The sequence below is a fragment of the Gastrolobium bilobum genome, unplaced genomic scaffold, assembly GCF_033153095.1.
Source record: "Gastrolobium bilobum isolate Gb01-03AN ecotype WA unplaced genomic scaffold, APGP_CSIRO_Gbil_v1 utg30227, whole genome shotgun sequence".
Taxonomy (NCBI): Eukaryota; Viridiplantae; Streptophyta; class Magnoliopsida; order Fabales; family Fabaceae; genus Gastrolobium; species Gastrolobium bilobum.
Genome location: NW_026896184.1, coordinates 11,039 through 74,454, shown reverse-complemented (window position 1 = coordinate 74,454; position 63,416 = coordinate 11,039). Strand labels below are relative to the sequence as shown.

Genomic DNA, 63,416 nt, shown 5'->3' with positions numbered 1-63,416 from the left:
ACGAACGAAGTTTGCTGTGGTGCGCTTCATACACAGCAGCAAGCTGCATTGCTTGATGGAGTGACGAAGGCCAATGGAGCTGGATGGCCCGTCGAAGATCCGGTTGCAAACCAGAGATGAAGAAGTTCATAAGTTGGTTGTCAGAGAACTCTGTTACTTGATTGATGAGACATTCGAAGTCCCGAACGTACTCAGCCAAGGTTCCTTGCTGAGACAATTTGGACAGCATCCCCTTCAAATCATGGTAGTCAGAAGCCCCAAATCGTTCCCGCTCAGCTGCAGCGAACTCAGGACAAGAAGTGACCTTATCGCTGAGGAACACCCACTGGTACCACTCAGACGCAGCACCCTCCATGCGAAGGCCAACCAAGGAAATCTTCAAGTGGTCTGGAACTAGTTGAAGACGAAAATACATCTCCGTTTTGAAGATCCAGTTATGAGGATTGGACCCATTAAAGAGAGGAATCTCCATCTTCACACCTTTCAGCAAATGCTGCTGCTCATTGCCATCTCCCTGGAATGGTGGAGGACGAGAACCAGTAGCAAGAGGAGGGGAAGAGACGAAAAGTTCGCGGAGGCGAAGCTCGATGGCGATGATGGTATCGCCCAATTGATCCAGGCGTTGGTTAAACTCCAAACGAGTAGCGGAAAGTTCATCGGCGAGCTCCTGAACATTCATCGTGGCCGGAGAAGTGTCCGGTGAGTCCAGGATGAAAGCACCAATTTGTTAGGAATTAAATCCCTAAAAGAGAAAATCACAAAAACTGAATTTGATTAATTTCAAGCGTAACCAAAATACAGCATTTTCCCTTCTTATAACAAGAAGCGGTGATCATCCTAACAAAATGTAAACATAAATCCAAAAATTTCGCAGCTGCTGCCACGTTTCTTATTACAAGCCAGCACATCAATACAGACATGTGACTATACCCTAATTCCCCTAAACAAAGTCTTTCTTCCAAGCTGGTGCTCTTTTCTCACGAGTGGGCCTTGCTGCTCCCACCTTGGGCCTGACTTCCTGTATCCCAATGGCCTGCTCTTCCTGCTGTAGGCCCGTAACAAATGTCCTCTTCAAACTTTGAATCCTTGCTCTTTTAGCAATCTGTCCGTCCTTAGCTTATATTGTCATTTGAGCCAACTATTGAAGTTGATGACTACTTTATATATCGCTACGAACACCAAAAAATTAAGAACCCTCTTTCCAAACGTCAGGTTGCCATTTAGCCCTTAATTTAATTATTAAATCATATATATTTGTTATACACATAGACCTTTCTTACATTCTCCCACTTATATCATGGTACAAAATGTGGTTTTATGCTTTTCGAACCAAACCTTATATTCTGGACAATCTTTTGCCAATGCCCAGCCTTTTTACATAAATGACACCTGTTTACATACAGTTCCTTCTTAATATGAAATGAGAAGAAAAGACTATCACCATACTAAATAAACTAAAAAAAAAAAAGTCTTTTTTGGATCCCTAACAAAAAATATGGTCACCATTTTCGTCCCTTACAGACAAAAACTCATATTAGTCTTTTTTAAGAACTAAATTGGGTCTTTATTGAATTTCTGAAAGACCACAATTTCAAAGAACTGAAATTGTAGAGGGACCAAAAGTTGACTTTTTTTTAAGGCACGAAAGTGAAAACTGTATTTTTTTATTAGGGACGCAAAAGGGATTTTACTCTAAAAAAAATAGTTGATTCTATTACTATTGAATTGAGTCTTGCTACAAAGTTTGTCATGTCAATGACGCTTTCACAAAACATACGAAACCATCAAATTTCATGGTGATGAAGGTACTCAATAATATTTCACTAAAAGGATTATCAGTAGTATGGGAGCTCTCTTCCTCAAAGTTCGTCATTTCTTAATCACTTTCCGTTTGAGGAATAACTAACTTAATATTGGTAGCTATACTCATCCGCATGTATATCATACTCAATCAATTGGATCTTTCATAGTTTTTATAATGAATCATATCTTCTTCAATGCTTTACAAAGTAATAACACATGGTTTCTCTCCTTGAAGAGTAAAATCGAATTCTATTACCCCCAAAATATAAACGGATTTACTTACTATATTTCGAGAAATTATGTCCACAAGAAAACTAGAACATATGAGAAATGCAAGTGTATAACAATATAAATACTGCAAGTAATACAAATTTAAAGACATCGATGTTTCGAGTTATATGTAAAGTGGTACATAGGTTCAGATAACCATTCTTATACAATGCATATAGGTGTTCATCATGGAGCAATCCATCAATATTCAACATATTGATTCAAATAGAAATTTTACATATTCCATGTTGTATCTATAACATTCATAATGAATGATCTTGGAAGTTCATAATAATTTTCACATTTATACAATTACGTTAAGATGCACTATTCTTTATCATAATAAAAATTGATGCTTTTATTCGAAGGATATTGTCATACAATGGTAGAACTCCTTATCAATCTCTTTTTTCTTCCCTCTGATGTTTTATTATTTATGGAAAACATTTAAGATAATATTAATAGGCAGGGAAAGAATAGGACAAGTTTATTTTCTTTATATATATTTATAAGGCAAAAGATACAACTATTCACATTCAGAGTAGATAACAACTCCTAGCAAGTAGTTAGTCAACAAACCTCTACCCAAAGTTACGACGTCAGTGATTATTTAGCACTTATTTAATTTTTATATCATATACACTTGTCATAAACGCGAGACATTTCTCATGTCAAATAGTCATATTATTTAGAAATAAAATGATATATTGATATTTTTTATTTTAAATATAATATATCAAATGCAAGGATGATATATAACCATTAACCAAATCAACATACAAAAACATGGTATAATGATACAAAAATTCAAAGTTATTTATTTATTATCTATAAATACTTTTAGCCATTATTTTTTTATATTATCTTATGTATTACATTGATATTAAACTAGTTTATAAGAGAATATTTGTATTTAGTTATTGACAATTGTTTTGTATAATATTGACAATTGTTTTATCTTTTTTAACGATGTGTTTATATGGGACATTAACAGTACTGCCATATTTAACAATAATAAATATCTAAATACCATAGTTTTAATATATTTTTTCAAACTGCCACGACATTGAAGTCGCTAGGTAATGTAGTGACTTTATACTGATCACGTGGTGCATTTTCAGTAGCTACCAAAATCTGATGAGCCTATATATCCAAAGTTGCTACATGATGTAGCGACTTTGAACCAGCTTAAATATGTGGCAACTTTTTTTAGCCAAAGTCATTACATAGTGTAGCGACTTTGGTCTATTTTGAATTTTTACCATAATTTTTTTTTTTAGTGATTTTTTCACTACAATTCATGGAAATGCATTTATTTAGAGAGAAAAGGTTTGGTTTCGTTATCTGAAAATGATAATTCAGTCGTATAAAAATATTATTATTTTCCAAATTTAAAGTTATTTTTCTTTTGGAATTTCTTCTTATAAGTATTATTACCTAATGTTATCTTAACTATAATTTATAATTTATTATTTATCATTCTTCTTAGAAAGAATCTTGATGTAGTAACTACAAGAAAAAAACTTTATTAGTGACGAAATTTTATGAAATTTTGTCATAAATTCCTGCGTCGCAGATTTATTTGTGACGGAATTTAATTATTTGTGTCAAAAATTGTCATTTGTGATGCAATTTTCCCGTAAAAAATGAACTTTTTTCTAGTAGTACCAAATGATTCTTTCTAAAGAAGAATGATAAATGATAAATTATAGTTAAGATAACATTAGGTAATAATATTTATGAGAACAAATTCCAAAGGAAAAAATAACTTTAGATTTGGAAAATAATAATAATAATTTTATATGATTGAATTATTATTTTCAGATAATGGAATTATACTTTTCTTCTCTAAAAAAAATGCATTTCCATCATAAAAGAATTGTTGTGAAAAATTACCAAATTTTTTTTAACCAAAGTAGCTATACCATGTAACTACTTTGGTTAAAAAAATTCAAAATAGGCTAAAATAGCTACGTTCTAGCGACTTTGGCCAAAAAAAAGTTACTATATATTTACGCTGAAAAAATATGTGACATTCAGATTTTTTTTTATTGACACTATATCAATGTCCCTGTATATTCCGTGGAGTAGTACTTTCATATAAGTAATGTTTATATGTTATAGAATGTGACTTCCGCGTTTTGTACTAGACTAATAAGGTTCATGTGACTCCCACGGTATCAGCGGCATACAAGTAAATGCGTATTCACATGTAGAACTGTGTGTTCACTGTTCAGTCAGCGGTGAGAGACACGGGTCTATTTAAAAATGGTGATCGGTCATGGGGAGCCGGTAACCATAGCGTTGCTCCATGTGTGTTTTGTCCGTTCCTGTTTGTTTAAATAATCATTATTTTAAATAAACAAATATTAAATAAATTCTAAGTTGCGTTTCTAAATTGCGTTCTTGTTACGTGCATAATCTCCGTTGTCGCTACACGCTATATAAGAAACGAAAGGCAGAGAAGATTAGTTAGTCTCTGTAACATCTTTTTCAAGCTATACACACACCTGGGTTCCTCTGTGGCTATGGAGAGCAAAAGCGGTACCCAAAAAAATATTGGCAAGCCAATAAGATGCAAAGGTTCTTCTTCTGTACGTATATAAACGGCATGTATATTAGATATGTATATTTAACTACGATCTAATTAATCCTCTGTGTGACTTGGAACAGCTGCAATATGCAGAAAAGCAGGTGAACCTCTTGTTATTGAGGAAATTGAGGTTGACCCTCCAAAAGCCTGGGAGGTTCGGATCAAGATTTTATGCACTTCTCTGTGTCACTCTGATGTAACCATGTGGAAAATAGACTCAGTAAGCACAAAGTGTAGCTAAGGAGTGACCAATAATTCATCAATTTTTATGTTTTTTTTTTTTTTTTGGGTGTTACAATTTTATTATTTGATTATGCATTTAATTGAACTCTTTCAAATGGGCATCCCCTGTTTTTTTTCTTTCTTTCTCAGGTTCCGGTTGCTAAATTTCCAAGAATTTTCGGACACGAAGCTGTGGGGTAAACATTAATAAAACCATATTATCCAGTTCAACCTTGTATCTAATTTTCTTATTGTATTTGATCAAAATGAACTCTTAACTGCAACAGAATTGTGGAGAGCTTGGGGGAGCATGTGGAAGAATTTAAAGAGGGGGACTTAGTGGTGCCAGTGTTCCTCGCTAACTGTGGGGAATGCATAGATTGCAAAAGCACAAAAAGCAACATTTGCTCCAAGTTCGGTAACCAGTTGATCAATAACATGCCAAGAGACGGAACCAGCAGATTTAGGGACGTGAAAGGAGAATCGGTGTACCACTTTTTCTGTGTATCTAGCTTCTCTGAATACACCGTGGTTGACGTGACCCATGTGGTTAAAATTAACCATGAGCTTCCTGTTGATAAGGCTTGCTTGCTGAGTTGCGGTGTTTCAACAGGTTAGAGCAATTCATTTCTCTCCACATATCTATTGCCTAGATAGTTGAAAGTTGAAACTATTTAAGTTTTGAATTTTGTTTTTCTTTGAGGATGCAAATTTAATTAACTAATCGAATCCCTTCTAGTTAATGGAAGGATGGATTTGAATGTTTGTTCATATATATGTAGCTAATGAAAAGAAAAGCAAGATCGAAGAAAAAACAAAAACAAAAACTCTGAAATCATTGCTAAATCTTCAACTTTGATAATGTTTCTTCACACTTCAAATCATAAGATACGAAACATCCTCTGTGTAATGATGTGTGTGCCGCGAAGATTATTATATTGTTGGAGAGTAACACAGAACATTTAATAAAATTCTCAATTAAAACTGCACATTCATTTTCCCAACTTATATTGAATACTTATTGAATCTCATTTGATATTTTTAAAATCACTCCAATTATTTAATTTTGAAAATGATTAGTGATAGAACGAAGAGAATTGAAACATTTAAGGTATCTACACATTTTTTTAAAAGATTCCTATGTACAGTTGCGTAGATTTTTTTTAATATAAAATAAGAAAAATATTAGGTAGCAAGAAATTTATTGCTCCAATAATTGATGTATTTTTGACTTTTGAATGGGTAACAATATCCTTAATTTTGTTGAATTATGTCAAAATTTTAACTAACTTTTTGTAGGTTAAAATGTACATAATTTTCTCAAGCTATAGATCAGACAGTCAGATACCCAGATGCAACCAGAACAAAAAACAAAAAAACGGTGTAATTCAAATCTTAACCACTCTTACTCTAAACTATTTTTTATTTATTCATTTGGATAATGGTCTAATGAGAATACAACAAATTAGGTATGATAATTTTAATATTTTTTTAATTAAGAGACATAAAGTCATATGATAACTAATAAAATTGACACGACCTAATCTGCTTAATTCGTAAGTTGAACAGGTCGAGTTATGTAAATTTTTGTTTAAACGAATCTGTAATATAAATACTCTTAGGTGATGTTAGGTTCAGAATTTTTTAAAATTTGACTATGCAAATGAAATTGAGAAAGTTAGACATAAACCAAAATCCCCCACACGATTAGTTATTTGGTAGACCGTTTTTTTAAATTTCCTCATCTATTATATTTGCAAATAGATTTGCATAGCAATCAGCATTTGGTCGAAGGTAGCAAGCAAGCAATCAGCATTTAATCGAATCCCTTCTAGTTAATGGAAGGATGGATTTGAATGTTTGTTCATATATATGTGGCTAATGAAAAGAAAAGCAAGATCGAAGAAAAAACAAAAACTCTGAAATCATTGCTAAATCTTCAACTTTGATAATGTTTCTTCACACTTCAAATCATAAGATACGAAACATCCTCAGTGTAATGCTGTCACTGTGTGTGCCGCGAAGATTATTATATTGTTGGAGAGTAACACAGAACATTTAATAAAATTCTCAATTAAAACTGCGTATTATTTTCCCAACTTATATTTAATACTTATTGAATCTCATTTGATATTTTTAAAATCACTCCAATTATTTAATTTTGAAAATGATTAGTGATAGAACGAAGCTAATTGAAACATTTAAGGTGTCTACACATTTTTTTAAAAGATTCCTATGTACAGTTGCGCAGATTTTTTTAATATAAAATAAGAAAAATATTAGGTAGCAAGAAATTTATTGGTCCAATAATTGATGTATTTGTTGACTTTTGAATGAGTAACAATATCCTTAGTTTTATTGAATTAAGTCAAAATTTTAACTAACTTTTTGTAGGTTAAAATGTACATAATTTTCTCAAGCTATAGATCAGCTAGTCAGATACCCATATGCAACCCAAAAAAAAAAGGTGTAATTCAAATCTTAACCACTCTAAGCTACTCTAAACTATTTTTTATTTATTTATTTGGATAATGGTCTAATGAGAAGACAACAAATTAGGTACGATAATTTTAATAATTTTTTAATTAAGAGACATAAAGTCATATGATAACTAATAAAATTGACACGACCTAATCTGCTTAATTCGTAAGTTGAACCGGTCGAGTTATGTAATTTTTTGTTTAAACGAATCTGTAATATAAATACTCTTAAACTTACGCAGGTTGGGAGTTAAAGGTGTTGGTTTACTAAGCTCTAGTTGTACATAAGAAAATACCAAGTTATTGAAGTCCTTTACAAAGTAATTTTTCATTTTATTTTACCTGATATATTTTTTTTTAAGAAAAGGAATATATTTACGAAATACATGTGTGAAATGCGTGAAAAAAACATAAATCCAGATTTTAATTTGTTTGTATCCTTGCAGGGGTGGGCGCAGCATGGAAAGTGGCCAACGTAGAAGAAGGGTCAACAGTGGCTATCTTTGGGCTTGGTGCTGTAGGCCTAGCTGTAAGTTTAGAGGAACCCAATCAATCACATTACATGACTGTCAATACAAAATAAATTTAAGAATAAAAAAACTTAGTAATAGTAAACAACTCGCATTAATCCTACCCTCCACCGAAAAATAAATATTTGCATTAATTGTTACTTAAGAAGTGAATTATGACCCATCAAACCTTACATGTTACGTTATAGGTTTGAATTATTGAATTGTTAGTTTAGAAAATATTTTATTTAACCACTACTACTCTCTATCCGAACAATTAGTTTCATAATATCTTTGCTTAAAGACCAAAACAACTTATACTAATTGTTGATTAGGAGTTTTGATGTTAGAGCAATTTTTTTAGTATTATTTTCACATTTTTTTTAATTCTTGCATCAGGATTATTTATATATATTTCATAAATTGATGTATAATAATCTAAGCTTTTAAATAGTAACTTCATTGCTATCAAAACAAAATCAAATAACTGATTTATGGCTCGTTTGAATAGGCTTTTTTTTCTTTCAAAAGTTACATTTTTTCAAGAAAAAAAAAAGCACTTCTCACTTTAAGTTCGTTTGGATGTCTGCTTTTAAAAAAAACATAAGTCATAAAAAAATTAAAAATTTATTTTTTTTAAAAGCTAAAAATTTTAACTTCTAAAAAAAACATAAGTCAGAAGTCAACTATTTTTTTCAAAAATTAAATATTTTTATAAAAATATAAATAGTTTTAACTTTTGTAAAAATCACTTTTAAAATAAGAAAGAAATAAAAACTATTTTTTATGGAAGACGAAACAAACTGACTCTTAATAATTGTTCCTTGTCTTAACTACGTAGTTCCAAACGTTTTCACTTGCTGAGAGGATTTATTTCTCTAAGACCAAACTGTTGAAAAATAATTATGCAACGAGAATAAAAGAGCAACAAACATAAAATATTCTCACATTAGTGTGGATTTTTTGTCCCTTTTAGTGAAGAAAGCCTAGTTATTTAATTTTTTTTTCTTGTTTGTAAATTGTTATTTAAATTTTAACCTGCTAGTTTTGGGTCTCAACAGGTTGCTATGGCAGCAAAGCAACGGGGAGCGTCAAAGATCATAGGCGTCGATCTAAACCATGCAAAATTTGAAATAGGTTTTTGGCTATCTTATTTCTGTGATTCTTTTAATTTGTTTGAGCAATATACACTATTTCCTTCGTCTTTTGGTTATTTTGAATCTTGAAAAGCATCACTGTCTGTCTTGCTTATCTTATACAGGAAAGAGTTTTGGAGTCACTGATTTTGTGAATCCCTCCACTTGCAAGGAGAAGTCAGTGAGCGAGGTCTGTGTGTGTATCTAAAATATTCATGAAAAGAGGAAAAAATATGTTAGATTTTTGCCTAAATAAGCTTTGGCTTGTTTCACAAAATGCAAACCTAAATAATTTCTATTAAGTATAATATAATTGACTTTTTTAGATATTCGGTTTAGAGGTCTTATATAAAATAAATATATTAGATTAAACCTATACTTGATAAATTATGTAATTATTACAAACTATGTATATATGTTCTTATTTATATATTTATCAAACAGCCTTTGAGTGATATTTGTCTAATTAAATACTTTTTTCTTTCTTTCAGGTGATTAAGGAAATGACAAATGGAGGTGCTGATTATTGCTTCGAGTGTATAGGCTTGGCGTCATTAATGGCAGAGGCTCATAATAGTAGCCGAGATGTTTGTTCTCTCCCTCCTTAAAGTCTTAACATACACAAGCTCACATTTGGATCCAATCACATAAATAAATTAAAACCCAGTTATATTGTCTTAATTGAAAATATGTGCTGTGCAACTGTTTTTTTTTTTTTTTTTGTAAATGTGCAACTGTTTTTTAAGTTTTAACCAAGTCTAATAAAATATCAAATGGTTAATATCTATTAAGGTGCCACTTTATGTTAAAATGGGACACATCGCATGGAATTGCAGTTTCAGCTTATCTCGTTTAGAAAAAAACTTGTATAGCGACAGAATTGCTATGAAAATTTCGTCGCTAATTTCATCCTCGTTATTATTTTTCGTCGCAAATTCTCTCCTAAATTCTTATTTTTTATTGTTATTTTTTCTAGTAGTCTTGTCATACATCTCCCATTTTTTATTGTTATTTTTTCTTTCTTTTCACTGGAGTTTGTAATACACTTAATTAACTCTCCATGGTTGGTATTATGGGATCAGGGTTGGGGGAAAACAGTGATAATAGGGGTGGAAATGCATGGCTCGCCATTGACTTTGAGTCCTTACCACATAATGAGAGGCCGAACTATCACCGGATCACTATTTGGAGGCCTCAAACCCAAAACTGATCTTCCCTTCCTTGCTAAGAAGTACTTGGACAAAGTAAGTGCGATACGTGTAATTATTACTTTTAGAATTTAACTCTTCTAACATAAAAAGTACACTTCAAAAGAAAACTTATAAAAGTTACAGTTGATTAAAAAATCAACTTAGTAATTTTTTCTTTAAATTATAATTTCTTATATATGTATGTATTTCATTATAATTATAGTTATTACCTTTTTTTATTAACGATTATAACTCTACATTTTTCTTTCTAAAATATATCTGTCACTTTCTATCAACATAACCCTATTCTTGAACCCAAAAGATTAGTGAATTAAATATAGTATAAAGATGGAAAATATTGACACGCTAGACAATGGAATTCGACATTGACATTAGGAGCAACAATTGACAATTGTCATTTATGTTACAGGAGCTTAGCTTGGATGGCTTCATATCGCATGAGGTGGACCTGGAGGACATTAACAAAGCTTTTGAGTATCTCCAGGAAGGAAAGAGCCTCCGTTGCATTATAAGGATGAATCATTAGCTATCGTGCTTACAATTCACTGTAACTCTCATAAGCTTTTAAGTATCTCAGGGATGGAAAAGTCCCCAATTGTTGTTAGCGTTCAACAAATTTTAACAATAACATTATCTTTTTATCTTTTAAATATTTTTTACTATTAAGTAAAGATATATTATTAGAATTCTTGTTATCGATAATACCATACGCTCCAATTATCTGAGCACTAAACCGGTCCCAGACTAAATATAAAGAAAAAATATATTTTAAGAACGTTTTCATTTACATATATAATTAATCCAAACTTAAGTAAATAAATTAAGGTATATTTAATTGGCTAAAAAGTAAAATATAATATATTAGAAAGTATACTTTGTCTAAATTTTGAAATGGGACAAGTATTGGAAAAAAAATAAGTCAAAAATAATATAATTTTTTCAATTTTTATTATCTCCTAAATCACCTTACACATCATCCAATAGCTAAAACAAAAAATTATCTAATAACTTGATCACTAATATTATAGTATTATATTTTTTTGTACATTGAACAAGGGTTTAATGTCTCATATATTTTAAAAGATAAAATTATTTCTTATATATATATATATATATAAAAGTGCGTAAGACTCATTTCTCTCTCTCTTTTATTCAGTGAATCTCATTTTTTGTTTGTTAATTATCTCATGTAATATGAAAAATATTAAAAACATAAGAAAGACAAAATGGATAATATTAGAGGTGTGCATGGATCAAATTGAACTGAATTGATTTAAACGGCCTGGGTCGTTTGAAAACTAGTTCAACTTGGTTCAGTTTGAAATTGATTTGGGTCGAATCTATTTTAAAAAATAAAATAATTTAGTTCGGTTTAAAACCAATTCGATTCGGTTTGTAAATTGATTTCTAAAAATCATATTGATTATTGAACTGATTTAAAAAAAAAAAATCAATTCGTTTCATAAAACAGGTTTTGCAAAAATTAATTATTTTAACTGCAGTTCTCTCTCGGGTCAGTTCGCGTTTCAGTTCAATTTTTTTTATTTTTTTTGCGCATGAGACCACGTGAAACGCAGCACTCAAACCTAACCCAACCCAAAAAACCCAATTCCGCCTAGCCACTGTTCTCTCGTTTCCTCGTTGTTTTGTCGGCCTCTCTGTTCTTGCAGAGCTGATCGCTTCCTCTTTCATCAATGGCCGAAGCTTCTGAGAAATCCCCTACTCTAGCCGAGGTACTGCTCACTCATATACTCTTTTTTTAGAAAATAAAATAAAATAAAATAAATTCCATTTTATGTATACAATTGTCAATTCGGTTTCCAAGTAATCCCGAATCTTCGTTTTCATTTAACGGATCAGCGAAGGTGTCTGCCCAATTTATTCCAATTTCATTTAATTAACCAACAATCTGGAATCCTTCATCTAGGAGTTCGTTTGGTTCAATTTCTACTCAACTTTACTCTTTCCAAGCGTTGTCTTTTGAATTGCCTTCTAATGATGTCATCATAGAAAATTCATTCACCAACTGAACTTGTTTTATGTTAAAATTCTTGCTCATAACTTCAATCTGATGTTGCCTACCAAAAATGTTTAATACCAGACCTATATACAATGGCATAAAGTCAAGTCTTTATATTGGCCAAGTAACGTTCTGCTGGAGATAATTGCCACTTGCTAGCTTTGATCTCGTTGATTTGCATCTTCTATTCCACTGAATTTCAAGTTTCCTTATATAGTTTTCTTCTTTTGATAGAACTGTGTAATTGTGAATTAAGTTAAAAGATTAACAACAGGATTGGATCCTGGGAAAGTTGGAAGATAGTAGTATCTGCATCATGGAATTTTTGCAACTTTTTCTTATTCTTGCATAGTCCTTTGGTAAAACTAGTGACAAGTCTGTCATCAATCATCATTTTTGATAAATCACTTTTATGCTTGCTTTGTCATGTCTACTGCACCATGGGCATGGATGAATGTCAGGGATACTGGAATTCCCGATGGCTAGAATTCTTATTCGTTGCTAGCTTCCGGTGATGAATTTTTCCCTTGATTTCCTCAGCTGAAACAATATGGCTTGATACCTTTAACACTTTGATGATTATATGGCATGGGATAAGTTGTAGTGACAAGTTTGTTTTGACTTGCAGCAATATTTTGTGAAGGAGAAACAGGAGAAAACAGAAATAGATGCAAATCCTGTGGAAGTCAAAGAAGTTGAAAACCCAGAGGAGGCTGCTTCTGTTGAGAAAACTGTGGAAGAAACCCCCCCAGTTGCTGAGGAAAGCAGTGAAGTCATCCCTTCTGCTGAACAAACCACAATTCCCACAACTGATGCTTCTGAAGTGAACAATGATGCAACGAACAATGATGTAATGACAGAGGAAAGTAGTGGGAATACTGAAGAAGAAAACGGTGGTGATCAAGAGGCAGCAAAAGAGACACCGGAAATTAAGGTTGTTTTTACTGAACCCCATACAATCATTCTTCTAAAATAGTTATTGTTTGAGATATAAAACCAATCATGAGCATTCACCTAACCTCTTAAACTTTTAGGATAGTTGATCTTTAACTATTATTTAATTACATCATAAGCATGCTCTTACTTTCTTTTTGTGTTCATATTTGTGCTATTCAGCTTGAGACTGCTCCAGCAGATTTTCGCTTTCCAACCACAAACCAAACAAGGCATTGCTTTACCCGATATGTTGAATATCATCGGTGAGACATGGCAGGCCTTTGTTTTTATCAATCTTGTCACTCTCTTAATCTGAAGAATTGCATCTTTCTTTTTTCTTTAACTTTATTTTAACCTTTGAAATTCTTGTGTAGATGCATAGCTGCAAAGGGAGAAGGTGCCCCAGAATGTGAAAAGTTTGCAAAATATTATCGTTCTCTGTGCCCTGGTGAATGGGTATGTATTTTGAGTTCATATTGAAATATTATTGATTGTCTTCTAATAGGAAGCTTTAGGATCCATTTGTCCATCAAATTGATATATATTGACATTTCTTCTAGCTTAATGGTTGTGCCCAAATATCTATTCGATTATGACCTTACTTGACATGGAAATGGAGTTGCGTCTTTTACTTTGTTGGTAAATATATAGACGTTGTAGGTCTATTACTTGTTGTGTACTAAAACTTAGTTTTCTTCAAGATGCTTTATTGGAGAGGGAATTCTTAATAATATTTTGTGGTGAATGTGGCTTTAGAGTTCAACATCCTTTAAAGTAACCATCCTATCTTGTTAAATGGATTCCTTAGCCGTTGCGATCAGATGAAATACAAATATGCAACTTTGATATTGTCATGTCATTTTTTTTCTCAATGGCTTATCTAGTACATTTTAGAGAAACTTTAATCTCTTTACTTTACATTATCTTGTAGGTGTTTTCTCTGCTGTTGCTATTTAAAAATTGCATTCATGAGCTAACTTTCTGTTTTCATGGATTTGTCTATGCACCAGATTGACAGATGGAATGAACAAAGGGAGAACGGAACATTCCCAGGACCGCTTTAGGTGGCACTTGTCGGAAACCGTCGACCAATTGAATTGCTCAAGTCACATTTAAAATTGCTATTCCGCTCCACACATAAAATTATGCGGAGAGATAAACTCTCAACCCTTTGGGGGGTGTTCAGTGTTACACATTAAGTTAATAAAATCTGTTGGCTGTCTTTGAACTGTTTGAATACGGATGCTTCCATTGCTTATGACGGGTTGTTTCCTGACATATTGGTTCTGTTGAATGAAGCCTATCCCAATTGTATTCTTTACTTCAAGTCGTGTATCACTTGAGAGTGGAACCTCTGGTAATCACGTTAGAGAGGTCTATGGGTGAGAAAATTTTCTTTGAAAATGTAAATACAAAATCCAGGAAGCGTTTTTTGTTGAGAATTTCAGAGATACACAATGAGCGACTTGTTCAAGTGTAAGGCAAAATTTTTTTTTAAGAAAAAGTACCATAAATAGAAAACTGAAAATGGTTTTAAAGAAAAAGTAGTAAAAGTTACCTTTGCCAATTTGAATTCTCTTATTAAGAAAATGATGGCATTATTTTCGGTATTTTTTATTATATAGTGGGATTTTTCTTGTTATTTTGTTGCAAATAAGTTGTTTTGGGTAATTGGTTTATTTCATTGAAAACAGAAGAATTGGCTGTTGAATTAATTGACCTGGCAATTGATGTATAAGATATAAATAAAGGGTTTAATATTTCTATAATGAATAAATAAGTTATTTATATTTATTTTTAAAATGATGTTGTTTTAGGTTGAAAAATTAAAAAATTATAATGAAAAAGATTATCATAACTTTGAAATAAATTATAATTACAAAAATACCTTGATTTCTGTTTCAAAACATCGTTTTCGGCTACATTGACTGTAGAAAAAGTGAATCTATAAATAAAATGATGTGGTTCTATTTTCTAGAATATTAAAATATTTTTTTGGTGGTTTGTATTATGTTAAAATACTTAAATATCAATACTGTGGGACTAAATATATATCACTAGTGCGCTTGGAAAATATTAAAAATATTTTTTGAAATTTTTTCTTTAGCAATTTTCATTATTATATTTCATTTATTTTATAATTTGTTATGAATAGGAATCATATTATAAAATATGGATAAGGTTCATAAAACTCAAAGACAAATATGAATGTTAAAAATATAAAGAGAGAGAAAAATATATTTAAAGAAAATATATATGACATTTGAATTGAGGGAGTAGTAAATTTACTCAATCTGAACGAACTTAATTATATTTAAAGAAATTACATGTGACATTTAAAGAGGGAGAATAACATAACAAATTAACGAAAAATTGAGGCCCAAACAAACAATACAATAACAAAAAAAAAAAAAAAATCTTCTGAGGGGAATCCCCGAATGTGGAGGGTTAAGCCGTTGTTGAAACTCCAACTCACTAACCTATTTGTACTTTTTTATAGTGATAAGTGTGCTTAAATATGATTTAATGTAAACCTTACATAAGTAAAAAATTTACATGAAAATATAATCAAATCAAATTAAATATACCGTAAAAATTATTAAAGGAGAGCTTATGGTTCTAGGTTTAGACAAATTTTAACCACGTAATTATTTTTTTATTTTTAAATTATTTTTCTGTATATTTTATTTTTCTATTATCTTGGTGCTTGAAATTAAGAATGAATTCTCTCTTTACTCTATCTCAATTAAACGAAAACAATGCAAATAGATATATTTATTTTTATTTGAGTTTAATGTTTTTATTTTTAGGACGGACAAAATTTTTCTGCGATGGGTCTCACAATAAATACAAGATAGAGAAAAGATTAATTAGATCTAGCCATTTTTTACATGAATGTGACGGAAAAAGAATTTCTATGGCAAAAGTTAAATTTTTTTTTTGTTTTTTCCTTTAATTGTGGCTTTTATATTTAAAAGGTGGACAAATTTTTGCTTTTTTCTTTTTTTCTTCCTTTTTTTCACGACCACCATAAAACGACGACGTGGTTTGACTCCCTACAGAGTGTTTACACTTTACATGAATTGAGGATAAATTCCCCGGGAGCCTCTTCCACTGCTTCTGCAAACGCTAGAGAGAGAGAGAGAGAAGAGAGAAAAATGGGTTTACATGGTTGTCTGAACGGGACAACCTTCCAAAGTCTCAAACTTACTGCAATTCCGACTTGGTGTTCCTCACCTTTCCACCAAACTCAAACCCTCCATTTCCAGAAATCTCCATTGCCACGCGCTATCTCCACCCAAACATCTCCGTCAACAACAAAAGCCCCGGAAGACCACGGTCATTCCCTTTTCTTATTTTCCTCTCTTAGTTTCGTTCTCATTTCTCAGCAACAACCAAACTGAATTACAAGACACTGTTGTTGTTGTCGCTGCTGATGGTGATGTAGGTGGGAAACCTCAATGGAAAGCCACAATAGACTTCAAGTGGATAAAAGATAACAAGGAAGCCGTTGCTGCCAACATAAGGAACCGGAAGTCTAATGCTAATTTGGACCTTGTGCTCCAGCTTTATGACCAAATGCTAAATCTTCAGAAGGTTATGTTTCTCTTCAATCTTTTCCTCAAAACACTTTTCGGAATTGTTATGGTAACCTGTTGGGTACGGTACTTAGGGTGAGTTTTGAAACATTTCTCGAATGCTTTTTCATGATAAATGTTTAATTGTATCAAATATAACCAAATGCCAATGAACTCTTTGTTCTCAATGGCTTTGCTAATCTGTTTCTTACAGATAGCAGGAGGTTGAGAGGTTTCGTGGAGAAAGAAATGCAGTGGCTAACAAGATGAAAGGAAAAATAGAACCATCTGAGCGTCAAAGACTAATTGAGGAAGGTGCTCTTGGCTCAAATTTTCACCCAACTAACTGCCTTTGTTTCTCTTTCTCTCTCTCTCTCTCTCTCTCTCTCTCTTTAAATAAAATAAAAATAAAAATGAATTCCTTAATTAAAAGGGTCACATTTTGCATGCAGGAAAGAATTTGAAGGAGGGACTTGTTTCTTTGGAAGAAGACCTGGTGAAGCTTAACGATAAGCTTCAACATGAAGCGCAGTGTGTACCAAACATGACTCATCCAGATGTTCCAATAGGAGGGGAGGATTGTTCCACTATTAGGAGGATGGTATTTTTTATTTTAATTTTTAATTTTTCCTCGGTTCATCAATTATGCAATTAATCTTGTTTGACCTGGGTTGGACCCATAGAAATGTGGCTCTCCCAAGACTATTTTTTCCATTCCTAGAGCTCGAACTTGAGACTTTTAGTTAAAGTATAAAAACTCCTTACCATTTGAACCAACAGTTGATTTTGTTTTTGTTGGTAGAAGATAGTTTTTCAATTACTACAATTCTTTTCCTTTTTCCTTCTCGAGGAAAAAGGTTGGCTGTTGGTCTTGTTCATGCATCAAATTATTTTCCTCGAATACTAATGTTTTGTGTGACTTTTTAGGTTGGAAGCTCTCCCACATTTGGTTTTCCTGTCAGAGATCATCTCCAACTAGGAAAGGAACTTGATCTTTTTGATTTTGATGCTGCTGCTGAGGTATACTATGATTAATTTAAGGCATTAAAGCATCATTTATTTGAAGCTTGGCTATTATTAGTGTCATTTTGAGGTGTAGGTTAGTTAATAGTATGTGGCAATAGGTAAAGGTAAAAAGTTGTATTGTGAAAATGACTTTATGTTGGAATCTATTCACTTGGTACTCTTATTAATTTCTAGGAAATGCAGGCGTGCCTTGGGTGTAGCATCTCCTCTTAGTGAAAGTAGCCCGGGATAGTTTTGTATATGATATTAGATTGTATAAGACTCAAACTTTTCTATAGTTAAATGCTTCATCTCTATCATTGTTCTTGTATACTATATTATTGGAAGACCTCATTCTGAGTGCTAACTTGATAGTAATTTATTCCTTATTTTTTAAACGTTATGTTGAAGTTTGGATCTTCAAAAGAAGAACAAGAATATAATTGGCATTTGACTTCAGTTCTGTCTCAGATGCATTTACCATGCTTCACAGGTCAGTGGGTCAAAGTTCTACTACCTGAAAAATGAAGCGGTTTTGTTAGAGATGGCTCTTGTAAATTGGACACTCTCACGAGTGATGAAGAGAGGCTTTACTCCGCTAACAACGCCTGAAATTGTACGGTCCTCTGTTGTTGAAAAATGTGGGTTCCAACCTCGGGCAAAAAATACCCAGGTTCGTGAGTGTGTAATTCTTAGGCATTTATTTCTTTCTCACCATGTGCTATTAAACTATTCTTGGGCTTCATGATTATGGACATAAGGTTAAAGTTCATAATACCAGCTTGATTAATATCGGTATTATTCAGTAAATTTCTTCCTATTCTATCCCTATGAGTTTGGGTCTTATCATATTGTGATAGAATTGTAATATAATAGATCAGAGTAATGCGCACAACACAAGGTTTTGGCCCAGATTACTGGATTTTCTGTATATTATCAAGCAAAAATTACAATAACAAAATACTGTTTAAGACAGAAACAAGTTAAATGCAAAGCAAATAAGCAACCACCAATTACAATAATTTCCCAAGCTGGTTCAGTGCTAATAAGAGGCACTGATCTCTCCCAAAGAACTCCCAAATTTCCAGCCCCCTTCATCTCTTCATTTTCCCGTTTATATAACTACTTGTGATGCACTTTCACACCTCAGCCCCATGCACCACACCAACTTCTCTCTCCTTAACCGAATTCTCACCAGCCTCAGCACCAATAGCTATGATATTCCCTCTCTCCTGTGAGTCAGCATTAGGATTTGATCCTCTGTGACGCTTTCTACTATACACCTTAAGAAGAGTTCTATCAATACTCTCCCCCAAAACCTTCACCTTGTCCCCAAGGTGAAATGCAAGAAATTGGAAATCAAATTGAGCTGAATCTTCCCAAGAATTTTCAAAGGAAGGAAGCTTTAACCACTTAATCAAAACTTCCACACGACCCACAGAATTTCGTCGCCATTGTAAGACAGCTTCTGGCTGAACACTGAGCTCCCACTCCTCATTCAACATAGGGGGAAGAGGCTGTATGGTGTCAGTGGGTGAGACAGCCTTTTCAAGAAGTGAAATATGAAAGACATTATGGACCTTGCATTCCACTGGTAACAATAATCGATATGCTACAGCCCCAATTCGCTCCACCACTTCGTAGGGTCCATAAAATCTAGGACTAAGCTTCTCATTCAATTTTTTTGCCAATGATCGTAGACGATACGGTTGAAGCTTGAGAAAGACCATGTCACCTACTTCAAATTCCACGTGCCTCCTATGCTGATCTGATTGAGCTTTCATTCTACCTTGAGCAATCAAAAGATGTTGTTGTAACTCTTGTAAAATTAAGTCTCGGTCTTGTAACATTGTGGAGACTTCATCAATTGGAGATATAGCAAAGCTGGACCGAAACAGAGTAGGAGGTTCGCATCCATACACTGCCTTGAATGGGCTGGTACCAGTGGCAGTCTTGAAGGTAGTGTTGTACCAAAATTCTGCCCAATGCAACCAGGATGGCCAAGTGTTGGGTTTAGGCGAACAAAAACACCTTAAATAATCTTCCAAGCAACGGTTAACTACCTCTGTTTGGCCATTGGACTGTGGGTGATAAGATGTGCTATATTTCAATTTGGTGCCACTACAACGGAACAACTCTGACCAAAAAGAGCTAAGAAAAACTCTGTCCCTATCACTGACAATGGATGTTGGGAATCCATGTAATTTAACTACTTCTTTGATCAACAAAAGAGCAACTACCTTGGCTGTATAAGGATGCTTAAGGGGAATAAAATGGGCATACTTAGAAAGGCGGTCTACTACCACGAAAATCGTGTCAAAACCTTGAGCCTTTGGTAGTCCTCCAATAAAATCCATCGACAAATCAGTCCAGGCATAGGTAGGAATGGGCAGGGGTTGGAGCAGCCCTGCAGGAGATAATGTAGACACTTTATTTTGTTGACACACAGAACAAGCGGCCACATACTCCTTAATCTTCTTGTTCATACCTTCCCAATACACCAAGCTGTTGATTCTTTTCAGAGTCCTCAAGAATCCAGAATGGCCACCAACATAGGAATCATGAAATTCATGCAATACCATTGGAATAAAATTGGAGTTTTTTGCCAATACCAATCTGCCTTGGTGAAATAAACGGCCTCCATTGAGGCTGAACCCAGCGTGTGATTGAGGGTTGATGACCAAGTCTTGAATAATTCCTCTCATTCTGATGTCTGCTTGTAATTCTTGCTCCAACACTTCATACTTGCTAGCATCCACACAAGAGAGGGAGAAACAATGCAGATTCCGGGACAAGGCATCAGCAACTTTATTCTCCCTACCCGGTTGGTAATGAATCTCAAAATCGTATCCTAGAAGCTTGGATACCCATTTCTGTTGTTCCTCTCCTAGCATTCGTTGGTCAGTCAAGAACTTTAAGCTTTTTTGATCAGTTTTGATGATGAAATGGCGACCCAATAAGTATGGTCTCCACTTTTGAATGGAAAACACAATTGCCATTAACTCTTTTTCATAAACTGATTTTTCCAATGCTCGTGAGGAGAAGGCCTGGCTGATATAACTGAGTGGACAATCCCCCTGAGTAAGCACTGCTCCCATCCCTTTTCCTGATGCGTCAGTGACTACAGTAAACGTTTTACCAAAGTCTGGCATTGCTAGGACTGGAACGGAGCACATGGCACTCTTTAACAGCTCAAATGTCGATTGAGCTTCCTTACTCCAAAGGAAAGCATCCTTTCTTAATAGGTCAGTTAAGGGCTTCGCGATCAAACCATACCCTTGAACAAACTTCCGATAGTAGCCCGTTAATCCCAAAATCCCTCTCAGCCCTTTCAATGTTGTAGGACTAGGCCATTGAGACATGGCTGCAATCTTGGAAGGATCAGCTTTTACACCCTCCTCTGAGATTAAATGGCCGAGGTATTCAATTTGCAACTGCCTGGAGCACTTCTTTTTATTTGCCACAAGACTATGCTGCCTCAAAATACCCAAAACACACCGGAGATGTTGTAGATGCTCAACCAGACTGTGGCTGTAGATTAAAATATCGTCGAAGAAAACCAGCACAAACTTGCGCAAATGAGGCTTTAATATCTCATTCATCAGTGATTGGAAGGTTGAAGGAGCATTGGTGAGCCCAAAGGGCATCACCAAGTACTCGTAATGTCCCTCATGGGTTCGGAAAGCCGTCTTGGGTATGTCCTCCTTCCGCATTCTAATTTGGTGATACCCTGACTTAAGATCGAGTTTGGAGAAAACCCTGGAGCCACCTAACTCATCCAAAAGTTCTTCAATCACCGGAATTGGGAACTTGTCCGGCACAATGAGTTTGTTGAGGGCCCTATAATCCACGCAAACTCTCCAACTGCCGTCCTTCTTGCGTACTAAAATGACTGGGCTCGAGTAAGGGCTGATGCTTGGTCTTATCATCCCTGCAGTGAGCAACTCAGAAACCAGTGACTCAATCAAGGACTTTTGGTAGTAGGGATACTTGTAAGGTCGTATGTTTGGCACTCCACTCCCTGCTTTCAACTCAATTGCATGATCATGCCGTCTGTGAGGAGGTAGGCCCTGTGGTTGCTGAAAAATGTCATCAAACTCCTTCAGCAGTAGCGAAAGCTCATCCCAATCAACTGGCATGATTGTTGATTCTCCTTGAATCCACTGAGGCCCAACAACACACCCTTGACCACTGTCCTTTAACGTCTTCACCATTGAACGAAGAGAGGACCAAGCTCCCTTGCGTGACAGAGCAGGATCTCCGTGAAGTACCGTCGCATTTTCCCCATCATTAAACTTCAACGTGAGTTTGTTGAAGTCAGCTGTGATCTCCCCCAAGTTCCTCAGCCACTCCATGCCCAAAATTACCTCTGCACCACCCAAATCAAAGACGAACAAATCTAATGTCGTTTGAAACTCCTGAATCTGCAACGTAACTTGACGGCACACACCTTGGCTGCCTACCTTGTGACCGTTGCCAAGCACCACCTTAAAACTATATGAATCTTCAATGGTGAGTTTCAATCGTTCAGCCACCTGACGATTGATAAAATTATGAGTCGCACCACTATCAACCAACATCGTCACTTTCTCGCCGTTCATCGTTCCCCACATCTGCATACTTTGGTTTGAAGAAAGCCCTAAGACACTGTAGATGGAGAGCTGTAAGAGTGCAACTTCAATGGGCTGGGGTTCTTCAACCGGTTGCAAGATCTCTTCGCGCGTCTCCATGTGCGAAGGAACTTCTGGATCGGCCAACTCCTCATCTTCTTCGATGACCAACAATCGGAGATGGGCGTTCCGGCAGCGGTGGTTGCGGTCCCACTTCTCTCCACACTTGAAACAGAGACCCAGGCGACTTCGATCGTGAAGTTCCGCCTGGCTGAGCCGTCCACCTCCACCAACCAGGTTGCTACCAGAAGCTTCCATGGTTCGTGTTGCTCCCTCAACGCCCACGTTATGAGAACGGGTAGGGTTTGTGTGACCAGAACACGTGTCGTTTTGAATGGTGGGGGAAGCTTGATGACCGACACCTGTCATGGACGTGGCATTAGTGGCCATGCCCTTGGCATGTGACGCGTTAAAGAACCCTTTAATGGGCTGATTGGAGCGGCCCACTACACTTGTCCTTCCAGCACCCCACGAACCCAGCCCATCACTAGCCCACGAAAAATTTCTTCTCTCCAAACTCATCGTCTTCCTCATCAAGTCAGATAAGGATACGATATTGGCTTGCATCAGCTCAGTGCACAGACTGCTATGAACCCCATGCAACGAGATCTCCTTAAGCATAGCCTCATCTGCATATTGAATAGGGCTGATTATTCTTTCAAATTCAGGCCTAAAGCTTGCAACGCTACCCGTCTGCTTCAAACTCATCAATTCCTGGGATGGACTCTCAGTTAGCTCCAATTGGAATCGGTCCATAACATCCATTCGAAAATCTTCCCAAGACGCGTTGGGGTTGCCACGCTCCCAAACGAAGAACCAATTTAACGCTGGACCATCCAAGACAATCATGACAGCGTCTAGCCTTGCTCTTTCTGGGATTGCATTGACCAGAAAGTATTGTTCCACCCTGGTCACCCAAGAGAACACATCATCCCCAGAAAATCGAGGGAGTTCCAATCTGGGCTGACGCGAAGGTCCTCCCCCATGTGTACCTGCGAGTGGGTTTCTCCAGTCAGAATCTGTGGATTCCGTGCTCCTTCGGCGAGAGCGACCTCGACGCGGGCTGCCATCCCTATCAGCTCGATCTCGATGGTGAGGATGACGTTGTAACAAGGCTAAAATCTCATTTAGCCGTCGGACACTTTGTTCGTGACGCTCTTCAGCTAAAGTCTCGATTCTCCGTAAGCGTTCTTCCACGATCTCCAAGCGATTGTCCATGTTGCGAGTAACAACCATTCAAAGCACCCCAAGGATCGGAGTGCTCTGATACCAGTTGACAGAATTGTAATATAATAGATCATAGTAATGCGCACAACACAAGGTTTTGGCCCAGATTACTGGATTTTCTGTATATTATCAAGCAAAAATTACAATAACAAAATACTGTTTAAGACAGAAACAAGTTAAATGCAAAGCAAATAAGCAACCACCAATTACAATAATTTCCCAAGCTGGTTCAGTGCTAATAAGAGGCACTGATCTCTCCCAAAGAACTCCCAAATTTCCAGCCCCCTTCATCCCTTCATTTTCCCGTTTATATAACTACTTGTGATGCACTTTCACACCTCAGCCCCATGCACCACACCAACTTCTCTCTCCCTAACCGAATTCTCACCAGCCTCAGCACCAACAGCTATGATATTCCCTCTCTCCTGTGAGTCAGCATTAGGATTTGATCCTCTGTGACGCTTTCTACTATACACCTTAAGAAGAGTTCTATCATATTGTTTTCTATTTTGGTAGGCATGAGACCTACAAATTGGATGGTTTTATAATGATAATCATACTAAGGAACAACCTTGTTTCATGTTTTTATTTTAATGAATTAAGTTCATAGCTTCTGTTGATGTTTCATGCCAACGTTGAACAGGTTTATTCCATTGATGATAGTGATCAATGCCTCATCGGCACTGCAGAGATTCCTGTTGGGGGCCTTCATATGGATTCGATACTTGCTGACTCATTGTTACCCTTAAAATATGTGGCATTTTCTCATTGTTTCCGTACTGAAGCAGGTGCTGCTGGCACTGCAACAAAGTAATTAATTAGCTTATTGTTCCTTTCATGTTCCTACCTATTGATTTGACCACGATTTTAAATCCTTAATAATATTCAACCTTTTAATATATGGGAGAATTTGAACCATACAAATTCTTCTTATCCTTCTTTTGTTGCATATGTTGGCCTAAATTTATTTAACCAGTGGAGTTCCTAAGCTTAACGTCTTATCCTACATGCCAATGTTAATGTTTATAAATATTTCGCTGTTCTGAATTTTCTGATCACGAGTAATCCTGAGCAGGGGTCTTTATCGAGTTCACCAGTTCAGCAAGGTTGAAATGTTTATTTTCTGCCGCCCAGAAGAGAGTGAATATTACCATGAAGAGCTTATTCAAATTGAAGAAGACATCTTCTCATCCCTTGGATTACATTTTAAGTAAGAGTTACTCCTCAGTACACCCTTTCTTCTTTTTTAACTTGATTCCATCACTGTAGTTATTATAATTGTGAGTTTTTCTGCAGAACTTTGGATATGGCCTCTGAAGATTTAGGTGCACCTGCTTACCGTAAATTTGATGTGGAGGCATGGATGCCTGGTTTAGAACGGTTTGGTGAGGTACTGCGTCAACTCTTTCCCTTTCTATCTTCTGAGACACATCTGTTGCACACTTCTGATGCCCCTTGGGCTAAGATTACTGCTTTTTCAATGCTATTGGTAAATAATCTAAATACAGCTGCTATGGCTGCTAGCACCAGGGGGAACTGCATTTTGTTTTGTTACTTGTTAATAATGATTACTGAAGCTTAACCACACTTGAAAAAGCAACTTCCTGCTATTCCCTTTTGCAAAAATCATGTGGCTTTCAATAAAATTTGCTGAGCCTTCTTTGCTCCTCATCACTCATGTCTAATATTATGACAGATCTCAAGCGCATCAAATTGCAGAGACTATCAGAGCCGTCGTTTGGGAATCAGGTATCGTCCATCAGAAGCAACAGTCACAAGTGCAAAAAAGTCTAAAGGCAATCTCTCTCCACCACAGTTTATTCACACATTAAATGCAACAGCTTGTGCAGTACCGCGGATGATTATATGTTTACTTGAAATTTACCAACAAGAAGATGGATCTGTCCTTATTCCTGAGCCCTTGAGGCCCTTCATGGGTGGTCTTAATGTTATCGCTAGAAAATCATGATATATTGGTTCATAACATTATTCCATTTGAAGGATGCTATTGCGGCATAAGATTGTGGTGATAGATGAGTTGCAGCAATTTTATTATAAATGATGAAGTGACAAAGATTTAGTCATTAGTTTTACAAATAATATTGATGATATCATGTCAGATTTTTTGTTTTTTTACCTCTTAAAATCAAATTGTATAGAATTTTTTACTGTAGCCACAGATTTGATAATGCAACGGGTATCTAAATTTTTTTCAATAAAAACATTCAGTCTTAGCACATTTTCTAAACTGAAAAGAGAATGAATAATAATGATACGGAAATTATTAATTGTTGATATCTTGATTTGACTTGAACATCTATAAATTCTAAACTAAAACGAATTAAAACTGCTGAATAGTGATGGGATTGGAAAGCAAACTATATTTTTGGCATGTATTGAGAATCGATTTTTATAAATGTCAAGTGAATGAATGAATGAATCCTGCCTTACAAAAGGCACAACAACATATCCAAAAACTCAAGTTGTGATCCTCACCAAATTTGTACATCAAATCCCGTGTGTGCTTTTTTTCTTCTTCTTTTTTTTTTTCTTCTTTTTTCGTTTCTGTTGTACTTTTTTTTCTCTCTCTCGTTTATATATACACCTTCCAGCTGAACATCAGATTTTGGCATAAAACATTGGCCAAATACTTGCTTTATCTGGTCTGTCCAACAACGTCAGAAAGAAGCGTTTGTACGTGGTGATGGTGTCTGACATAAACAATCAGGCAAAGGATTTGCATAAAATGATTCCTCTGAGCGAAATCTGTCCAAGCCCTTTGTTCCAGAAATGGGCCCTTTTCTCTTCCTCAAGAAACCAAGCCTACACAACACACAACAAATGAAAAATCAAATAAATAGTTTTTCCCTTTGATAAGGGTATATTGAAAATTCAGAACAATGCCTCAAAAACCTTTATTTATTCCTAAGGAAAAGTGATGACGATTCCCAGACAATAGACATTAAATTCTGTCAAGCTAGTAATCACAACTATTATTGGCTAATATTACTGGACCTATAAAGCTTCAGATCAAGCTTTGCATCGCAGACTGAAGTCAATAGTGCGCCAGGTGCATTACATATTTGCTTCAAATTCACGCACCTCGACATAGAGGGAAATAATTTTTTGTATTCTTTTATACGAAATAGTTGTTTTATGCTACATAAGATAGTTGTTTTATGTTGCATACTTATAAAATCTTGTACTTATTTTTTCATTTTAAAATAAAAATAAAAATTGTGAAGCTGCAACTTTGTTTCACTCATATAAAATACCTATTTTATGTGACATAACATTAATAACTCTATTCCTTTATTATTCACAAGCACCATTAGTTAGCACCTTTCTTTTTATGTTTTTCAAAACTCCCATATTAATACAACATCAACATTGATTTCATCCTCAACTAACTGGGCTGATAGTTGATGAATTCATATAAAAGTAAGAATCGATTTAAAAAATAAATAATAAAACTAATACATAAATATATACAATAACAAAAAAAAGTAATATAAATATAGAAAATTTAAAAATATAGTTTTCTGTTTTTCAGAGAGAGAGGAGAAAAAGCAAAAGAAAAGCTAAGCCACTAGGATTAATCTAGTGGTGAAGGACTTGAGTAGGTTGTATTATGTTCAATTCTCAATTGTATTAAAAAAAAATAATAATAAAAGCTAACAGCACAAATTATTAGTTAATTTCAAAAAAATTCTTTTTTTTCAAATATACTCTCAAAATAATTACTTTCAAACAAAATTTTAAGTTACTTTTTTTCTCCCCATATCTCATATGTTTACACTCTCAAATTAATTCCATAAAAAAATTCTTTTTACATTAAAATATGTTCTTTCTCCTAATATTTTAACCTCTACATTCTTGTGTATTAAATTAGAGCACACTATCTTCAGCGCTCTCTCTCTCTCTCTCTCTCTCTCTCTCTTTTTGGTAAATATTTTACTCTATAACTAATGACACTTGTCATTCTTTTGAATTAATTATGCATATCCTTTTTATAATTTTAAATTTTTTCTCTTCTAATATATAACTTTTAGATTATTCCATTTATACATGATACAATCCCTTATAAATTTTAAACTTGTGTTGAATACTTTTTCCTATATTTTATACTTTTTAAACTTTATTTAAATCTAAAATACTAGGGTCATAATAAATTGGAGATGGGAAGAGTCAATGATAAAAACATATAAGGATCTTCAAGTTATCTAACTGAAAATAAAAATAGAAAAGTTCGAAAAAATTCTTATGATTTTGTTTTGAATCATTTATATCTTTATTTTATTTTTTTATCACTTACTTTCCTATAATTTTTTTTTAATCCAAACTCATTCTTAACACTACTATAAATTTAACTAATCCTCCTATTTTACCATTATTAGAAAGAAATGGAAGAAAGTTTACCAAAAAATAAAATGAAAAAAAATAATACCAAATATATTGAAAACTTACAACACTTACATAAAAAAAATAAAAAAAAACGTTTATATTGGTTCCTATTTAATCTTCCTACTCTTACTACCTTTATATTACCATAAGATTAAGTTTAAATCAATGGTCTCAAATATAATAATATTTTTATTTTGTTTCTCTTTCCTTATTTTTCTCAACTAATTATAACTTTTGTTTTCCGTATAAATCTTTGGTATTATTGTTGTACCTAGATTCAGTGTGCATTTCAATGAGAACATTACACATCAGAGGAAAGAGAAAATTTTTGACAAAAATAAATAAATTTTAACTGACATGTAATATTTTCATTAGTGAGATGCACTGAATCTTTAGTACAACAATAGTATCAAAGATTTATTCTTTGTTTCTCTCTTTCAACCATTGATTTAAATTTAATCTAACAGATAAAAAGATGGAAATAGACTAAATATGTTTAAATCAAGAAAAAAATAGACGAGAACAAAATAATAGAAAAAAAAAAGAAACGTGGAAAACTTACAACCTTAATAGAAAAGACTAAAAAAAAAAAAATGAAAATAGTCTTAATAAATAAAAAAGAAAAAATAAGATAAAAAAGAAATCAGTATTATAAGTTTCCAGTGTATTTGGCCTTTTTGGTATCTCAGTTTATTCTTTTCTTTTTGGTTTAGATATTTTTTTTTTCTTCTATTTTCATTTTTGTCATTTTTAGTCTTTTCTATTATTGCAAAAGAAATAGGAAAAATAATAAGACCAAAAAATAAGACAAACAAGAAATAGAAGAAAAAAAATAGTTTATAAGTTTCGAACATATTTGATCTTTTTTATTTATTTATACATATTATGTTTTATTTTTTCTTTTATTTCTTATTTTTTGTTAAGAACAATTTAACCTAAAATCTTAAGCTAATGGGTGAGAGCTTCTTTAGTGATTTATATTATACTGTGACATACTCCCTCACAAAAGAGCTCATTAATAATTTTATATAACTCCTAACATTTTCTTTCAATCTATTTTCTTCCTTTTGATTTTGATTAAAATTATTTTCATTTTTTTTACTTTTAGTTTTATATGTTACAATTGTAAGTTTTCAATATATTTGGTTTTATTTTTTCTTGTATTTTTTTCATACTCGGTTTATTTTCTATTTTTTTATTTAGACATATTTAGTCTTTTTATTTATTTTTTACTTTTAGTCTTTTATGTAAAAGTCATAAGTTTTGAACATATTTGATCTTATTTTTCATTTTTATCCTCGGTTTATTTTCTTCTTTTAAGAAAGGTAAAATGGACAAATTCATTGAGTTTCTAACAATGTTAAAAGGATGAGTTTAGATGGAAAAAAACCATAGAGGAAAATGATTCAAAGCAAAATCACATAAGAGATTTTTGAACTTTTCCCAATAAAAATAGAGGAAAGTTATACTTATAATTTATTTTTGTTTACAACATCTTACAATCATATTTTAATCAAACCTCTTACAATCATATCTTAATCATTGATTTTCGTCAATCAATGGTTATTATTTCACAAATTAAACTCATTAATTAACTAGTAATTTGCAATAAATAATAACCGTTGTTTGACGGAAATCAATGATTAAATTATGATTATAAAAGATTGTAAACGAAAATAAGTTATAAGTATAACCTTCCTCGGTAAAAATATAAATATAAATATATTTGTATATATATATATATATATATAAACATAAAAAACAGACATACCTAACAACCATAAAATTACTTAACATATACATTAATGCTTCTCCAATCACATACCGTCTTTTGTGGAGATCAATAATTGTATTTGATAGTTTTTCCCCCTCAGTCATTGATCCGTTTGCAAGTTTATCAAACAGACGAACAAGAGCTTTCCTGATTAAAATAAGCGAGGGCATACAAAAACAGAACAGCTCCGTAATGATGAACTGGGAAGGGTAATATTACCAAAATTTAAAAAAGATAAATAAAAACTTGATTTGCTTATGAAAAGAGAGAGAACCTTACCTATCTGGAGATATTGTTCTTCCACTCCCAAGAAAACGACGATGGCCTTCAACAGCCCTTGCCATGTTTCCAGGGTAAGAATGCAAAAACACATCACTTTCAACCGATACAATATAGTCAAGAGCAGCCATTTGAGATGAATGCTTAGAAAAGGGTTCAAGCTCCTCAATGGATGCCAACTTTTCCTGAAATTAATCATATCATAGGTTGGTTAATCAACATGGCATCAATGCATTTTCAGCTGACTGCTATTGAAGAAGAGACATTCAAAATACTAAGACTTTATCAAACTTCATTTATTTTTATTTTTTATGTAAAAAAAAAAAAAAGTTCAAAAAATGCTTTATCAACTTCACCAACATACTATCAACAATGTATTGTAAAATCTTACCTTGCTCATTAACAATGGATAGCGGGATTGGAGTTCAGTCATATGGGAGTCACCCCCATATATCTCCCCAGCAGCAATATATATTGGAGTCTTTGATGGGTATCCAAGAGCAGTGAGAAAAATTCCAACTTCCTTTGGAGTTAATGGACAAAACCCTTTGGACCTCTCTTCTATGGGATCAATGTGCTTTCTTCTCCAATAAGTAGTATTCTGTCTAAAAGTTTGGTACATGATAGTAATTTTCAAACATAAGATATCAGGAAAAGAAAGGAGATTCAACTAATCATTTTAAAGCACCAATACCTAATAATCCGTAGCTCCTCAGCCTCGGATTTAGCTAAATCATGTGTGCACCCACTAAATGCAAGCATATCCTTCTCATAACGTAAATGTAATGCAATATAAGGACCAAATGACCTCATCCTCTCCACCAACATCTACAAGAACCCAAAAAGTATTAATGGACAGAGTAGGAGAAAGCAAACAAAGAAGCAAATAAGAGTTAACATCTAGTTATATACTTTTCCCATTTGTTCAATGCGAGAAGAGAAACGAAGAGCTTCATAACAAGCACGGCAGCGAAGCTTTTGAATATCTGGAGGTAGATTGTTATTTGCTAGCCGAGAATCAGATTTGGAAGCTTTAATAACCTTGAGGTTATCAATAATAAGATGATTGCACAATATGTTAGAAATTAAGGTAAATAAATGAATAATAGCATAACAAATGTATATACCAACAGATTTCAACCAGACTACATACTTTGAATCTATCCCAGATGGCAGCAATCTCTTTCTCGTAGTAATCCATACCAGACCAGCTTGTGAATGACTTGAAGATTCTGGTTGCGTTAACCAGTTTTTGGGGAAGCTTCTTAATGATTTTTACATCATTAGCTAGAGAACTAATGAACCACTCTTCATCAAAGATATCAGAGAAAATGCTGCAAATCAAACAAAAGACTATAAAATCCAAAAAGAGTGAACTATAATATACAAATTAGAACTCAAACAGAATTTAAAAGTTACCTAGAATCTTGCCAAAATGATCTTTTATCAAGTTTTGGAATTACAAGAGTGGCATTTATGATACGAGCTATGGCTACCATATCACATATCTGTAGTAAGGGAAACAAATTTTCAGCTTCTAGTATACGAAGATGGAGAACATCCAAAAGTGACAAATGTAATAATCCATGGTCTTCTCTAAATTCTAGATTTTGTGGTCAATCAATTATTTTAGCCAACTATTGTGTTTTGTCTTCTTGGCAACTAAACTTAACAGGAAGAACTTTCTAACATCTAACAACAATCAAATAAGAAAGTTAAAAATTCAACATGGAATAAGCTGAATTTAAAACTAAAATGTTTCAAATCAGAGCGATTTAAAGAGAAAAAAATCTGACCCCAGCACGCATTTGGTTGAGCCCACCATTTGTTTGAACTAAAAGGTAACCTCGTGATTCCGCAGGAGCTGAATAAACATGAAATACTAGAATTAAGCACCCAAAAAAAATCACACTTTCAACTTGCAATGTAAGCTCAAGTTTCTTACTTGTGTAATTAGCAGTAGGCTTGGTACAGGGTAGAAACCCACTATTTGGTGGAGGCTTCCACAGTTTCTCATAATCTGAATCCCCTCTTGAATCATGTAACTGCCAAAACTAAGAGAGTTGAGACACAAAAGATGCATAATTGCTGTGCATAATTTAAAATATATTTACCAAGATAAATGACACCCCAACATAGCTAACAAACACTAAAAGTCTAAAACTAAATAAAACAAGAAGTCTAAGTCATATAACAATTAGTAACTAAGTCAAATAAGCAAGTGGGAATGTGTGAGATTTATCCCTCTGCTTTATATTATTGCATTTTTTTTTTCTCAAAAAGAAAAATATAGAAAGTTATTGGGATAACTGCCCAGTGCATTTCGTTTCTTAGTCACATTCTCAGCATCTAAATAGAGAGATCAAAAATCAATTCTAAGGTAGTATTGATTTGAAAAAACAGAACCTCGGGAGCAGAAAGTCGATCCATGGATAAATGGGGAGGAGCGAGTTCTTGAGTCCAGCTTTGCCGGTCATGAAACTGTCAAATTTTGAAATAGACAAATAAATAGATAAAACAAGCAAATGGATTTTGATTTTTGATCATTAAGCTATCAAGTATCAACCGAAATATCAAAATTCAAAAAAAAAAAAATTCGATAAAAAGCATAAACCAAATTGTACAAACTCCCACACTTTCTATATTTGTATGCACCAATGACAATCTTCATCAAGTCAACAATACACTGAATATTGAAGCTTTTCAGAAAGATCGCAAAACTGACTCATTGTTTGTATACGCAATTGCATAAAAAGGAAAAATAAATAAATAAATAATAGAATCTGGTGCACAGAAAATACAGTTGGAGATGATCAAGGAATATCCCGGAATCCCCGGAAGTAACAATGAGAACCCTAAAGACGTTTTTTTTTTCTTTTTCTTTCTGTCTGCAACAAAAGAAGAAGAAGAAAAAAAAAAACAGAGAGAAAGAGAAAGAAGACAAACCGTGGTGATCTTGTCATTGAACTTGTGATCATTGGGGGAAGTGGATAAGTGTACATGAACAAAGAAGAGAGACGTTACAGCTATTGAGCATATGGTTGCACCGAGGAACCTTCTCAGTTTTCCCAATGAAACCGTCCTACGCTTCTGCATTGCTCCTCTCTCACCTTGACCCGCATTCATTTCACCAAAGTTGATGCCTTTTCTCTCTGCACTCATCCACGAAAACCCAAACAAAACATTATTAAAATAATAATAATAATAATAATAAACTGTGTACTAGGTTTGTATATGTGTGTGTGAGAACCTCGGACTCTCGGGGTGTTCATGTCTTGCGCTGAACGAGCAGCAGAAATTAAAAAAACGGTGCTGTTTACTGTTTGGTTTTGGCTTTTTCTCAATGTCGGTTTTTCCAGATTTTTTTGTTATAACTAACGTCATCTATCCTCCAACATAGTCAATCTTATTTAAACCCAAGTTTTTATCAATGTTGATTTTTTCAAATTTTTATTCTCTATTATGGGCCATTTTAGATTTTAGACTTATCACGTGATTGATTACTGTTCAATCAATTTAAAATCAATTATTAAGAAATGGGAAAAAAAATTTATCTACTTTTAATTTCAAATAAGAGCGATAAGGCTAAAATCTTTTAGATGATAAATATAATATTTCCCCTTTGTTATTATCAATTTTATCATATACGGAGCTTGCAACTATTGTTATTGTTTCTATCCTTAAAATTGTGTTAGCTCAGTTTGTTTTTGGGCTATGCCCCACGTTGTGTACTAAAAAGAAATAAAAATTACTTCCGTGATTCGATTTCATAACTAATTCTATACCTCATTTTTTGGAGATCTTGTGTGGGTCCCACCTTTTTCTTCATCTCTCTCCCACTCTGCTTTTCTGTTTTGTTTTATTGTTTTTAGATAAACTCAATTTTTAGATTATTGTAATCTTATTCTTTTATTTTTTTGGTGTGGATAATCTTATTCTTTTTAACTCGGTATAGATGAAATTGAAGTGGAATGATAAATCAACAAAATTTGTAAGTTGTGAAATGCCAATGAAATCACTATATTATTTACTGAGGCACATAAGTATTATTTTTCAAACCAAAATAACTAAGCATATTGAATTAGATTTAATAACAAATACTAAGTACAATGATAACTGAAGCGTATTTTTTATGTGAAAAAAAAAATCCAAATCTTAAATAGTATAATTATCGAAAAGACTTTTTATCTGCGACACTACTCGATGATTCAAGATTTCAAATTTGGCATATATATATAATCCCAGATGATTCTATTTTATCGACGAATCCTAACTAATTAATCGCAAAAACTTGTGTATGTTGTCCTTCGAATCTTAACCATTTCTTAAATAAATTCCAAATTTAATTTTTGTATACAATGAAGTAAGATATAATAACGTTGTATGACTTCAATGAACTTCGCCGTTATTAGTGTAAATATCAAAACAAGGCTCATACTTAAAAGATTGCATTAATCAATAGGTAACGGAGATTTTTATTTCGTTATTTAATAAATGTCTTGAGCACTTTTAGGATAGCATTGATCCCATTGATTTGGAATTAACTGACTTTGCAGAATTATAGCAAATTAAACGTCAGCAACAACAAAAGGACAAAAAACAAGGAATAATGACGCGGTAGATAATAGGATATAAGATCAACGATTTCTTTATAAAGAAATTTTAAAAAAGTTTTCATACGATGATATAAAAACATACTCACACGCAACAGACGTGTGGTTATTAGTAGTGCCTGTTTGGATCCTCTTATTTTTAAGTTAGAAGTTACTTATAAGCATAAGTTAGTCCAAACAGATTTTGAAAAAAGCTCTTATAATAAAAAGTTCTTTTTTTATAATGAAGAAAAAAACTGAAAATTAAAAGCTTTTAGGAGGAGCTTTTTTTTAAGCTCTTATCTGTTTTTCTTGAATTGTGTGTTTTTTTTTAAAATAAAGAGTTATAAAAATAGAGAAAGATAAATTTCTTAAAATATATACTTTTAATTAATTTTTAAGTTAAAAATTTTATATGATTACCAAATAACTTTTAACCTCTTTTTTTAAACTTTAGCTTATAAATAACTTCTAGCTTTAGATGTCATGTCATTGTACTTGTTACCATGCAACAACAAAAAAAAGTGGCTGATAGAAAGAAAGAACCATCCAAGCTGTGAATAGGTAGCTACGGAGGATTATTTTTGGGAAGAAGACAAAAATTTTAAGTCCTGATCTCATTTTGGATTTACAAGCTTACGTCTTCAAATATCGTCGAAGACAATAGCCCCTTGCCTTGGTCCTCTATAGTCCCTATCTTTCATCTTTGTCTTCTCACATCTTACACAGTCACATCCCTCACAAGAGATGGCCCCCTACAAATCTCAGGCCCATGTCATAGTTTCAAGTGAAATTCGTATATAGAGTAAATTTAATGAAAAAATATTAATTGAATTGGGTTCCAGTTTGTTAAAACTAACAATTTTTATGTTAAAAACACAATTTTTTTTTGGGGGGGATGTTCTTTAATGGATGAGACTAATGTCTTTTGTGACATAGAGCGTAAAGAATTTTGTCACCTGTCTCAAGTTATTTCACCCAACAATCATTGATAATCACTGCGCACTATCAATGAACGTGTAGCCAAGTGTTGACAATATTAGGAAATTTTTGGATCTTTAGCCTCTTATTTATTTATAAAGATTATTTTCATAGGCTTAACCTTTAAATCTTCTGGTTGATATGAAATCTGTCTTGATTGGAATAGGAATTTTATCACTTGATTCTCTCAGATTACATGATTTGATATTCTCATTATATGATTGTGATATTCTCGCCCAATCTTATTAGTAACAGGATTGTTAGGATATGGATTCAGTACTAGTAACAAGATTGTTAAGATATGAATTCAGTCCATAACAAATTCATTCCTTGATCACATCACGCCTTTATTCATTAGACAATTAACAACAGTATATCGAATTAAGTTTTACTTTTTAAAACCAAATTAAGTGTGATTTAAGGGGAATGTTATACTTACAACCTATTTTCTTTACAACCATATATCTTAACCGTTGATTTCTGTCAATCAACGGTTAAGATTTTTGCAAATTAAATTTATTAATTAATTATTAAATCACAATAAATGATAACCGTTGATTGGCGAAAATCAACGATTAAGATATATGGTTGTAAGAGGTTGTAAAGAAAATAGGTTGTAAGTATTATCTTCCCCGTGATTTTAAATATGTTACAACAATTTAAATTACACTTAATTTGAACTAATATGGTTAATTATCTAACCGATATTCCAATTGCACTAAAAACTGCCTAAAATGCATAATTGAAGCAATTGAACGCATCTTTGCTTCTTCATTCCATATCTATAATCATTCAAGTTAACTAATTTTATATAAATAAAAAAATGTTATTATAACATTTTATTCCTTACATTATCAAAAACTATAAGAACGTGTTATATAAATAAAAAAATGTTATTATAACATTTTATTCCTTACATTATCAAAAACTATAAGAACGTGTGTGCGTGTATATATATATATATATATATATATATATATATAAGCTTTAATGTTTCTAAAGTGAATGTAAATAAGTTATCTACATTCGCTCTCAAAACGACGTCATTTTGGGTTTAAAAATTAAAAAATTATAATGAAAAAGGCTATTATAACCCTGAAATAAATTATAATTACAAAAATACCTTGATTTTCGTCTCAAAATGACGTCATTTTGGACTCACTGTAGATAAGTTATCTACATTGACTGTAGAAAAAGCGAACCCACATATATATATATATATATGAGAAAAACATTTCTCAAGCATCTTGAGATAAAATTATCTGAAGCAGCTATATATATATGGGCTTATCGTTTCTCAAGATGCTTCAGATAATTTTATCTCTGACTACTAAATCATAACCGTACAAATATTGATTAATGGTAATAAAGAAAGAAAAGGGGAATCATAATCATTCAAAGATGAATCTATTAATATAAGGAAATAAATAAACAAAACGACATAGTTTTGGGGTAGCCAGAGATAAACTTATCTCAAGTTGTCGGAAAAATATTTTTTTTTTCTCTCTCTCTATATGTATATATATATATATATATATATATATATATATATATATATATATATATATATATATGAGGAAAGTTATACTTACAATTTTTTTTACAACCTTTTACAACCATATCTTAACACAGTTGATTTCCGTCAATCAACGGTTATCATTTATTGTGAATTAATAATTAATTAATGAATTTAATTTGCAAAAATTATAACTGTTGATTGGCAGAAATCAACGGTATTAAGTTATGATTGTAAGAGGTTGTAAAAAAAAATTGTAAGTATAACCTTTCTATATATATATATATATATTTGACAAACAAGTGATATTGATATAGATTCTTTTTATTTAATAATATATATTGTTAGAGATATATAAAACTATTAACGTAATCTCACAGCTTAAGTTTTTGAGTTGAATTTGTTCTTTACATGATATCAAAACTTTGGTATCACGAGTTCGATTCTCACCACTCTCATTTAATTAATAATTAATTATTTTTGTGGAGTTTCTTAACACATGTAGGTTAGGCCGGTGAAGAACCACTTCAACTCAAAATCTTAAGGTGGACTTTTTTAATGATTTATATCATTCTCTAACACACTCCCTCATACAAGAGCATTTTGGGCTTAAAGCGTGAATTATTGCATAGGCCCAATTTTTGATTTACCTTACTCTTATTTAATTTCACTTGAAAGTGGGGCTGTGAGAATTGAACTTGTGACCTTGTGGTCACTTAAGTTCTGATACTATGTAAAGAACTATTTCAATCCAAAATTTTAAGGTGTTAGGTGAGGGTCTTTTTAACGATTTATATTATTCTCTAATATTGTGTCGTGTCCACCCTTCAAGTTCAATGAGCTTTAATGTGAGTGGACGTGTTACATATATATAAAATTATTAATATAATCTCGTCTAACAACTTAAAACTTTTTGGTTGAATTAATTCTTTAGATGTATAATAGGAAATAGCTAGGAGTAAACTTGTTCGGTCAGATGTGTTATTTCATCCTTAAATGGACGTAATATAAACCATGATCTTACATTTTTTTTTTAAATAAATAGAGAAACAAAATTTTAAAGAGAGTTTATTTTCTATTATTTTGTACATTCTTCTACACTAATATGATTGGTCTGTTTGATGAGATTATTCAATATGAAAGTGTCTCCACAAGAATAGAGATAATTAATTCTATCTTAAGAGACAATTGTCCATGATTCTTGGACACTATAGAGAGGGTATAATTATCTTAAGGATGCAGTATCTAACACTAGGCTCAAATTTTCTTATATTGCATTCATATGTTTCCGTTTTGTACATTTTAAATTTGTGTTATTGCATGTTTTGATTTCTTGTGTGTATTTTATGATATTGTGAATATTGTTAAAATGATTTCTCTAACACAAATTATACCCTCTCAATGATTTTAATTTTCTAACAATTAAATCAGTAGCTTCTATCATGATTCACTTGACAAATTATTTTTTAAAAGTAAGCGAATTTCATTCCATGGAGAAATCGATGAAGTTAAAAAAAATCGTGACAAATTAATTTTTACAAAAGCGATTTTCATTAATTTTGTATTTGTGTAAGAGACCAAATTCTATACTACCAAGCATGTGGATTGATTAATAAGAAATTGTTCAGTTTAATTAATAAGAAATTGTGCAGCTATATTAAAAATTAACAAAAATCACTAAACAGGTGGAGAAATATAAAAAAAAAATCCATTAGTAGTATATTATATCACATAATAAAATTAAATGGACTGATCGTAGTATTGCACTATGCAGTTTAGCAAATTTGCGCGGACAAACTTAGTGAAATTAAGTAACTGTTAATTAAGTTGTGAATATATATAGATACATGAAATAAAAACAAGTCGTTAATTAACTTCAGGCAAGATGACAAATCAATTTTTTAAAATGCTGTCTTAAGAAAATAATGGGCTGCGTTTTCTTAGATTAGTGAGTGTAATTTAAGCAGCAATTCCATTTGTGAATAATATGATAAACTCTAAATTACTCTAAGAATAATTTTTTCAATTGTTAATATTTTATTTAAAATAAATGAAATAATAATTTCCAATCCCACTAAGTTAAGTCTCATTAACATTCTCTTATTTGTCACTGCAGTTGGGTGATACGGAGGCACTAAAATATAATCATTGGCGGATTCATCGATAACATTACTTACTCTGCGTAGTCTGATACGATCACATGCAGCAAGGGAACCAAATAGGATAAACAACACATTCAAAAGGCTCGTGTTCATGTACGTCGCAGACGCAGTTCTTACTTTGTTATTCGAATTTCGAAAGGTGGGTCCTCCAAATTCTTAAGGCGACATGATGATGTGTTCCCTGCTCCATCTCTATGAAAATGTAAGGAACGGGAGGTAAGAGTAGCGGATTTAGAAAAAAAATATTATATCCGCATATTTAGTTGTGAGGATTGGGGGACAGTGTTCTTGACAATTGTTTTTATAAAAAAAATGTAAATCAACGTTTAAACCCGTTCATAATCTAGTTACTTCTATATCAAGTTGCAGGTAATAGTTTGATCAATTATTTTTTCTTAGATCTTATCAATCCTCCAAAAAAAAATATATGAGAATATACTCCGGTACATCTATACATAATCATTCTATTTTATAGTGGTGAATAAAAAAGTCAACACTACTTATACAGAAGGCAAGCAAAATCACAGTGAAGACCTCGTCTCTAGATATTAAGTTATTTGAGAATGTCAGACCTGCAATCAAATGATGAAGAGAGCATGAGAATAGATACGTGACAGAGAAAGAAGAATAAGTTTTCTCTCTAATCAATTTGCATTGCTACGTTGTTAACTAATATAAGAATAAGTTTTCTCTTTAATCATTTTCGTACGTTGCTAACTAATATAAGAATAAATATCTTTTTTCGTCCCTAACAAAAAAATCCGGTCTCCACTTTAGTCCATTATAAACAAAAATTAGTCACCTGGTCCAATGAAATTCAAAGTGGACCAATTTTGGTTTTTTTGATGGACTAATGTAGGTCTTTTTTGAATTTGTGAGAGACCACAATTTTAACTAAATTGATTCACTTTAAATTTTTTAGGGACCTCGAGACTAATTTTTTTTTGTAAGGAATTAAAATGGGACCATGTTTTTTGCTAGGGACTTAAAAGGGTATTTACTTCTAATATATATATTGAACCAAGAGACAAATAAGGACCTGCAACCAAGAAAAAAAGCTGAAATAAAAATTTTTATGTCCGCACTTGCGGCTCGCAAGTGAGTCCGCCACTGGGAGGAAATATAACAAATTTTATTTTACAGCTAATAAATTAAAAAAGAAGAAGAATAGAATTGTATATATATATATGGGGAAAATATTTATCTTTTTAAATGACACAACTTATATCCTTTCACTCTCACAAAAAGGTGAGACCCATACCTTTGTTTTTTTGTCAACTCTCTCTACTCCTTTATCTATCTCTTTCTCTCTCTTAAAATGACACATCTTTACATCCTTAAAAATGACACATACTTATCCCTATATATATATATATATATATATATGGGGAAGGTTATACTTACAACCTATTTTCGTTTATAATCTCTTATAACTATATCTTGATCGTTGATTTCTGCCAATCAACGATTATCATTTATTGCAAATTAATAATTAATTAATAAATTTAATTTGCGAATATCTTAACCGTTGATTGACAGAAATCAACGGTAAAAATATAGTTGTAAGATGTTGTAAACAAAAATAGATTGTAAGTATATATAACTTTCCCCTATATATTTATATAATTATATGAGAGAGTGAAAAAAGTATACTTATAATTTTACTTTTTTATAACTTCTTACCAGCATTTTATTATTTTATTATTGAAAAAGTGTTTGTATTTTTAAATAACATAACTTATATTATTTCACTCTCGCAAAGAGGTGTGATCCACATCTTTACTTTCTTTATTCACTCTTTCTCTGTATAATATATCTTTTTTTTCTAATTTAAAATGACAAAATTTTATGTCCTTTAAAATAATATATATTTTTATCATTTTATTATTGTTGATTTAATTTTAATTGAACGATAAAATAAATGATTATGGTATAACCTCCTTTTTTTGGGTGACGTCATGAGGAATGAAATACGTACGGGATTGTAATGCTGGGAAGGAAAAATTTAATATGTTCCCCGAATTTATGGTCTTTAAGTAAGAATACAACATTTTTATTAATTTTTATTTTTATTTTTTTCTCTCTTCAATTTTTTTTCCTTTTTCTCTCCTCCCTCCCATCAAATCAAAAGTGCTCCGGATGCGGGAGCACTAAATTCCTACTCGCTGGGAAGATGCAATAATAGATGATAAATTAATAACAAAGTAAAAGGATGTGTGAGCACGTGACGGTAACTTTTATTTTCCTTTGTCCGTAGTATTTTGATTTTTTTTTATATGAAAGCAAAATTTATTTTAGCTCTTAAAAATTATATTATTTATCTTTTTTAAATTATTAATCAAATTCAAAAATATTTAATTCCATTATAGAAATTATTAAAGTTTGATATAAATTAACTGGTATTATTTGGTTCGTATATGTATAATTTTGTGTTTTTTACTGTTGATTTTTTCTAATATCACTTTACACCGTGTTTTATAGGTAAGCGTAAGGTGGTTAACGGGTCGAGCCGAGCTGAGCTTTGGTCTTAAAAGGTTTTGTGTTTAAATGTTTCAGTCTGACCAAGCCTGTTAGCTGTTATAAATATAACTATCGGCCTCTGGCCTGAATTATTTATAAAAATTAAAAATCTTGTTTAGCCTTTTAGCCTGTTTAAAAAAAATAAGACAACAAAAATTTATCCAAACAAAATATACAATCAATAATCCTAGTAATTTCATAAATATTCATAAATTCAATTTATATTCAAACAACATAATATAGAACAAAATCATTCAAAAAGTCTGTTTAACCAATAAAATGGGGTGAAATGGATTGAGGAGAAAGAGATGACTATTACAAGTAGTATAAAAAATAAAAAAAAATATACTAGGCCAGCGCGAGAGGCTTTAAGGCCGAGCTTTTGAATTGGAGCCTAAGACCTTTTTATTAAACGAGCTTTTATAAAAGTTCAAGCATGTACCAACAACCAATTTTAAATATGTAAATTCACACGTTCACTGGCAAAAACAAAAGCCTATGTTATCAAAACAAAAAAACAAAAGCCTATGGTTTATTTAGCATCCCTAGGTAAGCGCGTAAGGCATCAGATACATCCGCTAAAATAAGCGTGGCATTCATTTTCCCCGAGACAGTTATTCCCGAAGGAGAAAACTTTTCACTACTCCGGATAGGTATAAAAGGGGAAAGTTTTTGGAATTTAAACGAAATTATAAAGAAAAGCATAAGTTCAAATTAAAAAAATAATAATAAAAGGGAATTACCGAATTCCCTTTATATTAAAGAAATTTCGTTTGCAAATAAAATTTTACATCATTCGTCACATTTCATGGAATGAAATAAACTAAACCAAAATAAAACTTATATCTTTTCCACAAAATATGTAAATGTTATTATTTTGTTCTTTTTTTTTTAAATTGTTAGCATAATTCCACAATTAGGTAACATTTCATTAAATTAATCTTTCATTGTTAAGTTAAGAAAATTAGCATATTTTAGTTTTGATTTAGAAACTAATTTATGACACTGTCAAATAACTAAATTAATGATATTTTATATTATCAAGAAATTAAATTAAGGTTAAAAATAGTTGAATTATTAAAGCGCCAACAATTTATAATTTTAACAGATTAAATTAAAGATAATTTAAAAAAATAAAAATAATAAAATTTATATTCTTAATGATTCTTGTAAAATGGTTGGCTCAAGTCTGATGTTCTGTACTCTATCCCTATGAACCTATCCCCTCTCTAAGAAGCCTAGTCTTAGGCCTCAGTCTTGGTAGAAATTCCACTGAAAGTAAAATAAAATAAAATAAAAAAACCCCTTCCTAACGTGTATCACGTGTGTCTCATTTTACAATTTTTCCACCTTATTTCTTTGAACAAAAGTAAGTTCCTTAAAATTTTCGATAATGAGTTTTTTTTGGAAAAACAAAAATTAAAATACGAACTATTTTGTAATTTTTTTAAAAATTTATTTCCACTTTTAAAATATTAACCTGATTTCTGTTGAAAATCGATAATCATACAAATCGCAAACGAAAAGAGAAAGAATAGATAAGAGATCTATCCTGCTTCACTCAATATAAGCTACGTCCAGCTTGTCTGTATTATATTCACTTCACCGTCACTCGTTACAAGTAGGATTAGAAAACCCTAACAGTAGCTATTCATAGGCCCAAGCCCAAATTACTAAAAAAATTACAATAAATCAGAGACCCATAACAATACCTTTACAAGATCCCAAATCAGTACCTTTACAAGATCTAGTTGTCTTTTTGCTGACCCCGACGACTAGAGCTCTTATCAGCATACGAAGTATGAGCCATACCCAACAATTCTAAAAAAAATATATATCAAGAAAAGATGTGGAATTTAAAAATCAAATTAAAACAAATCATCATGCCATTGTCTGATGGTCGTCGTCCTAATGATATGTAGATGTAGACTCTTCCATCGTTCAAACACCAAATAATAATAATAAAGTTTGATGATGCTAAGTAGTCGGTATGATATATGCATCAATAAGAAACGCTGTCGTTATCTAAATATTTGGGTTGGAACTGGAATTATTGCATCGGCAATTTAAGTAGGTACAACTAAGTCAGTGTGTAGCATTTTGGTCGATAATGCAGGGGAAGCCGCCAATAAGCGATCAACAGAACTTGGATTTTGGCGAATAATGTGAAAGTGATGCGCACGATAAGTAGATGGGGGCAAAAACAGCCACCAACTAAGCACTTCAATATCATTTGTCCCCGTGGAATGGAATATGGATCGTGGGTTGCACATTATTAACAACTCAAACGTACGTTCCCGTGCACTTAAAAATTCCACGCTGTGTGATCATCATGGAAAAATGGAAATTAGTATTTGTAAATTGTAATATGTTACGGTCTTATATTGATTATGTTGGCAATTAGTATGAAGTTTATAAGTCCCGGGGTACTTCTAATTTTTTAGGTATAACCTTAAGGTTTGTAATATTTGGTGCTCTCGTTAATAGTTAGACACTTAAACCACAAAAGGATTACTTGATATGTGGGTGAAGTCATCAAAAAGAGAAAAAAGCTATCACTGGATTAAAGTGAAAGTAATAAATAATGTTAGCTCACGTCAAAAAATTCAGTTAGTACCAAAATTGCATCATTTCTTAAAATTCAACCAGTGCCAAAACTGTACCACAGTGTTTAAAGAAAATTTGGACCGTTTTTGTAAACTAGCCATTGCCAAGGCCATAATTGGTTTCAACATGGCTCTGCCACTAATAACTGACATGTTGGGCAATCTGAATTGAAGGTAGATCTGCATTTTTTTTTAAAAAGAAAACTAAGTTAAGCTTATTTAAGGTTTTTGACATAACTACACATGGCATATTCATTGTTTAGAAAATTACACATATTTTTTTATTAGTTGATTATATCTACATGGAAAAATTGAACAGGAACCCTACACCTAGCAAGATATACAAAGTGCAATTTTTTAAGCAAATTGTGTCTAAGCTATAAAAAGAGTACGCAAATTGAAATTAAGAACAGTAGTAGACTAGTAGTAGAGATTTAAAGAAGAAAAATATCAGATGTAGTCATGCCGAAATTCATGACAGGTTACTATAATTATTTTAAAAAAATACACTAAAGATAGCCATGAGTCTTAACGTCAAATTTTTTATTAGAATAGAAATTGTAAATTGGATAAATAACAATTATGTTACATGAACAAGATTCCTATCATGCAACACTACCAACAAAATTAAATTTGTCTCTTTTATTTTCATTTTTTTATTATTTTACTTGTCATTTTCTGTTACGAGAAAAAAAAAAATTATTGCTGCAACATGACTAAACGAAAGCCCATTGTAAATACATGTGGATAGGCTTGGCCGAGTTTTTGCTACACTCGACTTTATGCTACATCCTTTTAAACCTGAACTCAGCATTCAAGGAAGGGGAATCATTTTTTCTTTTTACAAGATAATGTTTTTTTCTATTGGTATTTTATAGCATAAGTACGGTCTACAAAGTGAAGAATTTTTTTTTTTAAAATAGAAAACACTTATGCTATGAGTCACTAGTAGGAAATATTTTTCTTTTAAGAAAAATATTAAAACTTACATATATCGTACTTATTTTTGCACCACACTTTAATCATAATTTTAAACCTAATTTATTATCCAGTATAATCTAATAAATATATTTACTGAAAATGTAAAATTAATAGAGAGAAATAACATAATTGGCTTCATTATTAAAAAATAAGCATAATAATATTATAACCAAAAAAAAAAATTAAGCATAATAATTATTGATACAAGAAATCTAGGGCCGGACGTGACATATATTCATCCTAAACCGCATCTAACCACCTGTCCCACACTTTAATTATAATTTTATATAAATTAAAAAAAAAATACTTAAAAAAATATTAAAATAATTAAATGAGCTAATATAAATTATTGTATTTGAACAGTGTAATAATTATTGGTTCACGGTATCTTCTCTTTGGAGATTTAAGTTGGGCTATCCTCTATTTTGTCAGGCTACACCATAAGTAATGATAGTGAGTGATTTGCGTGTTCGTTTCTCTTGTTCTTATGGGATCTCACAGATCTTTGAGTAGATGATCTCGCAGCTTTTCATGCGCATAGTTCAGAGTTCAGACGCGAGATGCTTGGTGGGACGCATTTCCCTTCCGGTTATGTTATGTCTCTTGGGCCTCCTTGGGTTGGGCCTTTGGTTTTGGGCTCGGAAGGAAGAGGAGCATGATATTTATTTATAAGGGATGCAAAGTGGGACGAGACGTATTGATTCCAAACTCGCATTAGTACTGGCGTACTGCCTTACAACGAGATGAGTTATGCAAGCTTACATATAAAAGGGAAAGGAGATAAGTGCATGGCCTAATAAAAAAATTCAAAAATATTATCATCTTACCTAAATTTTAAGAACTTAGAACGGTATCGGTTAAAATACAAATTCGTTTTCGTCGACCTTACGGGGTGCATATTTTTTCTCTTGTTTGGTCAATCCTTACTGCGTGCGCGTCTTAAGAAAAGAAATTTCAAAAAGGTTTAAGCCACAGGCAAGGCCCAAATCAATCCAAGTTGAAACATCCTTCCCTTGCTTTCCTGGCCCAACGCTTTTGTTTTAGTTTTTTCTTCTTAATTTACACCCACCCAACCTTTTGAGTTTTGACAGCATAGTAGGATAAATAACCTAGAAGGAAAGTGGTAATTTGCTTTTCAGCTGAATATATTGAAAGAAATAAATAAGAGCATAACTAAAAGAATCTTCAGCCAAAAAATATTTGATCCAGTTTAAATGTCTATTAAATAGTAAATGAGATAAAATAATAGATTGAAATATATATATATATATATATATATATATATATATATATATATATATATATATATATATATATATAGAAAAATGTTTATCTTTTTAAATGACACAACTTATATCATTTCATTCTCACAAAGAGGTGGGACCCACACTTTTATTATTTTTTGATCAACTCTCTCTCCTCCTTTATCTATCTCTTTCTCTCACTTAAAATGACATAACTTTACATCCTTTAAAATGACACACTTTACCCTATATACATATATATATATGATAAGATAATATGTTTACCTTTCTTTCATGCCTATTCAACCTACTTATCTCCACCACCGATATATTGGAATCTCGATTAATCTTCACAATTTCTCTCTTCTCTTGAGATTCTAATCTAATAAGAAGTCAAAAAGGAGTAGATAGAGTAGCTAGTTATGAAAAAGGGTTTATTGTTTGTCCTTCAAAATGATGGTCCTTTTAGATAAATGAAGTATGTTTTTTCAAATTATAAATTATAAATTTTTCCCTCCACTCTCTCTTTCCCAAATTTGTTTCTTTATCTCTCCTAAAAGGATATAAGTGTGTATCCTTTAAAAGGATACACACTTTTCCCTATGAAAAAAGGTAAACATAATATCCAATCCATATATATATATATATATATATATATATATATATATATATAGGATTATGTTTATCTTATTTTACATGAGATAAACAATTCTCCTACACACACAAAAAGGGGTTGGGTCCCACCACCCTTTTTTTCCTCTCCTCTTATCTGTGGGTTCCACGTATACTTTTATTTCTACAACATGAGATAGTTTTTTTCCTACAACATAAGAAAAATATATCCTATATATATATATGAGGTTGATCCTTTGACATCTTTGACATTTCGTATGAGAGCCGTTAGATCAAAAAAGATCAATGACTCTAATTTGTAAGCATGTGACACCATTGATCATTTTTGATCTAATAATTATCAGATGAGGTGTCAAAAGATCCTATCTCTTTATATATATATATATATATATATATATATATATATGGTCTTTAGAGTGGTGGAATAGAAGTTTTTATTTTCTTATTCATTGAATGTTAGCGAATTCCAATTCTTAACCTCCTTTAAGACCCGTTTGGTACATCTGATAAGATGGATAAAATAGTATAAAGTATCCTATCATCTCTTTATCTATTGTTTGATGAATTAATATGATAGGATAGACTTATCCTAGTGACTTCTCTTATCCTATTCAAATCTTGATAACTTATCCCATGGGAGCTTGAGTTAGAAAGTGACAGGATAGGATAGATTTTTTTTTTTTTTTTTTTTTTTTCAAATACAACCTTGTAACGTGACAAACCCCTCCTCTACCATCGATGCTGCCTCTGAACACCCAAATCAAACTTACTACCTAGTTTGCTCCACCATCAATGCTGCCACCGCGGTAGTGGAAATTCTCATGAACCGGCTCCAGGGCACCAACAATTATGCCGTGGCCCTCAAATGCCTAATCGTCGTACACCACATCATCAAGCATGGAAGCTTCATCCTTAAGGACCAGCTCTCTGTTTACCCTTCCCCCGGCTGCAGAAACTACCTTAATCTCTCCAATTTTCGACACAACAACAATCCCATATCGCGGGAACTCTCGTCCTGGGTCCAATGGTTCACCCAACACATCGAGCAACTCCTATGTACTTCAAGAATTCTAGGATTCTTCCTCGGAAACTATCCATCGGAAAAAGGAGAGAGTTTCGGGTTAATGTTCTTCACTTTTTACCAAATTGAATACGGGGTTAATGTATACTTTGTTCATTGTGAATTTAAGCATAAAATCCATGACTAAACCTAATTAACTATGAATTCCCCCCCAAAAAAAAAACAGTTATGAATAAAGAAGAGATTTTGCTATAAGGTATGTAACATTGGCAATTTTGTTTTGGTCAAGAACTTCAATCTGGGTGAAGAAGATGTATGGTTTACAAACCACTCTTGGAATGCTTTGATTGCATTATTTATGATGAGAACAGTTTTTTGTGCAACTTTATCTGTCTAATTTACAATATTTTGTTTATTGTAAAAATAAATTTAAAATTTAATTTTTAAAAAATTATATGATACTCCATTAAAAAGGGTATTATAGTCTATTTTTATCATATCATGATGATATCTAGTTCACCTCAAATACATGATAAGATAATATAATCATATCATATTGCTAATCTAGTGCACATGAAACATAGGATATAATTTCTGCTTATCATGCCTATATTTTTTCTTATCCAACTATCTTATGATTTCCGTCCTTATCTTATCATATCCACCAAACAAACGCATGTAGTAGAACAAAGAAATTCATGAGATAAGCGAGTTGTACTTGTCAAAAGGCATTTCAGTGAGTGAACCTGGACAATCCTTAGGAGGCAAAATTGAAAAAATATTTGTTGATTACTCTTTGTTTTATTCACTGTTATGATAGCCACACATTTTAGCAAAGGAGCTATTCGTGCTTTTTTTTAATAACAAAATTGTAAAAGATGGAAAACATGATGTATGCGAAATCTTAAATTAACTTATTGAAAAAACCAGTAATTAACTTGGAAATTTAAACCAATAATTGGTGAGAAACAGGCATTGGCAAAGGAAAGAAAAAAGCACGCAACTACTACGGTGTAAGCATGCATTTTCCTATGAAATCCAGATATATGATGTGGAATGCAGTAGTTTGTAGACCAAATATGACAAGAATCAGGTGAGAGTGCAAAGAAACAAAAGAAAGTGACGATTTATCATCCACCATATATCTAATTGGTTGATCATATATAATAATTCAACCTCGCAACTAAAACGATTCCCTATATCTAACTAAGCATTGCATGCATGTATATGTATACGAGTAGTGTGTTTAATTAATTTTACAAAGGAAATGTTTAATTTTACTTTACAGTTTTCAACAGAACGAATAAATGACAAGAAGGAAAGGGGGGGGTTAGCTGCATCAATTGAGAAATCTTGCACGTCTCTGTCTTTCCTTGCGAAAGTATATTTTTTTTATGACGGAGAACAGGAATATTTTTCTTGTTATAGAATTCGTGGTCTTTAAAATTGCCGCTTTGTATCTAGGTCTTCTTTATACTTTACTTTAATTATTTTAAATTTTTATTACGTGGAAAAATATAGATTAGGGAATGCACACCCTCATATAAGGTTAGAATTAAAGATCACTAACCTTATTGAGGATTTCAAGTGTAATTACATATAACTTTTTTTTTTTTGGTAGACATAATTACATATAACTTATTAAAGAGGGAAAACTGCGAATCCAACCCAACCTTATAAAGATTCGACCAATTTGTACCAACCCTCATTGGCATTATGTTAAATTTTTAAATCCTGCGCGTTTAAGATATGGGAGAAGACATTAATTTTCAGCTTTGTAGTGCCAATTCAGCTGTTTGAACTTTACAACGCATGCAACGAAAATTGCGAGGAGGAATATATAATGGACCCACGGGTATTGTCTACGAGCTGTCAATTGTAGGGTTGCATTTTTCCTATTATGACTAATCTATGAATGCGTAAAAAACAAGAAAATAAAATTAAAATAAAAAAAACTATGAAAAGAGAAGAATTGAATATAAGAAAATTCAAAGTGTTTGCACGTGAACCCACCATTGAAATTAATTTGTCACCTAGAGAAAATTTCATTGATGTTGCTATACCAGATTAGAAAATGGGAAAAATAATGACAAATTAATGTTGATTGAAAAGTAATAATTAATTTAAAGGAATAAAATAGTTACAATTATTAGGAGAAATTATTCAATTGTAATTAGAGAAATCGGCCAGTTAAAACTAATCTTAATGAAATCTCAATAATTAATGTTAATTTCCGTGTGCCTACCCAGTTGTTGATGAGCATCTAAACTGAATTGAATAATATTCTTTGGCCTTTCCTTCTATTTACATCTATATAACCGCCAGAGCATCACAAAAAGTCAAAAACAAATTTAGAAGAATCAAATCTAAAAGGAATAATCTCTGTGTACAATATAATATACGTACTGTACGTACCTATAGTTATAATATATATAGTTATAAAACTGTGCATAGATTTATATATATACAGAATCACATGCAATACAATATCTTTATTTTTCTTTCTGTTCTGTAGAAAAGAAATTGGAAAAATGAACTAATAACCAAGAACTATATATATCCCACCCAAAAATTAAGGGGTGGGAAAAGAAATGAAAGAATTAATCACCAATTAGAGATGAATAGAATAGAGGATAATCAATTAATCATCACTATCAGCTAGCTACGTTCACCGTTTCTCTTAAAGACCTAGTACGAACAAGCTCAGTGCGCTTCTCCTCCATTCTCTTGCTTTTAGGATGAAGCAACTTGTACCAAAACCCAGTTTTCTTGGCACTCTTCTTATTATGATTATCAACACCACCTTCATCTTCACCTTCACCGTCTTTTCTTCTTCTTCTTCTTCTTGGAACAACAGCCATTGACCTGCTTTTGAAGAGTCCACCATGCTTGGAACTCATCAGAAAGATGGAAACCGAAGAGCCACTCTTACCCTCGTTAGAAAAAGGGAAAGGGTGCATTGGAGAAGCACAAGAAGAAGCCGAAGAGGAGGAGTAATAGGAGGACAAAGAAGAAGCAGAAGAAGAACAAGAAGAATAACCAGAGGTTGTTGTTTTACGTGAGTAATTAGAAGCAGATAATTGAGAAAGCTTATCCATTAAACAAAGAGAACACACTCCTGGTGATTGATGGTGTTTAGGGTGCTTCTTGCATCGACCATTGGGCTTGAACATGCCAACCATGTCTTTCTCCTTTGAAGGTTTTCGTAGGTTTGCCATTCTTTAGGTTTCTTTGTCGTTTGGAATGTGAGCAAGTTGGTTCATATATAGAAGATATGAATGAGCTTGCTAGGTCATGAGGATGAGGGGGTGTGTGTGTCTTTCACTTTCCGTGATAGTTCATGGGAGCTTCCTCAAAATGGTCTTTTTGACGGTTTTGTAGAAGTTGAAAAATAGACTTCGAATTCTGTGGAGGGTTAAAATGAACGACTGTGATGGAGCCAGGTGGCTTGAGTCGGTGGTTTCGATTTGAAGGGTCTCGAGTATGTGGAAAAGGCCAAAGCGTTTGTCTGGGGCGGCGTGGAAAATCTCGGATTTTTAAAAAAGGGTTGGCGTGGACAAAATCAAAGGAACCATGCTGGTAAACGATGAAACGTGGCCGTTTTGTACTGCTATTGACTGTTTGAGGAAGGAAAACTTGTTATTTGGGTTTTCTGTAATTTATTACTTTATAATTTTTAATATTTATTATCTGGTTTGGCAGGGACCCCACCGAGCACAGTAGTTCTCAGTGATTAGCTGGTTTCTTTCCGTACAACCAATGGTACGTTGCCAACTTGCCATGCTTTGAGACAGTACTTGTTTTTTTAATTCTTGTTTTGTGACAGGTGTACAGTGTACTTTTGTCAACCAATATGATTCATTCTGCCATACTTTATTTCATTTAGGTGTTGTTTGGTCGGAAGCTTTTCGGCGGATATCTATCTTTCTCAAGTATGGCTTTTAGAAATACCATGTTTATTTCAACGTTTTTCACCAAAAACCCATCTATCCAATTTGTCTGGATTTATGAGAAACATAGATATCCGCACTGTTTAGAAACTCAATTTGAAGGTGGGATTTTTCAGAAAATCGATTATCTGGCTTTTAATGCACTGTTGCTTTCATAAAGTTACCTAATTTTTTCATTTTTATCCACCAAACAACTTTTTTTTACATTTTTCTACCTATCTCATTTTATCTATCTTTCAAATCATTTCTTTATCTATTTCATTTTCCTATTATTCTAAAAAAAATTCCTGAACCAAACGGCACCGACGAATTAGGAGACAGTTTCGAGTGGAGTGTTTGTTCCGTACTCTTAACTCTTATTAAGAATGAAAAAGAATTATTCTTCTGCGTAACATTTAACTCTTGCTTTTTAAGGGGGGAAAAGAGTGAAAAACAAATAAAAAAATTATTTCCCCTATTGGAGGAGAAATTATTTCCCATCCAGCAGAGAAATTGAAATTTAAGCCTTCTTTTATAAAAAGATAATAATAATGGGACTCACGTACATTAATATAAAAAAAAATTAAGAAAAAAATATTTTTCCTTTTAAAGGATATAATTTTATGTCATTTTAAATTCTAACCGTTGATTTTCGTCAATCAACGGTTAGAATTTATTGGATTTTATTGCGAATTACTAATTAATTAATAAGTTTGAGTCAATAAATTCTAACTGTTGATTAACAGAAATCAAAAGATTTAAAATGATACAAAGTTATATTTTCTAAAAGGACAAATATTTTTCCCAAAAATTAATGCCCTAAAAAATTGTATTTTAAGAATTCAAGTCACTATTCGATATTCATAAACTTCACATAGGACAAAGTATTTGATCTGGACCCAACATAGGAAAGGGTAAGGCCCAACAAAGTAAAGGCCCAAAAGGCTTGAGCTTTCGTCGGCAACTTAATTGCACTATGGCAACATATCCCTAGTACAACCTATATCGCGAGAGAAACACTTATCTCGCATATACTTGGTCACCAAGTCAGTAATACTTAATGTATAAGAAATCATTATTATAGGAGTTAGTAGCTCATCAGCAACTCAGACAAGTTAGTCACTTCTAAAGGCCAATAAATCATTGACAACTCCAGCTTGTCACCATACCTATGAACCTAAAGGCTTACCTATTAATGAATAACCTGAGAAAGGCCACCCTTCTCGATCAATCAAGATAAATGTCGCCTAATGAAAGGACGATGACAAATAAGGCACACAACAACTATAAATACTGAGGTCATTAGTCCAGGTATGATATCTCACTTTGAATATTAAAAATTCCTTAAAGTGAAACTGACTTGAGCGTCGGAGTGCCATTGTAAGTACTCTCATTCGCTCATCAATCATTCAAAAGATCCTGGTGAACCTTGGGTCAATCTTGTCGACATTCCATCCTATCTCGCAAGGACATCTAACAACTACATCCTCATTCTCTTTCTCTTCATTAACTTTCAGTTATCTCAATCGTGTGTTGGAATGATTAGTAATATAAAAAGATTTTTTTAAATTTTTTTTAATAAAACTGTAATTATAAGTTACTTTAAATACAAAATAAAATAATTTTGTATATAAAGAGTGAAATCACTTATTTTCACACAATTATCATTTTTATTTTGTATATAAAGAGTTCTGCAACATATGTCTTTCCGAAATGAATATGCACCAACAATATGGCCATTCTGATATCTTTTTCCCCACCAATAGACATAGTAACTTGATTGTCAATCTGATATTTGTATATGGGAATTTGTTTAATCAGGAAATATTCAATTTTTTATACAAAAATCTATGTGGGTGTTGAACTGTTGATCATACGTAAAAACTACTGTCTATTTAAAATTCTAGTGCACAAAAATAATATATAAATAAGAAATAAGCGTACTTTTTTAACGCAGTAGCCTTTGATTAACAAAATATTACTAACGACTTGCTTGTTTTTCTTTGGAATTTGAATTGCGAAGGGACAATAAAAAAAATCAGAGGAATATGAAAATTGACATGGGAATTTGCACTTGTTAGCACTAAAAACTAAAAAGGAAAAAAAGAAGAAGTGAGGGAAACATGTATTCTATAATCGATTTTATAAGAGTTATATTGTAGAAAAAGTGATTGTGTAATGTTATAGAGATCCATTTTGCGTGCCATAATTTTTTTTTTTCCTTTAAAAAGCCGTACAAAATATTGTGTGTGTAAGAAAATTTTTCTGATCATGTTAAAGGGAAAAAGTAAAACCTCTTCTATAATATATTAACAATTCAAGGTTTGGTAGAGACAACTGTTTATGGTCAACAAATCTGGGACAATGACATTAACATCACGAGGAAAGAGGCCCTTCGCTACTCTTCTGTGTTGCCAATCCCATACTCTGCCCCCACAGTTTGGCGCTGCCGTAAAGTTAGCTTATAGTACTCCATATGACCATGTTGCTTCAGCTCTTTCTTTGGCCGTTACATTATTTACGGGGTTTATATCTGTAATGTCACAGGACAAGACTCCCAATTTCATGCAGACACAATATTTGTGGGGTCCGCTTTATTTTTTTAAAAGAAAAAAGAAAGAAAAAAAGCTGGCGTTGTGTAGGTGCAGGAAGAAAATTTTATATTCCTGTAACATAACTCTTCAGTTTCCCTTACTTTAATCTTCTTCTTTATTTTTTTTATCCGGCCAAGGGCAACGTTTTCTTGATGCTTAAATGAGCTCTCTTGATGGAAAAGGGGAAATACGTGCTACTAAATTCAGTGTTATCTTTTAAATTTCAGATCGTTTCAAACGTTTTTCATAACGTCAGAGACAGGTATTCTTTCTTTGTCGACCAATATATATCCCATTGAAGTGGAATCCAAATCAATCAACCTTTAACTCTCTTTTTCTTTTTTATAAAAGCAAGAAATTAAAAAGAAAAACTCTTTTATAGTGAAATTGTATTTAAAGCGAATAAATAAAAGTATATCTACTATTAAATTTTAATAAGTTATTCTGCACAAAAGTTAAGGAATTGAATAAACTCTTAACCATTTACCTTAAATATAAATCTACTTAAGAAATCTTTATTCAAAAAATAGATATAGATAAATCAACTTTATCTTAAGAAAGATTTCGGAGACTGTAGTATATAATTTAAAAATATCGCTGCACATCACGGTATTCAGCAAAAAATTGTGGACAGGCAGTCACTTTATATTGCTATAAATTACTACTCTTATATATTGAGAATGTATGTATCAAATTATACGCAAATGAACACTCATGAATAGAAAGAAAACCTAGGTTTTTTTTATTATAAAAGTAACGGTGACTTGGTTAGAAGATTGAAATTGTCTCAAATTCAAATCCAAATAAACGGGCAAAACAAGGGCGTGCTAACGTGCATCAACAAACATCAAACACCAACCGTCAACCTATAAAATTTCAAAAGAAAAAAGAACGAGCAGTCACTGTTCCAACTCTTCCCAATGGAAAAATGTCTGCAGCTACAAAGAAAGTATCCTATACTACTCTACTTGGTTATTTAGTCATTTGAGAAGCCTCTGAGGTATTGACTTCTCTAGGACACTGAGATACATATGGTTTGAGCTGCATAAAAGAATGAATGATATGAATCAGTACTAACAGAGCATGAGATAAACTATATCCATAATAGTGTTAAATTTACAGAAATTCTAGACCCCTAATCACTCATAAAAGGAAATAATCTATTTTATAGCTTACGGTCATTTCTATAAAGATGAACCCATCATTTTTTCTCATGTTACAGAGTAACGTGGGGATGGTGAGGCTAAAAACAGTGACTCCATTTTCAGATGACAATAGCAGATATTTTAAGCTAGACCATGTCAATGGAAGTAAAGACAAGTACTAATAAGATAAGAGAGAACACAGTGGAATTAAACAGAAAACCACATCACAAGAAACAAACATCTTGGTTCTTGGCATTGTGGTACCAAAACAAGGAAGCTGAAGAAAAGTTTAGTAAATAACCATCACTGAGCTAAACTATACTAATAAAGCTCAAAAGAGAGAGAAGAATTAAGGGAACAATGTCAAATGTATTATTAAAGGAGCACCGAGTACAAAAATTATCCAGGCAAATGTCAGTACGGTAAACATGTGGAAGAAAAACAAGTGAATAAAAGACAAGATAGTGATGAGATTAAATTGGGGGAAGATGCAAACCTTAAAATCAGTCAAATCAGGGACTACATAGTTTGGCAATTTTTCTTGCACCAACACATACCCACCTGGAACAATATGCAGAATTACATTCAATTTGACAGTATAAAAAATACAAGAATGATAAGTATGTAGCTTAGCAAATTATTTTATTACAATACATAAAATATGATTCATGGATTAAGGAAAAACTAACTTAGGTAAGCAAGGCCGAATTGTATAAATACAACTTCAGCAATGAATCCAATGTTTTTATAAAGCCACACTTACTAACTGCAGACATCTAGAACATGAGAAGCGACCAAATTATTACCAAGAAGACCACAACTTTTTAAAGTTGGACATAGAAATGCAAGTAATTTCTCTCAACCAAACAAAAAATAGATAAGGACTAAGAACTATGAGCCCTCAAACTAAAGATCAAGTAAAAACAAGTGAGCGTCTTTCATACCAAGCAGTCATCTTCAATCAAAACCACAAAAGAGTAAAACTAGACCAGGATTTAAAAGTCACAAGTTTTAGACTTATATTAAAAAAGACACAAGTTTCACTTTAAAACATTAAAACATAATATTTATCAAACAGTAGACACTTTAACCTTGCATTTACAACAATTAAGAAGATCCAGAACTCGAAAATCTCTATACTAAAATTATAAAACTTTAGTAAGTAATTCAGCTAGTGTAATCACTAATCAGCAAGCATCATTAACGCAGACATAGCCCCTTCCTATTCAACATTTTGATTGTCTATTTGCAAGTATAATAGTAATAGTAACCATCAAACACCATGACCAAGTCAACAAATATGCCCCATTTGTACCAAAACAAAATATGACATGCAATCAAGTAGTCCATCAAGCCCGAAGACATATTAATCAAAATTCAGACCAGTACAACAACAAAAATGTATTCTCGTTCAAGTTCAAGTGCTAGTTAAACAAACAAACAAAGATGAAACCACAAACTTCAATTGAAGAAACAAACCTTTGCGAGTGTGGAAACCAGTAGGCGTGCAATTCTTGCCCTTGTAATAACCTCGAGGAGCACGTTTTGGCGATAGAATGTCAAGTGAAGACGTTCGCTTCCTTCGAAATGCTCTTCCTATTCCTAAAATGAGCCCCAGCGGCATCTTTTTCTACAAGAGACAGAACAAACCAATTATCACCAACACCAAACACGGATATATTGCAATCAAGGAACAACGTATAATAACAACACAGATTAACACCGATTATAAATAATCAAAAGAAGAAAAACCTTTTCCACATCAAAACTATATTATGTGCTCAAATGGACGAAGGTGAAACAGAAAAACTATTTGATTGCTGAGAGCTAGGGTTAATTTGGGGAAATGAGAACTAATGAGAGGGAATCATCTACACTCGAGTGCAACACCACACAATCGCTGACTCATTGTTGGGTTTCGATAGCAACCAGCAAGATGAACTACGCTACTACAAGTGAATTTGTTAATAGCTTCAGATCAAGAATCAAAATGAGAAAAGGGCTTACCGTGAGGCGTGAGCTGTGAACGGCGAAGAACAACCGGAATGGGCTGACCGGAGGAGAAGTAAATGGCAGCTCCGGTAGGGTTTCGCTTGGTTGACGGAAGTCGGGTACAACGGGGCGGGTAGGGATCACTGCATTCAAATTGAAAACTTGAGCTGTGATATATGCGTCCAAGTCGGGTCGGGTTAGTTATGCTATTTACATTTTTTTTCAAGTGAATAATCTTGTAGCCAACTTTACGTTAATTATGAAATTGAGAACTTGCACTGTGATATATGTGACTTTTTTTTAAAAGAAAAAAGAAAAAAAAATCAGTTGTGCTTACACTTTATCAACATAATTCTTATATATTTATGAGTACATTCCCAATATAGTAATAAAAAAATTTAAAAAAATTATTTAGTCATCAAAAGATTAGCAATACAAAGGTGTTAATTGGCTCAGTTAGTAAATCCTTTGCTGATCCGAGATCAAATCTCATTCATCTTTTTTTTTTCTAAATGTAACGCATGTCCTTGAGGGGGTGTTTGGTTGAGGAGAAATTTTATGAATAATGGAGAAATGTTATACATAGGAAAATAGTTGGAAAGTGAGATAGGTAGGAAAATGTAAAAAACAAGTTGTTTGGTTGAGAAAAATTTTACCGGCGAAATTAGATAACTTTTATGAAATTTATGTTTGGTTGTAGGTAAAATATAGATGGGAAAACAAGTTAGTTTTACGAAAATAACCTTGTTTTTAAGGTACATAGAAGCTGCTGGATTACATATTTATTCATACACATCGTACTACGCTAACTGCTGTTTTTGTTGAGAAATTCGTTCCCTCAAACTCCAATGTCAAGCAGGTCCAGGGGAAGCCCGTGGCGGGGAACCACCACCAATGAGCTAAGGCTACACCAACCGTAGCAAGTGGATCTGACACCATGTCTCAACCCAAAACCTTAAGGCATTGGGTTCATGGGTCCTTTCACTTATATACTCTTTACTTAGCTCATTACCAATCAATTTGGGACTCGTCACACTTGAATATTTCAACAATCTCCCCCTCAAGTGTGAAACCCACCATTGGTATGCTCTCCCTCAACCGAGTACCCGAAGGGTAAAGTACTCGACCCGCCTCCTAGCCAATCACTAGGCTAGCTCGAGCCCAATCCGGCTCTGATACCAATGTTGGGAGATTGAATATCCACACATAGATGCAAGAGACAACCACACAAAGCGTATCTATAAAAATAGAAAATAGAAATGTGAAGAGTTTTCAAAAGCTCGTTCTTGAAAAGGGAACTCATGGAGAGCAAAGGGAATTTTGCAATTGGTGCATTCAGACATTTGTGGTCCAATAAATCCAATTTCTAATGGAGGTAAAAAATATTTAATTACCTTCATTGATGATTTTTCTAGAAAAACGTGGGTTTATTTTTTACAGGAAAAGTCAGAAGCTTTCTCTACATTTAAAAATTTCAAAGCTCGTGTGGAGAATGAGACAGGAAGGATGATTCAGACACTTCGCACAGATCGTGGTGGCGAATATTGCTCAAAAGAATTTGAAGTTTTTTGTGAAGAACATGGCATCCGAAAAGAGCTTACAACTGCGTATACACCACAACAAAATGGTGTATCAGAGAGGAAGAATAGAACCATCCTCAACATGGTTAGAAGCTTGTTGGTAAGAGGAAGAGTTCCAAAGACGTTTTGGCCAGAAGCAGTAAACTGGTGTATTCATGTCTTGAACAGAAGTCCAACCTTTGCAGTTCGAAATATGACGCCAGAAGAGGCTTGGAGTGGGAGAAAACCAAATGTGGATCACTTTAGAATTTTTGGATGCATTGCATATGCTCTTGTCCCGGAACAGAAAAGAAAAAAACTTGATGACAAGGCTGAAAAATGTGTCTTTCTAGGTGTAAGTGATACATCTAAAGCATATAAATTATTTAATCCACTGACGAAAAAAATTGTGGTTAGCAGGGATGTTGTTTTTGATGAAGAAAACACTTGGGATTGGAATATGCAGCAGCCTACCGAAGTTCTTTGTGATATTGATTCTGAACAAGAGCAAATTTCAGCATCTAGTATGCCTGAAAATTCGTCTATTGCAACTTCTTCAGCTAGTCAATCCTCACCAACAGTAGTTGGAGTTAACGAAGAAGAAACTCAATCTCTTCGTCGTGTTAGAAGAAGGCCTGCTTGGATGGAAGATTATGAGGTAACTGGAATTGAAGATCCAATTACTCACTTTGCTTTGTTTTCAGAATGTGATCCCGTGACTTTTGAGAGTGCTGTCAAAGAAGAAAAATGGCGAAAAACAATGGATGCTGAAATTGATGCAATTGAGAGGAATGATACTTGGGAGTTAACTGATCTTCCAAATGGACACAAAATCATTGGTGTGAAGTGGGTGTTTAAAACAAAGTTAAAGGAAAATGGTGAAATTGACAAGCACAAAGCACACTTGGTTGTCAAGGGGTTACTGTGGTTGAAGAGGCCCAACGTGCTATTAATGTAGCACATGTTGAATCTGAAATTATTAAAATTGGCATAGGTGTTGTAAAACTAATGGGACGTTATAGTGATACAGATACTGATCAGTATGATGACTTGTGTGAAGATCATACGTGTAAGAATGGATGTGGAAGTATATTGGTGGATGAGGTCGACAGAGAAAAATTCAAGAATGTCTATCTTCCACCAATGAAGGAACCGCCGGACAAAAAAAAAAAAAAAAAAAATTTGAAGAAAGGAGTGCAACATGGAAGCAGCGCGGAAAAAATCAACCGGTGGAAAATTCAAAAAGAGAAGAATTAAAATTTAAGGGGGAGTCCTGTTGGGAATGGTACGGGGGAGCCCAAAACCCTTTGCAAAGGGTATATCCACCAATGGGCCAAATGACAAACCATAACAAGTGGGCTGACACCACATCTCAACCCAAAACCTTAAGGCTGTAGGTTTATGGGTCTTTCACACTTATATGGTCATCACTTGGTCTATGTCTTCTCTATGTGGTACTTCTTTACAACTCATACTTGATTATTTCCAACAGTTTTGCCATTTGTAACATAGTTCACGACGACAAGAACCACACACACTTTACATAACGATCTTTTCTCAAGCATCATTTATCCTTCATCATCAAGCATTCACAACGGTTCCACCTGAAAAGGAAAAAAAAAATTGTTATAAAACCCATATAACGACCACCTTCTGATTCTGGTGTAAAAAAGCAACTTAGAAGCATAAAAGTATCATTTTATCACCGTTGGGGTGGAGGACTTGGCCAGTTATGTAAGAGGAGCATTGGTTGCAGGCAAGAAACACATAGAAGGGAGCAACCTCAATAGGCTGGCCAGCTCTCTTCATTGGCACATTGACCCTGTTCTTACTCGTGACATCCATGACATCATTATGTACAACGTTGGACCTCTTATTTCTGGTACTTTGGTTGGTCTGATGTATGGCCAAGTCTTCATGCACCTGTGATATTTTCACTTTCGCGCGCTAATAGAAGGGTAGGCTCGTCATATGATTCTTGCCCATTGTGATGATTTAGCTAGATAACATGAAATACCATATGGCAAATGGGAAAATTTAGCTGGCTATTTTCATCAGATAGACATGCAAATGGTTAAGCTGGCTTTTCTGTTTAGGTAGGCATATCTTCAAAACTCTTTAACCAAATAGGGGCACTCAATATTCCCACTTCTCAAATGCCTATGCATCTCAAAAAAATCCTCCAACCAAACACACCCTAAGTGACGTGAATAAAGAGTAACTTCAAAAATACTTTGATATAAAAAGGGTTTATTTTTTCTAAAGTTATTTTAGATAACTTTATCTAATGTTCATCGAAATGACGTTATTCTGGGCAAAAATCATGGTATTTTTGTAATTTTAATTTATTTCAGAGTTATAATAGTCTTTATCATTCTAATTTTTTAATTTTTTAACTCCAAAACGACGTCGTTTTGATGAACATTAGATAAAGTTATCTAAAGTAACATTAGATATTTTTTTTCCATAAAAAAAAAAAGTATCATCATCAAACATCACTGTATAAGTGATAAAGAATTTATGTCCCTGCAAACTATTCTCTTTATAGGATTCGACAATGCTCGAACCAAACTAATCCGAAGAATAAATTGATTGAAGAAACTAAAAAAAATGTATCATCCAAAGACTAAATTTACATAATAAATTTTCGATGATTAAATTGATGTTCCAAGGATCTTAAAAATCTGTAAAGGAGATTTATTATACTTTTGATATATACTATTTAAGTTATATTTGTGTATAATTTAAAAAATAGGAGTCATCTCGATTCTCGACACAATTTGTAGACAGTTTTTGGGGGCAATTTCTTCAAAACTAGTTATGTTTTGCAAAGCAAGATATTTGGTGTTATGAAGAATTTTTGGTGAGGTTTCCCGGCGAATAGAACAAACTCTGTAGAAGTATGCAATTGCTCCATTAAATCTAATAAGTTCAAACACCTGAAAGACCTAATGCCAAATCATACTCTAAATTAATTTGCATATCTCTTCAATGCAACTTTCATTCTATCCATCGTGTATACATTTGCGTATCTCTTGAAAAAAAATGATATTAACCTTAATTTTGTCTGAAGCAGCATAAGCAGGATACAAAATTTTTGCCGCAAGAAATCATACTCTAAACTAATTTGCCTATCACTTCAATGCAACTTTCATGTCTGTCTGCATCATTTTTACCTCATTTAATTCTTCAGACACATTTTTGGAATCATATTCTTGGCATGATGAAAATGGAGCACAGCAGGAAGAGATGTCCACTCCAGCCACCTCCATAGCACTGCATACCCATTCAGGAACATCACCTTTCGGGAACTGCAATACAAGGACACAAGGTCTAAAATAACCACTTGACAAATATCTCAGTGGATTGCAAAAATAATAATGTTAATATAAATATAAAATGGATTTCAATTTCAATTTCAAAATAAAAAATGATTGATGTAATTTTAGCCAATAAATCTCTGGATACTAATGAGTTTTATTATGCTGTTTTTCGAACAAATGGGGGTGTTCTGTAGTTTTTTAAAATAGAGCAAAAGTCTATCTAATGTGCTCAAAGGAAGGTTGATGTAATTTTCTCTAACATACCATTTTCTGTAGAAAGTCGCATACAAACCTACAAAAAGTCAAAAATTAATATGGTTATTGGCGTATAAAGAAGAAAGGAATTTCTTGCACGGGAAGTATTAATTCAGATCAAAAGTGAGATAAAAAAGAGAGAAAAAAGGATAATTAAATATAAAGGTAAACATACTTTGGGAACCTTCCCTCAACTATTGAAGAGTGTAGATCCCTACTTAGCTGCAAATTTCAGAAGGACAATGA

At 32.8% G+C, this 63,416-nt stretch overlaps 7 protein-coding genes across 13 annotated transcripts in view; 3 read left to right on the top strand and 4 right to left on the bottom strand.

Moving 5' to 3' along the window:
- The first annotated feature begins 4,543 nt into the window (after positions 1-4,543).
- LOC133298156 (alcohol dehydrogenase-like 2) lies at positions 4,544-10,847 on the top strand. Of its 2 annotated transcripts, none has more exons than XM_061497402.1 (10): positions 4,544-4,656; positions 4,747-4,886; positions 5,039-5,085; positions 5,176-5,501; positions 7,815-7,897; positions 8,939-9,014; positions 9,139-9,203; positions 9,505-9,600; positions 10,096-10,257; positions 10,634-10,847. In XM_061497402.1, exons 1-10 carry the CDS (start codon positions 4,602-4,604, stop codon positions 10,748-10,750), a joined length of 1,167 nt encoding a protein of 388 aa, XP_061353386.1. In that variant the 5' UTR covers positions 4,544-4,601; the 3' UTR covers positions 10,751-10,847. The 2 variants fall into 2 exon arrangements, with proteins under 2 accessions (XP_061353386.1, XP_061353387.1); XM_061497403.1 differs by having other exon boundaries at positions 4,561-4,667.
- A 929-nt stretch (positions 10,848-11,776) lies between these two features.
- Positions 11,777-14,501, top strand: LOC133298158 (cytochrome c oxidase subunit 6b-1-like). The gene is made up of 5 exons (XM_061497408.1): positions 11,777-11,957; positions 12,873-13,178; positions 13,361-13,443; positions 13,555-13,636; positions 14,191-14,501. The coding sequence occupies exons 1-5, from the start codon at positions 11,919-11,921 to the stop codon at positions 14,242-14,244; spliced, it is 564 nt and encodes a 187-aa protein (XP_061353392.1). The 5' UTR covers positions 11,777-11,918; the 3' UTR covers positions 14,245-14,501.
- A 1,773-nt stretch (positions 14,502-16,274) lies between these two features.
- Positions 16,275-25,851, top strand: LOC133298157 (serine--tRNA ligase, chloroplastic/mitochondrial). Of its 3 annotated transcripts, XM_061497405.1 has the most exons (10): positions 16,275-16,519; positions 16,629-16,777; positions 16,980-17,073; positions 17,211-17,359; positions 17,686-17,778; positions 18,257-18,436; positions 24,304-24,470; positions 24,736-24,870; positions 24,957-25,050; positions 25,357-25,851. In XM_061497405.1, the coding sequence occupies exons 1-10, from the start codon at positions 16,339-16,341 to the stop codon at positions 25,627-25,629; spliced, it is 1,515 nt and encodes a 504-aa protein (XP_061353389.1). In that variant the 5' UTR covers positions 16,275-16,338; the 3' UTR covers positions 25,630-25,851. The 3 variants fall into 3 exon arrangements, with proteins under 3 accessions (XP_061353389.1, XP_061353390.1, XP_061353391.1); XM_061497406.1 differs by lacking the exon at positions 16,275-16,519 and having other exon boundaries at positions 16,660-16,777; positions 16,973-17,073; XM_061497407.1 differs by lacking the exon at positions 16,275-16,519 and having other exon boundaries at positions 16,723-16,854; positions 16,973-17,073.
- A 487-nt stretch (positions 25,852-26,338) lies between these two features.
- LOC133298153 (O-fucosyltransferase 7-like) lies at positions 26,339-33,279 on the bottom strand. The gene is made up of 12 exons (XM_061497396.1): positions 33,064-33,279; positions 32,524-32,598; positions 32,063-32,162; positions 31,914-31,981; positions 31,537-31,625; positions 31,271-31,451; positions 31,030-31,158; positions 30,812-30,945; positions 30,509-30,722; positions 30,118-30,302; positions 29,890-29,985; positions 26,339-26,483 (listed from the first exon to the last, which is right to left on the bottom strand). The coding sequence occupies exons 1-12, from the start codon at positions 33,277-33,279 to the stop codon at positions 26,339-26,341; spliced, it is 1,632 nt and encodes a 543-aa protein (XP_061353380.1).
- Positions 33,280-50,825: 17,546 nt separating this feature from the next.
- Positions 50,826-51,597, bottom strand: LOC133298163 (uncharacterized). The gene has a single exon (XM_061497413.1). It carries the CDS (start codon positions 51,589-51,591, stop codon positions 51,028-51,030), a length of 564 nt encoding a protein of 187 aa, XP_061353397.1. The 5' UTR covers positions 51,592-51,597; the 3' UTR covers positions 50,826-51,027.
- A 3,993-nt stretch (positions 51,598-55,590) lies between these two features.
- LOC133298161 (uncharacterized) lies at positions 55,591-58,208 on the bottom strand. The gene is made up of 4 exons (XM_061497412.1): positions 58,049-58,208; positions 57,521-57,671; positions 56,538-56,602; positions 55,591-55,937 (listed from the first exon to the last, which is right to left on the bottom strand). The coding sequence occupies exons 2-4, from the start codon at positions 57,663-57,665 to the stop codon at positions 55,869-55,871; spliced, it is 279 nt and encodes a 92-aa protein (XP_061353396.1). The 5' UTR covers positions 57,666-57,671; positions 58,049-58,208; the 3' UTR covers positions 55,591-55,868.
- Positions 58,209-62,591: 4,383 nt separating this feature from the next.
- Positions 62,592-63,416, bottom strand: part of LOC133298164 (uncharacterized) — a 1,165-nt gene continuing 340 nt past the window's right edge. For all 4 annotated transcript variants that reach the window (XM_061497416.1, XM_061497415.1, XM_061497414.1 and 1 more), the window contains exons 3-5: positions 63,346-63,392; positions 63,180-63,207; positions 62,592-62,903 (exon numbers count right to left, since the gene is read on the bottom strand). In XM_061497416.1, the coding sequence (XP_061353400.1) occupies positions 62,727-62,903; positions 63,180-63,207; positions 63,346-63,392 (252 nt within the window). In that variant the 3' untranslated portion in view covers positions 62,592-62,726. The remainder of the gene's footprint in view (positions 62,904-63,179; positions 63,208-63,345; positions 63,393-63,416) is intronic.

Bases quoted from the DNA above. Each gene is read 5' to 3' on its own strand.
- LOC133298156 (XM_061497402.1), top strand. From the start codon at position 4,602: ATGGAGAGCAAAAGCGGTACCCAAAAAAATATTGGCAAGCCAATAAGA. The intron at 9,015-9,138 runs GTTTTTGGCTAT...TATCTTATACAG, and splicing joins CCATGCAAAATTTGAAATAG to GAAAGAGTTTTGGAGTCACT. The intron at 9,204-9,504 runs GTCTGTGTGTGT...TCTTTCTTTCAG, and splicing joins AGGAGAAGTCAGTGAGCGAG to GTGATTAAGGAAATGACAAA.
- LOC133298158 (XM_061497408.1), top strand. From the start codon at position 11,919: ATGGCCGAAGCTTCTGAGAAATCCCCTACTCTAGCCGAG. The intron at 13,179-13,360 runs GTTGTTTTTACT...TGTGCTATTCAG, and splicing joins AAGAGACACCGGAAATTAAG to CTTGAGACTGCTCCAGCAGA. The intron at 13,444-13,554 runs GTGAGACATGGC...ATTCTTGTGTAG, and splicing joins CGATATGTTGAATATCATCG to ATGCATAGCTGCAAAGGGAG.
- LOC133298157 (XM_061497405.1), top strand. From the start codon at position 16,339: ATGGGTTTACATGGTTGTCTGAACGGGACAACCTTCCAAAGTCTCAAA. The intron at 17,779-18,256 runs GTATACTATGAT...CATGCTTCACAG, and splicing joins ATTTTGATGCTGCTGCTGAG to GTCAGTGGGTCAAAGTTCTA. The intron at 24,871-24,956 runs GTAAGAGTTACT...GTTTTTCTGCAG, and splicing joins TCCCTTGGATTACATTTTAA to AACTTTGGATATGGCCTCTG.
- LOC133298153 (XM_061497396.1), bottom strand. From the start codon at position 33,279: ATGAGTGCAGAGAGAAAAGGCATCAACTTTGGTGAAATGAATGCGGGT. The intron at 32,599-33,063 runs GTTTGTCTTCTT...AAAATTTGACAG, and splicing joins TCAATGACAAGATCACCACG to TTTCATGACCGGCAAAGCTG. The intron at 31,452-31,536 runs GTAACTTTTAAA...TTTGATTTGCAG, and splicing joins TCATTTTGGCAAGATTCTAG to CATTTTCTCTGATATCTTTG.
- LOC133298163 (XM_061497413.1), bottom strand. From the start codon at position 51,591: ATGGCAAACCTACGAAAACCTTCAAAGGAGAAAGACATGGTTGGCATG.
- LOC133298161 (XM_061497412.1), bottom strand. From the start codon at position 57,665: ATGCCGCTGGGGCTCATTTTAGGAATAGGAAGAGCATTTCGAAGGAAG. The intron at 56,603-57,520 runs GTTTGTTTCTTC...ATATTGTTCCAG, and splicing joins TGGTTTCCACACTCGCAAAG to GTGGGTATGTGTTGGTGCAA. The intron at 55,938-56,537 runs GTTTGCATCTTC...TCTTTTATGCAG, and splicing joins CTGATTTGACTGATTTTAAG to CTCAAACCATATGTATCTCA.